Genomic DNA, 61,652 nt, shown 5'->3' on the forward strand with positions numbered 1-61,652 from the left:
GCATGAGCTAAAAATTCAGTCGGTGGTATGTTTCTAATATAGATCCACAAATGAAGAAAATTTTAAATTGAAAACAAATGCAACCATCTCATTATTATTATTATTATTATTATTATTATTATTATTATTATTTAACATGTGCAGTTATAAATGTAAAGTAAAATTTTTATAATAAATGATTTTTTTTTCATAGCATTATTTCATGTTTACGTGTAAAGTTGAAAGCTAATTACGGAATCCTCCTTTCATAACAGCACAACCCTCAAGGGGTTGTGACACCCAGGTTGAGAAATGCTGGTGAAGACTATCAATTAAAGATTACAATGTGTGTTTCCTAACAATAATTAATTTAAAGAGCCTATTCATATATAATATTTACTGGCTGCAATACTTAGATCCTTCTCCATTAGCACCCAATTGACCAGATGCAAACACAGCTTCATTAAACTGTATAGTATGATCACTCATAGGAGGTGGAATAATTTTTTTTTTAAATGATAACAAAACCTAACCTACAATATCGTAATAGCTTAAACGTTTTATTGCTACTATTTTTCCAGTCTAAAATTAAACGCTCAATAAAATATGTAAAAATACAGAATAAGATTTAAAAGTAAATACTACTAAACATGTGCGTTAATAAAAGGAGCCTAGCAGAAACTTAGAGAAACTGTACAGAAATATTTCTGTGTAGAAAGATGTAATCAGGAGATATTTCTATGCTCAGTACAATTACAGTATGAAATTAACAATATGTGAATACATTTAAATAGATTAGAACTATACTAACAGAGAGTAACATACATCGCATATACTTTTAAGTATTTCTGTTTAAAACTTATCTGGTGGAAAACAGGGACATCTAATGGAATTAGATGAGGGGTAGATAACTCACCACTCATTTCGGTTTAATGATTTTTTTTTTACCAATCATGATTTTTTATGAAAAACTAGATTTTTGTGTGAATACATATATATCACTCATTTCTCAGTTAGTACATTTTCTAATTTTGTTTTTGTTATAATTTTCTGAATAAAAGGCATTTTTAGTCTTATAGTTTTTTCCATTTATGAAGCCTGTACAATCCCATATTTTTGCTTCATATTTATCTGCATACTGATGCCGGAAAAATCTTGTTTGTCAACTTTTTTTTCATAAATTTGAATAATTTAATTAATTAATTACTTTCCTAATACAATCACTACAACCAAATTACTTGCCATTATTTATATTTTGTTCAATGTTTTCAAATTCAACATAAAAAAAGAACTGAAGATTATTAACACGGATATAATACTTAAAAAAATCTATGCTATTAGGGAACATAAACACAAATTTCCAAGTACAAAAACATTTCAATGAAATCAATAGAAACAAATTTAAGTCCTATAGCCTTGATAAAGTTCACATAATAAAAAACAGCACAATGATGAAATAGAATGAAGATGACATAATAAATACAAAGAATTAGGGTTAAATCTGCATTGAGTACCACTACATTATTTTGGTATTTCAGAAGTTTAAAGTTATTAGAAAAGAACACATAAATGAGGCTAGATTAAAAAAAAACCTAAAATATTTTAGAAATACTCTAATTGGACAGTGTACTACTTAAAACTACTTTAGTCAACGCCTAAATTTATCAATTTTGAAATTGATAATCCATTTTACTCGACTGATTCCTTTCCATAATAAATTATTCAAGCAATTATAAGGGAAGAGGATATGAAATTTCATTATTGAGGTGGCAATAGCATAATAGTTTTAATGTAAATTTCTAGTCTTTAGATTATATTTAGAAATAATAAAAATAATTACTCCACCGTTCCGTTGACCTCTGTGGTGGACTGGAAGTGTCCCAACCTTTCATTTGGAGATTCTGGGTTCGAAATCCAGTCAGGCATGGCATTTTTCATACACTAAAAATTAAATTTTTGTATCATACACATAAGCTTCAAGCTTCTACAGTGATATTATCAATTAAAAATATAAAAAGATAATTAAACATCATCACAAAACAAAACTGGATTATACAAGGTGCGACAATAAAGTAATGAGACTGATGTGAAAAAAATGTTGCTTACCGTTTTAGTCATGTTTAGTGTTGTCTCCTTCAAAGTAGTCCCCCTCTGATTGCACACACTTATTCCAGCGCTTCTGCCATTGATTGTAACATTTCTGGAACTCATCTTCTGTAATATCCTCCAAGACCCTCGTCACAGCTTTTTGGACATCTTGTGTTGTTTGAAAATGGTGTCCCTTGTCCGCCATTTTGACTCTTGGAAGTATAAAAAAGTCGCACGGAACGATATCAGGTGAATGAGGTGGCTGTAGTAGTACTGAAATTTGATTTGATGTTAAAAATTGCTGTACTGACAGAGCAGTATGGGATGGCACATTATCGTGATGCAGAATCCAATTATCAGCAATGTTGGCACGGACACGAAGAACTCGTTTACGATCACAGCGTGCCTGAAGCCGTGCTGACCCCATTTTCCGGGGGGTCGTCTGTGGAAGGCAGACGGAGGCCCGGCAAGAAATGGTGGTCCTCTGACCTTAGCGTGCTGCGTGCATGAGTTAGGTCCGCGCGGATAAGGTACCAGCACTGCCCCCCAACGGGGATTATCGTTAACCACGTGTGCACTGAGCATCTTCGGATCTACCGGCGTGCCCGTAACACATATGTTCACGCCATCAAGGAAGCCAAACTCAAGTTTTGGAAAGACTCCATGCACGAGTTGCAGCGCGATCCTTGGCAGCTCGCGAAGACCTGCCACCGACCGAAGCCATTGCACGTATTGTCCAGTGTTCGGTGCGGGTTAGGTGGTCGTGACCACACTTTAACATCTGTGGCGTCTTTACCTACCAGGCGTTCCTGGATACTCTGTTTCTAGATGCTCCGGAGGGTGAAGCGGAAATCGGTGTTAGGGCGGGTGAAACACCATTCCCTGACGTTCGGACCGTGGAACCCGAAGATATAGACCGAGTGGTTTCTCGAATGGCATTAAAGAAGGCACCGGGGATTGACCAACTTGACCCGGATATTTTCCATCATTTATTGCCTGTCATAAGAGAGCCACTCGGCAGACTGTTCACGGGATGCTTAAGCTGGGGCTGCTTTCCGGCTTGCTGGAAGGTGGCTTTGCTGAGGGTACTCCTGAAACCTGGAAAGGATCCTGGTGAGGTCGGCAGTTATCGACCCATCAGCCTCTTGCCGGTTCTCGGCAAGTTGCTTGAAAGGCTGGTTGTGGAAGGGCTCGAAGAAAGCATCGATATGAGCTGTATTCTAAATCGAGGCCAATATGGCTTCATGAAAGGGGTTGGCACCGAGGATTGCTACTTAAATGCTCTTACAGAGGTGGAAAGCACCGACTGCAAATATGTTTTGGCTATTTTTATTGATATAGAGGCAGCATTTCCTTCCTTGTGTTGGAGTTCTGTCCTCTATGCTTTGGAACGCCGCGATACCAACGCGGCGTTGAACGGGGTTTTGAACATCGCGGCTTTGGAACGCCGCGATACCAACGCGGCGTTGAACGGGGTTTTGAACATCGCGGCTTTGGAACGCCGCGATTTTCCCGAAGCCATACAGGCCGTGGTCCGAGACTACTTGTCTAACCGTACGGCTCTATTTAAGGATGTGCAGCTAGTTGTGGAAAAATCCGTCACCAGGGGAAGCCCGCAGGGTTCCGTTCTCGGTCCCCTGCTGTGGAACCTGGTGTTCGACGGGTTTCTGGGGTTGACATTCCCAGAAGGAGTCACGGCCCAGGCTTTCGTCGATGACTGTCTCCTTTTAGTTCGTGGAAATTCACGACCACAGCTAGAAAGCAGAGCGCAGGCGGCTTTGTCAACCGCAGAAGGCTGGATGGACATACAAAATTTAAAGATTTCTGTTAATAAGACGAAGTTTATGCTTCTGAAGGGCGCAAACAAATTATCATGCAGTCGAAACCCCCAGATTAAGTATAAAGGCTGTGTAATCAACCGAGTAAGGGTTCATAAGTACCTAGGTGTTTTGTTTGATGATAAGTTGCTTTTTAGCAACCACATTAAACAAGTTGCGGCGGACGCTGTCTCTGTGAAATAAGCGAAATAAGTTGTATATAAGTCGTCGACAACAGCGGCGGGCGGTGGTTCAACCGCCATCTTGTGACGTCACACCTGGCGCGTAATACGGTAAGTGTGTGTGTGTTTGTAAAATAAAACGTGTTTTAAGGTACTCACCATATTGTCATAGAGTGCGATGACTGCGCGTGCGTGCGTCCACTGGAGACAGACATCTTAACCGTGCACGATCCAACGCTCAACTGAATAAATGACGAAATGATTTTAGTTTAGGTGGAATATTTTTTTTCTGTTCACCTGCCGCGCTGTCCACCAATCACAATGTCTGAAACCCAGTACCCACATCCTCGACCTGTGATGTATACAACTGCATCAAACCAGTTCACACTGGTGAACAACCGTCTGAGTCGGATTAAAATGGATAATTAAAAAACGGTTACATTTTTTCAATCAAGTTTCCTTTCGTGTGTATATATAAAGCATTCGCATCATTTAATCATTTTTTCACTAACTGTTGAATAGTCAACATCGTGTGTAAAAAAGTATTATTTGCTTGTGAAAGCGGTATTTTGAAGAGCGAACGTCGATTGTAAAAAAAAATAGTATTTGCAAAATCGTTATCTGGAAGAGTGAACATCTATTGTAAGAAGAAATACTACTTTACAAGAGGGTTATTAGCAAGAGTGCTGTCTAGGTAAGTCTAAATACATAAGAAATCATTTTTTAAATATGACATGGTATGAGAAAAATTATAAAAAAATGAGAAAAAAAATAAAAAATGATAAATATAATTGTAAAAAAAAGAATAATTACAAATAATAAAAATGAATAAATAAAAAAATTAATAAAATAAAAAATGAATAAAATATACAAATAATTAATAAATACAAATAATAATATTTAGCAATTAAAAAAAAATTAATATTAAATTGAATAAATATAATTGAAAAAATGAATAAAAAAATTAATAAATAAAAATTAAAGAATAATTACAAATAATAAAAATGAATAAAATAAAAAATGAATAAAATATACAAATAAAATATACAAATAATTAATAAATACAAATAATAATATTTAACAATTAAAATATTAAATTGAATAAATATAATTGAAAAAATGAATAAAAAAATTAATAAATAAAAAATAATAAATTAAAGAATATATATAATTAAAAAATGAAACAATAAAATATACAAATAAAACGATTAAAAAAATATTAAAAAATAATAAATAGTCTATTCACATCACCAATCGTCATCATCACTGAAACACACAAACAAAAAAAATAATTACTATTAAGTTTGTCTAAAAGAAAAACATATGTTATTATAATTTTTTTTTGTCTATTAGGTATCATCAAAAATGCAAGTTAATCCAGCCGCGGTTCGTGCAATTAATGATAATGTCATCCGCCTTCGTTGGGACCTAACCGAGCTCGATGAGATGTACCTTCAGTCAACACTTCAACAATACAAGACTCATATCTTAAACCGTTTGAAAGAAGAAGGTAGACGCTTCGACGGCAACGTAAAATGGTAAGTGTGTAACTACTTACATTCATCAATTACTCTTTGTTACATTAACAATACATATTTTCTTCACAACTGTAAAGATACTAATACATCTGTATTTTTTTTTGTATAGGTATGTTGCGGTAAATGTCGAACTAAAAAAGCAGACGGCTCTCGAAGGCGGAGTAGAGACGTCATATACCAACGTTTATTTGCACGGACGGACGAAAACAATTATAAATCTGGAGGAGAACACCAACGTTGTCGATGAACAGTGGGTGGAGTCCGTCGAAAAAATCGTCGAGACGATGGTGAACTTCATCAACAACGGTAGCGGATGGGTAATGCATAAAATAATTTATATAGACCTAAATGTTATTCGTTACCGTCCGCTATACGGTGCTTCTTCCTCCTATATACGTACTCCAAAGAAAATTGTAAAAATAGAGGCAGTAATTAACGTAAAGAATCCACATGACCAGAAATGTTTTCTCTGGTCAGTTTTAGCATACCTCCATGACCAACCTGGTCGTAACTACCGTCAGACGTGGTATGCTAGGTACGAGTATGATATAAACATGCTTGGGATATTATACCCTGTAAAAGTAAGAGATATTAATCGCTTTGAGATGTTAAATCCCACAATAAGCGTTAATGTCTACGGGTATGAGGAGGAAAACGATCGTGTCTATCCGGTACGCGTTACCGAAAATCACGATCGTGAAAACTGCATACACCTATTGCTGCTTACAGGAGAGACTAGAGAAAAATTTCATTACTGTCTGATTAATACCAAACCAGGTAAAAACGGACTTTCTCGTCTCCTGACGGGTCTAACAAAGGCCCACTGTGCTAGTAGATACTGTCCTTACTGTTTGCACCGTTTCAGCTCATCAGACCCACATGTCGCTTTACAAAATCTACAGAAACATCTGATCGAGTGTAAGCGACACGGTGCACAACGAGTAAGGCTTCCCAAATCGTACAACCAAAAGGAATGCATAATGAAGTTTAGGGACTACTCGTCCACGCTACGCGTTCCGTATACGGTGTATGCAGACTTTGAATCATTTGTACATCCGATGGACACTGCCACCCCTAAACCAAACACTAGTTTTACCGATAGGGTAGCCCATCATCTTCCGTCCGGTTACGCCTATGTAATCGTTGACGAGGAAGGACAGATTTGTGAAGGTCCTGTAGTGTACCGAGCGAGAACCGATGGTGAAAATATCGTTGAAAAGATGCTGGACGAAATGCTCGATCACGCCGATAGATTGCACAAAATTATGATTACCGAAAAACCGATGGTGATGACTCCCGAAGACACTGAAACATTTCAAAGGGCTACCGAGTGTTTTCTTTGTCATTGTGAGTTGAACGACGATCGTGTACGTCATCACTCACATACCACAGGACGGTTTCTCGGTGCATGTCATAACGAGTGCAATTTAAATTGTAAGCGCACCCAGCATATTCCAGTATTTTTTCATAACCTCCGCGGATACGATAGTCACCATATAGTTCAAGCTTTGGGGAAATACAAACACCAACACAAAATAAACTGTATCGCCAACACGTCCGAGCGATTACAGTCACTGTCCATCGGACCATTGAGATTCTTGGACTCTTTACAATTCCTTCCGTCATCCCTCGAAAAACTTGTAGAAAATTTAGTAAAAGATTGTCAGAACAAAGACGTTGTCTTTAAAACACTCACCGCCCGCTTCCCGCTACCAGAAAAAAGGGATTTCTTAATCCGAAAAGGTGTCTACCCATACGAATACATGACACATGTAAACAAGTTTTTCGAAACCCAACTTCCACCGCAGACGGCGTTCTACAGCACGCTAAGAAGAGAGAACATAACAGACGATGATTACACCCATGCCCAAAACGTGTGGGAAACGTTTGACTGCAATACGTTAGGCGATTACCACGATCTGTACCTTCTTAGCGACGTACTATTGTTGGCAGATGTGTTTGAAAACTTTCGGAATACGTCTATGCAATATTACGGTTTGGACCCGTGCCACTTTTACTCCACCCCCCATTTTACGTGGAACGCCATGTTAAAATTTACCCGACAAAAATTGGAACTGTTGACCGACATAGATATGCATCTGTTTGTTGAAAAAGGTACACGAGGTGGTGTAGCAATGATTTCAAACAGGTACGCCAAGGCGAACAATCCAAACATTCCAGATCAATATGACCCATCCGAACCCACCTCCTGGGTTCAATACTATGATTGCAACAACCTTTACGGTACAGCCATGGTTGAACCCCTACCATATGCAAATTTTAGGTGGTTGAGTAGTGAAGAGATTAACATTCTCAACATCAACAATGTTGACGATCGTGGAGAAAAGGGCTATATATTGGAAGTGGATCTCGAGTATCCACAACACCTACACGATCGTCATAAGGATTACCCCCTTGCGCCCGAACAACTAGTACCAGTTGACGAAATGTTGTCACCTTATTTGAATGATGTACAAAGATGTCCCGTAAAAAAACTAATGACAACATTGTTAGACAAAGAACATTATGTATTACACTACAGAAATCTAAAACTATACACCCGCCTCGGTTTAATCGTGAAACACATTCATAGAGTTCTGGAATTCTCCCAATCGCCTTGGTTGAAACCGTACATCGATTTCAATACCGAAAAGCGTGCACAAGCGCGAAACAGTTTTGAAAAAGACTTTTTTAAGTTAATGAATAACGCGGTGTATGGTAAGTCATTGGAAAACGTTCGTAACCGAATAGACTTCCAACTCATCACTAACGAGCGTAAACTGGATAAAGCAATAGCGAAACCGAGAGTTAAAGCTTGGTACATCTATAACAAAGATGTTGTGGGGATAAGTTTGAAGAAAACGGAAATATTCCTCAATCGTCCAATATACATCGGATTTACCGTATTGGACATTAGTAAAGCGATCATGTACGAATTCCACTATGGTTACATGGTGGAAAAGTACGGTGATAACATAAAGCTTCTAATGACTGATACTGATAGTCTGATGTACCATATAGTGACGGATAACGTTTACGACGATATCCTTCACGATATAGATCGATTCGATACTTCAGACTACCCCCGAGATCACATGTGTTATAGTAATACCAATAAGAAACGTCTTGGTAAGTTTAAGGACGAGATGAATGGAAGGGCTATTCGTGAGTTTGTCGGTCTTCGTGCTAAGATGTATAGCATTCTCGAATTCGACAAGAAGGAGAAGAATGTTGCAAAGGGTATTCCTAGAGTATCCATTGCAAACGATCTTAGACACGATCTGTACAAACAAAGTCTTTTTAAAGATCAAGTTACATACACAAGTGCGTATGGAATCAGAAGCACTTTGCACAATATCCATTCCATTAATCAGTCTAAGAAGTCGCTATCACCGTTCGACGACAAACGATTCATTTTACAAAACAGAATAAACACAGTTCCATATGGTCACTACAGTGTAAATAAAACAAAACGTAGACCGTCCGAAACTGTCGATAACCCAAACCACCAAAAGAGACCAAGAATCGATCACGATGTCCTCATATCCCACGGTCACGACTATTTACATTAATTATTGCCTCCACTATTTACAATAAAAAGTGAAAACAAACTATAAAAATTATTTATTAAAAAATGTGTATCTTGTTTTTTCACTTGTAAAATATTTAATATATATTGTATAAACAAATATGTAAAATAAAAAATTTTCTTAAATTAATTGTGTATCTTGTTTTCACTTGTAAAATATTTAATATATATTGTATAAACAAATATGTAAATTATTTAATATATATTGTATAAAAAAAATGTAAATTTATTAATATATAAAATAAAAATTTTTTAAAAATTAATTGTGTATCTTAATTTCACTTGTAAAATATTTAATATATATTGTATAAAAAAATATGTAAATTTATTAATATATACGTATATAACATAAGAAAAAAAAAATTTCTTAAATTAATTGTGTATTTTTTAAAAAACCCATTACTTACTCAGTGTCACTGTCACTATCACCTCTCCACGGACGTTTCTTCCATAGATTCTTTATATTTACCGAAGAGTGGTAAAACCGATCTTTAGTCCAATAACTAAGACTTATTCGACGGTTACTACAAAATCGACTCCTCGGTGAACGTACATCATAATATGGTATATGTATACTGTCACCTTCGGGACGCGATTTTGTAATCATAACCATCGTCCGATAACATCTCATTTCCATAAATAAAAAAGAATCTATTATGTCTCTGATGGTCGCAGGGTATGAGTGCAACTCCCATGACCATGAAGGACCATAGCTGTCCACAGGTACCTCCTCCAACTTAAACATCACCGGCCCTGCATCGTCCCTTATGAAGGACGTTCGAAAGATATGCCGTAGCATATCCTTCATCTCGTCCTCATCCCGCTTCTTCTCGGGTGGCGATCGTAAATAATTAGTTATGATCGCCACCCATGAAAGGTACGCTAACGACGGAGCCGGCATAGTGATGTGATAACAAGTGAATGATGTACCTCCTTTTGGGTGTACTATATATATGCAATACGTGACTGAATACCCCCCACCATATCACTTTGTCAACCCACACCTCCTAACTTCTAATCACTAGCTACAAACTAATACCATATATAAAACATGAATTATAAATAATACAAAACAATAAATTATAAATACAAAAAATAATCTACTTACTCACTAGACCCCAATCGTTTCGGTCTCTTCCACCGATTTTTTATGAATGTCGATGAGTGCATACGACGGCGTTTAGTAGTACCGGATAGTTCCCACCGTCCAGTACTAAAACGTATTTGATCCTGACGACCAAAAAGCTCCCATGGTGGACGTACTTTGTAATACGGTACACGTATACGAAGACCGTCTGGAGGCGATTTGGTCAACAGAACCAACGTATCACCTGCTCTTCTGACATTCAAAAAAGACCGGATTATGTACGATATGGATTCTAGCGTTGAATACAAGCCCCAGAACCCGTGGTCATACCACACCTGCTCCGTCGCCCACAACTCTGGTCCCGCATCGTCATTCACAAAAGATGTTCGAAATATATGTCTAAGCATATCTTTCATTTCATCTTCCTCCCACGTTGTCCTAGGTGGCGATTTTAAATAATTTGTTATAATCGCCACCCATGAAAGATATGCTAACGACGGAGCTGGCATGACGATGTAGTAACAAGTGAATAATGTCTTACTTTTGTGTGTACTATATATATGTAACTGAATAACCCCCACCCACAACGTAACATAACACTTTGTCACCCATGTAATCGTACTTTGTAATTGATAGCTACAAAAAAAATACAAAACATTAATATAAAAAAATATATAAAAAAGTATATATTTACATACCTGGTATTCATCGGGCGGTATGATATTATCACTCCCCGACAGAGTGCACACCGACCATACTCGGAAAGCACTCTTATTGCACACACCTCACAGAAATGATGACCGCAAGGTGTCAATGAAACATCCACCCTATTTGATAAACAAATAGGGCAGGTGGCCTCCTCACCTACACGATCACTGTCCCTGTGAAGGGAGAGTCGGCGAGCGACCAACCGTTGACGGTCGTGGTACTCCCTTGGAGGTGCAACACCTCTACCACGTGCCGTCAACAACGCCCTCAACCGCGACGTCATATCTTCTCTACGTTGACTTGAAGATGGTGGCGGAGACGCCGGTGTGTAGAAAATTGGTGACGTAGGCGCCTCCGCTGCGGCGACTGGTGATGGTGGAGGTGGTGTTGCTGCAGCCTGCGGTTGTGGTGGTGGTGGAGGCGTAGCTGCTCGAGGTGGTAGAGGCGCTGGAGGCGGCGTGGCTACTGCCTCTGCTCGTTGTTGGGCTTCCACCAAGCCCTCATTGGCGCGAATGTAACTTATACACCGCCTTTTCAGACGGTGCATACAATTCACTAGATCTACAATGCTGTAGAACGCCTCCACCTGCTGGTTGCGGTTGCGTTGCAACCGTCCACCACACCGACGGATGTCAACTAACCCATCCATGATTTATCTTATATCATCACCACCGGACATATTAAAAGTTAAAAGTTAAAGTTAAAAATGAAAATAAAAGTTATTAAAAATGAAAATGGATATATAATGTAAAATAAAATAAAAGTTAAAAATGAAAATAAAAGTTAAAGTTAAAAATGAAAATAAAATAATAACAATAATAAAGTAGAACGAAATAAACAGACTATCAACTATCGACTGAAGCGCAAGACTAATGTAAAACAATGTTGCACTCAGCTAATATATAAGTAAATGGCTAGAAGAAGATAGAAAATATTTTGTGTGTGTGTAATAAAATATTATACACACACATAGTACATTAGTTATATATAATTTTAATTAAGTAAAAAAAGGAAGACAAGTTTATTCGCAAAAGAAAAAAGAGACAGTAAATAAATAGTCTATCTTTTAATATTTCATACAACTAATAAGTATATTTTTAAAATGCATCAAAGAGAGAGAAACATAATACTGTTAATAAATATAATTTTTAATGTATCAAAGAGAGATAAATAATATTTCTTTGTTAAAAGCAACTAAAAAGAGAGAAATATTACTGTACAGTTGGTTTAATTGGAATGCGGTTTTCAAGAACGATAAGTAGTACTTCTTTGTTAGCTGCAAGTAGAAAGAGACAGAGATATGACTATGCAGTTGTGTTAATTGTATGCGGTTCTCATGAAGGAAAAGAACGGGGAGATATACGCACTACATATAACCGCATTTTTAATAAAAAATATCTTATGTTATAACGTAATTGCAACATGTGGTTTTTGTTAATAATATCTAACAGTTAAAATATTATTTCTTTTAATAATTGCATCCGCAATAGAAAATAACAAAGGGGAGATAAAAGTTCTATGTTATACTGTAATTGCAACATGTGGTTCTTTTTTTAATACTATCTACCAGTTAAAATATTATTTCTTTTAATAATTGCATCCGCAATAGAAAATAAAAAAAGGGGAGATAAAAGTACAACTTAGTTTTGTATTAATAATTCTACACAAAAAAAAAAAAATTGCATTTTATTTAACGCACGTTTATGTACTATTCTATGAAGTATAATAAATTATTTAAAATAACAAGCAAGAAGTATATATTACTAACATCTGTTAAAATTGCATTAAATGCGTTTTCTTTGTGTTAGTATATGTAATAAATTATTTATTTAACACACGTTTTTGTACTATTCTATGAAGTATAATAAATTATTTAAAATAACAAGCAAGAAGTATATATTACTAACATGTGTTAAAATTGCATTAAATGCGTTTTCATTGTGTTAGTATATGTAATAAATTATTTAAAAAATACGTAGAGCTAAAAGTATATATATTACAGACAATTTACTGTATTCGTTTTATTTCTTTGTATTGTATAAGGATATATTACAGACAGTTGTTTTATATTCAGTTGTGAATAATAACAACATACACCCGCATATGGTAATAAATTATTTCTGTTATTTGCGTTATCAAAACGTTATATATACTACACACTATAATAATTTATTCCTTTAGTTACTCTGCACATAATAATAAACTGAATTTTATACATCTCAAAATTGTTCGTTTAATAATAAATTAAATTGAAATTTTATACATCTCAAAATTGACCGTTATTCCTTATACATCTTACCAGTGGAAGTTGGAAAACAAATTAATATTTTTCTTAAGAAATAATTATTAAATAAATTAAATTCATATTTTTTTAAGAATTAATTATTAAATAAATTAAAGTTTTATACGTCTAAAAAATCGACCGTCTTTCCTTATACAACTTATCAGCGGAAGTTGCAGAATATTATTTTTGTAACAGATAAAGAAACTTTATTCGAGACTTTCTTCATTCTTGCGCTAGTACTCAACCATAATGGAACGTTCATTTTATGATAGAGTACATACATTTTACAGGGTTACTAGAGACGGTAATAATAAGATTTATACACCGTTATGGCCGCATATGAAAAACCCGTTACTTTCTCCACTGATCCTAGCTATCCATGGGTTCAGGTACGAGGGTATCGAGGATGTAGTCAGATGTGACTATTGTTCTATACGCTTGTGGATGTGGGAAGAAACGGACCATCCATATGTGGAACATAAACGGTGTATGCCATCTTGTCCGTTTTTTGGGTAACCCTCTAAAGTGTACAACGGTCCTTTTCAGGACCACCCTAAACCCCCCGAATCGATAATTTATATTAAATCATAATACGCTTTACGATATCGTAAATCGGATATTGATTTTCATATATATAAGTATTATCGATACGGCCGGTGCCAAGGCCGGGATATAAGAGTGGTGAGGCGGGTAAAAAAACAATAAAGAAATAAAGATCCTTTTTGATATTCCCTTCCATACAAATGAAATATATTTAGTATCACAATGAGCACCATTGTGACAACAGCTAACGAGTACTGCTCCATGAAATGGAGTTTACTTCTGTGTATTACAATAACTTCATTACTAATTGTGGAATCTCGAAATCTAACATTCACTGAGACATATCGTGAATCTATAGGTTTCTTATGCAAAATCCCACAAAAAAGGTCAATACCAACCATTAACATTTCGAAACAGTTAAAGTCTCAAAGGTTTACATTCAGACCGGTGTATGTTGTTTTACACCGATGTGATAAAGGCTCGGGATCTTGTCAACAATGTCAGGAAGTTAAATGTCAACCAGAAAAAGACAGCGTTGAAAAAATAACTTTAGAAATTCACATTACAGAAATGTTAATGAACAACAGCTTCATAACGTATTATAAAACCATTGTAGCCACCAATCATACTCGTTGTTCCTGTCAATCAATCGAGATTCCTATCCGATGAAATGTAAATAAGGTGCGTCTTACGATTATTTTATCACTATAGCGATGAACACCAAAGCGACAATAGCTAAAGAGCTCCACCGACAGGCTCGACGAAACTATCCTACAAGACGTGTCGAACTGAAGAATATTTCTGATCTTTTCCAAGCTGACCTTGTAGAAATGGGACCGTACGCAAGATCAAACAAAGGTTATCGATACATATTGACGATGATAAATTGTTTTTCTAAACTAGCATTCGCCGTACCGGTTAAAACTAAAACCGGTACGGAAATCGCTAAAGCCCTTAAACCTATTTTGGATAAACACAAGATGCGACATTTTCAAACCGATTTGGGTAAAGAGTTCTACAATCCGACGGTTAAACGACTATTACAGTCGTACAATATAAATCACTATTCCACACATTCGGATAAAAAAGCGTCGATAGTCGAACGGTTTAATCGAACACTGAAAACGATGATGTGGAGAAAGTTTACCGAACAAGGAACCTACAAGTGGTTAGAATTACTACCGAAACTTATTGCAAAATACAACAACACTAGTCATCGTACTATCGGAATGAAACCGAAAGATGTAAATACGCGAAACCAAGCCGCTGTTTTACAACGGTTAAATACGGTACTCTACCGAAAGCCTACCTTACCGAAATACAATGTTGGCGATCGAGTGCGTATAAGCAAATTTAAAAAGACATTCGACAAAGGATATTTACCGAATTGGACAAACGAAATATTTATCGTACATAAGGTACACAATAATACGCGTCCGTGTTCTTACACGTTGATCGATGTTCACGGTGAGGTGGTGAGCGGTAAATTTTACACTGAAGAGCTCACTAAAACTAACGTTACAAATAATGTGTATTTAGTCGAGAAGGTCTTACGAAGAAAAGGTGATAGGCTATTTGTAAAGTGGCAAGGGTTCGATGGAAAACACAACAGTTGGATACATAAGGTGGATTTGGTCAGGTGGTCGATCAGTCATAAACATGAAGTTGGAACGACAACAGGTTGGTAATATTACGCTAGAAAACTTTGACGAATATGCAGGAGCTGGGTTTGGAGAGGGAAAAAAGACTCGTCATGGACCTCTTCTGCCGAATACAATCTGATGTATTATCTGCGGACCGTCTAATTGTGGAAAAACAATGTCCTATTCAACTTGCTGTTCTCACCGGACGGTCTACGATTCAGAAATATTTACGTGTTTTCTAAATCGCTGTACCAACCAAAATATAAGTTTCTAGAACAAGTTATGACCGGTGTTCCGGAGATCGGTTATTTTTCATTTACCGAAAACGATCATGTGATGGCGCCCGACGAAGCGGAACCGAACTCGATAATGATTTTCGACGATGTAGCTTGCGAAAAGCAAAATAATATTCGCAAATACTTTGCGATGGGTCGTCACAACAACATCGACAGCTTTTATTTGACACAGACATATTCCAGTGCTGGAAAGCACCTTGTGCGAGACAATGCAAATCTCCTTCTTATATTCAAACAAGACGATCTCAACTTACGTCACATATATCAAGATCATGTAAATACCGATATGAAATTCGATCGGTTTAAAATTCTGTGCGGAGTGGCATGGATAAAGCGTCACGGATTTTTAGTTGTGGATAAGGAGAGCGATATCGACGGAGGACGATATAGAGTAGGCTTCGATGTTTTTGTAAAAGAGATCAGTCGATAACCGGTAACAATGGCAAGCATACACACCTACGAGGACGTAACACCGTACGCTAACGCCATACGTTTTAGACAAAAACCGCAAAACAACTTGTGTTCTAAATATTTTAGCGACCGTCAGAAGTTTTGCGGTAACTACGTCTGTCGTAAAGTGAACTACTGTGAAAATAAAGACCGTCGATGTTGGCGACATGTAAAAAGAATGAATCGTGACTATCCGTTGGTCGTTCTGTTGATGATTACTAGCGAAGGTAAGATTTTCAATAAGCGTATATGGTTAAAATTTTTAGAAGAATGTGACAAATACGAGATGCCAATCGAACTGGTGATCTACGATAAAAATATGTTCAACACCACAGTTCGACACGGATGGAACTTTATTTCAAGATTTAGACCCTCTCCGCTCATGTACAAAAAGCCTTTATTGGAACTTCGGAACCGTCATGCATCTATGGACTACACAAACGTTTACATGCACATGTTGGAATACGGTAGTCGTCTTGAAGGAGTGAGATGTTGTATAGTGATCACGGAACGAACTATTCCGATCAGGTCACCCAAAACGTTGTACCGCTTAGCGTTATCATACGGTAGAAAATGTTTTGTGGACACGGCTTACGGAGTACAATTTACCGACAAAGTACCGAAGACATTACCGGTAAGACGAGGAGGATTACCGTTCGAGATCGTGAACAACAGAGCGCAGGCGCTCTTTTCCGGTGAATTTCTAAACGAAGCGATACCTACTTTGCGACTATACGCCAATGTGTTCGGATTGAGGTACAACGAACGACGCGAACTGTTTGAAGTCCAAAACGAAGATCTGTTGCGAAAATGGTGCGAATATGCAGGAGCGAAACCAGACGAATTTTGGCTGCTCAATAGCTATCTGTTGCATTTACATTCGGAAGGTGATCGTCATCCGATCAGACGACTTTCCACACGGTACCTGACAAAGGTCCCACAACGCGATCACTCAACAGTTGTGGATATCCCAATGTGGGTTGGAAATGTAAAGAGAGCTGTTGTCTTTAAAGACACAAGCACGAAACTCATGATACCGTCTATCGATCAGTGTGTAACGCAATATTACCGCGAATTGTGCAATACCATTCGTCGTCCGACAAGAATGAATGTTTCGTTAATTGATATTATACGCTTTTTACGCAGAACCAAAAAACATGCAGTGTTCTTTAGATCGGTGGAACTAGGATGGTGATGTGTCGACTGGTTTCCGATCATTCGTAACCACGATGTCGAACAAGAACGAGGTCGATATGTCATCGTCGTCGACGTCTGCGAAGTTGGTAATGGAAATCGATAGAATACGAGATTCCATTAAACGAAAACATCGCGCTATTACGCAAGGAATAACGGAATCGGAACAGGCTATGGAAAAGCAATTTAAGCCTATTGTCGAACCGCTCCGAGAACTTAATCAATCGTTTAAACAAAAGTACGATGTTAAAAAAGAACAAGAACAGAATGCAAAGGGAGTGGGTGAAAAGGAGGAGGTGGAAGAGACACCGACGGTTATGAGAAGACTCTTTAAAACACCGACGTCGGAAAAACAATTCGTGAAACCTGTAGACCCGTCGACACCGAAAACGATGGGTTTTCGTGCAAAACATTTCTTGAACCTTACCGTAACAGATAAAGGTAAAAAAATAGACAACGTCTACGGAGTTAAAAACATTGACGATCAATGGATGATCGGAACAAAACCACTCCAGTTCAAAGGAAATAAAATAGTTATCGACAACAAGACGTATAGCGGTTCCAAAGGTTTATATGAATTGATTTTTTTGAATGACCCTGTAGATTATACAACCAAAGATTTAAATAACTATAAGAAAATATTAGAAACTACTGAGGCGCATAAAAGTCAAAATACCGGTCGCATAATTTCCAGTCGGTCGTTAAAGTACAAGAATATTAACAAAAGACTGTTTCCTCGTACACATCTTTCGTCGGAAAGCGGTCATGACGACGAAAGTCCAATAACCGGATCGGGTCTGTTGATGAGAGCGAAGAAAACGGTTAGACCGGATTACGTTTACTGGGACGATCCGAACGAACTGTGCGATAGACTGCGACTTTTATTGGCTTCAAAACGTGCGGGTCATACCGGTCATAATAACGAAATAGTTTCGATCGTAGAAGAACTACAAGAAGGCGGATACATAAAGGAGGGTAGTACAGGGAACTTTTTATTTTAAACAGTCTGAAGATGAGTATCGACAAGTTCGGTCGTTCTCGGGTTGGAAGCGCAACCACCCAACCACCACCAACTCGGATTGTCGAAACGTTTGACAAAACCGCCGATGGAGATTTCGATATCAAGAAAAAACGTTTGTGCAACGTTGGACCGCCTGTTGAAGATGATGATGGTGCAACAATCGGTCACGTTAAGAAAATGTTCGTAAAGCAAAGCGAGTTGAATAATAAATACTTACCCACGGTTTCACCGATGGACAACAACCCACTCTCCTTTTCAAAGAGGCGATTGTGCGATATCGCCGATCCAATTGTAAAAACAGACGCCGTAACTGTCGACTATTTACGGAAAAACCTTTTCGGTAAAAATGAGACAATTAACGCGAAAGGTTGCGTTATCGCAAATGCTGGTGCACCAATTAATAGCACGGATCTCACTACAAAGTCATACGTAGACAAAGTGACAAATGGGATTTTTACGAGTAAAGACGGCGTTGTGGATATCCAAAAAAGTGTTATAACAAACGCCAAGGCACCTGTTGAGTTGACTGACCTCGCGACTAAAGGATATGTCGATCTAATGAAGGGTCAATTGAAGAGAAAGATGGTTGAAGAGTTCGTAATGCATAGCGACCTAAATCATGTATTCTTAGCGAAGTGTTTTAAAGATGATGACAACGCAATTAATTATCAACATAAGCGATTATGTAGAGTCGGTGATCCTGTCGAAAAGACAGACGTCGCAACAAAGTCCTACGTAGACGATATGGAATTACATATACAAAAATTGCTTACTGCGACTAAGGGATATATCGATGACACACTATTTAGGTTCTACAAATTTCTATTAAAAATTAACGACAACGCTAACAGAAACTTAAATCAACAAACGCTTATGAGTGTACTATCCGCTGACAATCATCACCAAAGCGATTCTGCAAACACAATTCTAAGTAGTAAAGATACAATGGAGAACGAGGATGTGACAAAAAATATGGTGCGTCCACCGATCACTGATAAGACATTGAAAAATGAGGATGTTAACAAAAATATGATACGTCCCCCGGTCTCGGATGATGTGAATAAAAATATGGTACGATTGCCGAACACGGATTCAATGTAAGATAGTGGAATGTAGTTAACAAGCTCATTGTCTGTCCGACATGACAAGAGTGAGGAGGTCAAAACGTTCGTCTCCTGTTCGAAAGGGTAAGGTGAGAAGATCTAAACGAATAGCCAGTCTTAAACGAGGCGGTGGACTGTTAACAACTCTAACAGCAGGAGCTGCAGGAGCGTTAGGATCCTATATCAGCGATAAAGCATTAAAAGGCGTCAAAAAGGTGGTGGGAACGGTCGTAAACAAAGGGGTCGATTTATTACCGATAGAGTTACATATTCCGGGATATCAGTACTGCGGACCGGGAACGAATCGTTCCCGGTCCGCAGCTTGTTTACACCGGGTGATCCCGGTGTAAACAAGTTGGACGCTGCTTGTAAAGAACACGATATCGCATACGCAACGTACAGTGATAACGAAAGAAGAGCGGCAGCAGATCGTAAATTAGCCGATAGCGCTTGGGAACGAGTTAAAGCTAAGGATTCGAGTATCGCGGAAAAAGCTACGGCATTAGCAGTTACAAACGCGATGAAATTAAAAGCAAAGTTCGGTGGTGGAAGAGTACGAAGACGAAGAAGACGAACAAAAAGGAATAATATAAAACGCCTTGTCGAAATGATGAAACGAAAAGCGGGCGCTGCAGGGCAGGGATTATACCTTAAGCCCTACCCTTCGACTGGATCGGGAATAGTTGGTAAAAAAAAAACATCGTCGTCGTCGTCGTCGACGCCGTTTCCAATAAAGGGAATACCAATTCGACCGCTATCGAATATAGAACTTATGTTGTACGCGAGAAAGTTAAATATAGCCGATTTTAGAGGAGTCTTTATGTTGGACGCATTACCTACACAACCGAAGACCAACGAATCTGCGATAGTTAATCTTGATCGCAGTACCGGTCATGGAACACATTGGGTATGTTATATAAAACGTGGACGGGTGGTGGACTATTTCGATAGTTTCGGTAATTTGCGTCCACCTAACGAATTGATGCGTTATTTTCCACTCGATTCTACTATAAATTTCAATTATAACGCTACACAGAATATAAACACGGTTATCTGTGGACACTTATGTCTTGAATTTCTCAGTCGTGGTCCGTCGGCCTACAGGTAAACATGTTCTGCATAAGTGGAAATACGTCGTTATTACACGCTACATTCTTTCCACCATTGGATTTGTCTGATGGTGATTGGGAATTGGCGTTGATAAATTTAACCACATACAACTCAATTCCAAATGTCGAAGAGGGAATCAACAACACATTTACTGTCGAACCAAAGAGACCACAAAGACCGATTAAGTTGACACTGGCGACAGGATCGTATGAAGTGGATGATATCGCTAAACACTTGAGCGATGAACTGAAAGACAAAAGCAAAATAGATTTACTTATGCGTCCGAATAACAATACGTTAAAATGCGAACTTAAATGCAGTGCTGCGATCGATCTGACCTCTACGGATAGTATGGCACCGCTGTTGGGGTTCGAGAGAATTAAACTGTCGGCGAATATATGGCACGAGTCATCAAAGCCGGTCGCCATTAACAACGTGAACACCGTACGGGTTGAATGCAACCTTATACGAGGCTCCTATACGAACGGATCAGAGGGACACGTATTGCACGAATTCACGCTTAGCGTACCGCCTGGTTTCAAAATAATCGAATCACCGAAGAATATAATCTATCTACCGGTGAATACGAAGAGCTTAGACGAGATCGTTATAAAGTTTACCGATCAAGACGGAAAACCGATAAATTTCCGCGGTGAAATAATTACGGTGAGATTGCATCTACAAAGGAAAATCAATAAATGGGGTTAATATACAATAGCGGTGGTACTAGTATCGAAACGACACGCAAATCGATCAGTCGACGAGCAAACACCAAAGCGTTAACATCACGTAACGTGTTGTTTCTTCGAAAACTTGGTTTCACAGTTTTGGTGAATCGTAATGGCAGGAGCGAATATGTTGGACGTCGGTGAAAGTGTTTCGTTCGACAACACGATCACACAGTATGAATATCATACCCATCTTCCGTACGCTTCTTCAACCTACAACAACAACGATGAAATCCGGATTCCGATACACCAACAAGATGTGTACACGTTACCGCATAAAAGCTATTTGATGGTCGAAGGTGCGTTAACTACTAAAGCAGGCGATAAAAAGGCAACGGAATCGACTTTAACAAACAACGCGATACCGTTTCTCTTCGAGGAGATACGATACGAGATAAAAGGCGCGGAAATGTGTCGCGTACAAAAGTTAGGAATAACGACAACGATAAAGAATATTCTTTCCTTGCGTAAAAGCGAAGAAAATATTTTGGAAAATTTCGGGTGGAAGTTCAAAGCTACGGATAAGTTCGATTTAGATGAAACCACTGGAAGATTTTGTTTCTACGTACCGCTGCGTATGCTGATGGGTTTCGCCGAAGACTACAAACACATAATATTGAACGTCAAACAAGAATTGGTCTTGCTTAGATCTTCCAGCGATGTGAACGCATTAGTGTCTTCCAAAGAGGCACCTGATTCCAAGTTGAAGGTGACTAAGATAGCGTGGAAAATTCCGTATGTTCACGTTGCCGATACGATGCGATTGCAATTGTTGAAGGTCGTAGAACGAGATAGACCGTTAGCGATTGTTTTTCGTACATGGCAGATCCACGAATATCCGGCTCTACCACAAACAAACATACATTCATGGACGGTAAAAACATGTGCGCAAACGGAGAAACCGAGATACGTGATATTCGGTTTACAGACGGACAGAAAGGATAAAGCTACAAAATCATTGACGCTCTTCGATATGTGCGAGTTGGTAAACGTTCATCTGTATTTGAATTCACAGTACTATCCATACGACAATCTACAGGGAGATGTGAATATGATGTATGAAATGTTCGCCAGCTTTCGGTCCGCCTATTATAACAAACCGGAGGACGAATGTCCCGCTTACAGTTTGGCGGATTTCAAGGCCAGTGTACCGTTAATTGTTATCGACTGTTCCCGTCAGAACGAATCGCTTAAAACGGGAACAGTAGATGTACGTATCGATTTCGATACCAAAAACAATATACCAGCCAATACGACTGCCTACTGTCTCATTATACATGATAGCATCGTCACATACACTCCGCTCACTGGAATAGTGAAAAAGCTTATGTAATGCGGGAGGTATTTAAAATCGATCAATTAGACGGAGGGGGTGGTCTGGAAAAGGAAGGTAAAAAGCAAATATTAGCTACGTGGCGACGGTTTACGAAATGGTTGATAACATTTAGTATATTTAAAACAGGTATAGCAGTTGGTATAATTGTAACACTATTATTGGGTGACTCTTCACATGAATCTTGTACAACGATCAAACCGATACGGTGTAGAGTTACTTTTTCTTTACAATCACCGGTTAACATACCGTTAGTATGGTGTAATTCATCGTCTGTGGAGGTGTTGCCCATTTTTTTACAACGCTACCGTATCACCACCATCATCTTCAAAAAACCTGTCTGCTGACGTAGTTAGCAACATCACTACATCGTTACCTTCAGCGAAGACAACAGTATTACCAAAAGTAAATACCAACAAAACCACATCGAAGAAGAAGACCATAGTGAATGTAACGACATCAGTATTACCAAAGGTAAAGATCAACAAAACCACACTGAAGAAGAAACCCATAGTGAATGTAACGACATCATTACCTTCAGCGAGGACAACAGTGTTACCGAAGGTAATCGCTACCAACATCTCATTACCTAATATAACGTTGCATGAACATGATGATGACTATGATGGTCCTCTAAAAGAGGATGAAGAAGACGAGGTGGTGGGGATAACCCCCTCCACTTCCACACTGACATAGAAAAAAAGACGGTTACGATAGACGACGCAGAACGTCAGTTGAGTGTCAGTCATGGAGGGAGGAGGAGTGTCGAGTTCATCAGACGATCAGCAGTTGTTACCGATCGCTGAAGAGACATTACATAACGATATTGAAGATCAGTCTTCATTAGTTAATAAGAAAAAAAAGAAAACATCTACGAAGCCGTCAAAAAAGAACGGCGGTGAACAGAAGAAAAAGAAACCGCGTAATAAGCCGTACGAACGACCGTCGACGAGTGAAAACACTAAAAGGTCAAAAAAAATACCTAGCAGTAAGAAGACGATACTGTCAAAGAGGAGTGACGAAAGACAAGAGGTCGTGCGTACCACCATTGCTCTTAAATAAGGACGAATTAGCCAAACACGGTATTTACTGTTCCTTTGATGACGTATACTAATCTTTATACGATCGCACACAGTAAATATTTGGTGTGTTTATGGTGGGGAGGGGTGCATCCCCACCACAATTGTAAGTACACCTTAATAAACGTCTAAAGAACATACGTCGATCCTCATACGCAAGTGAGTTGTCGTCATGGACGGAGTTATCGAGTATCACGGCTTTCTTGGTAAACGCGGAGAGTTTATAATCAAAGAACTCGCTGTTGTCGGAGAAGAATGCTATATGCTTCTTCACTTTCGATCACCGTATCCAAAGTCTGAGTTACCATCTAAATACAAACGGATGGCTGGATGGTTGGAGAGAAATTTTCACAAAATCAATTGGGATTACGGTGAGGCAGTATACAGTGATGATATCATGAAGGCGTTTTGTTCACAATTCGGTACGATATACACTAAAGGACTGGAGAAAGCAGATTTCTTACGTCGATTTCACTCCGACGTACGTGAGATACCGGAGAACGCACCAAAACCTAAACATAGTTACATAGTAAATTGTCCATACCACAACCTCCATGCTGGTGGAAAATGTGCGTTGCATACGGGTTGTTTCTACATGCAGTGGTTGAAGTACTCGAATAAGTCGTTGGATCTGGCGAGAGAGGCCGATCGTCTGCGTACTTTTGAACATACAGACGCTAAAAATAAAGACGAGCTGGCTAAAAACGGTTATTACTACTGTTTCGATGACATGCACATCAAATGTTGTTGGTGCAACGAAACGATTGACTCGTCTCAACACTTGGTGCGATGTCGAAACTGCATAAAAGAAAACGTTCCTCTTTCGTTCGAATCAATTGTTCCACGAAGAAAGAACAATCTGTCGTAATGTTTGTGACAGAAACTACATAAAAAAAATAAAAAAATACAAAAAAAATCAAAAACATCGAGTGTTTTATAGTAGGCCTATCGGGGAGAGATTTCACTCGTGTAAAAAAAAAATCTCAACGCGCCACGGTTACTACCTCCTGGGTGGTGTGGAAATGTAACCGACGAAGACAATGCGGTAGATGTATAGAGAGTTTAAAAGGGAACTAATACTTAATTCCATTAACAGTTCAACGATGGATGTAGATATATCCGCATCGGTTTGGGTGGTTAGATTTTTTCCACGTCGTCGTGTAAGATCGTTGCGACATCTGACGAAACTTACATCTACAGCGTTTCCGCACGCTACAAGTATAAGTGTGGACGTTGATCGATTCAATACGGTTAGAGTGCATTTCAGCTACGCAGCCACATACGCTGAACTTCACAACGGATTTCAGGAATATTTAGACAGCTTAAAAATCGATACTGTAGACGGTTTGTGTAGACATTATATTCACTATTGCAACGATGAAAACGTTTACCGATTCGGTTAACGAATTGCGATTTATTGCATCGCATATTTGTAAATATAGTTTTATCATGCTTGTCGCACACTCTGTTCACTGTTGCGGTGAAATAATACATACCGTCGATTGTAAGAAATTTGGTTACAGCGGACGTGGACTACCGAAATACCTTTGCTCCTGTGAAATGATTATTGAAAACGCAAAAAGGATGTACACTATGGTACGCGATAATGAATATGAGCTGTTATGGAAGAATCAATTCGCTTGTTCAGTCATCGATGATAGCGGTCTATATCGGTTGTTTTGTAAAATTGCCGACAAGAGTAATGCGGATGACAAAGGTATGTATACGATACCGTCATCGTCGTCAACCGATCAGTCGAGTGTAAACTCTGCGAGTGTGAGGATGGATGCCGTATCGTTTGTTAACGCTTTCAACGATGGTTCCAAGGCCCGCGACATGATGTGGTAATAGATTTATCTACTATCGGATTATGTTGCAAATGGTGAGGAGAGTGTTTAACAAATTCGGGTTTAGAACGTTGTTGACTTTTTTTTAAAAAGAATGGATGTAGTTTCAAATCATACAAAATGCAGTTAGGATATTTTTATATCAGATGGTTGTTTTTCCCACGTTGTTCGTGTGTTGGGTGGGGGGGGGGAGAATAGGGTGTGGCTCATGTGGTGGGGATGTTCTTATAAATATAGCGTAAACGCGCGAATTAGTTTATTCTTTGAGAAGCGCACGAAGTGTAAACATCATGATTCCGGTTAGTGAAGAAGATATACGCGTACGTGTCGGGAACCAACGTCTGGCACCTATGTGTTTTAAGTTAAAACACAGTTTTGCATACGTTGTCGATTTATCTGAACACGATTTCGACAAAGACGGTGATAACTTACGGCTACCCTGTGGAATTTCAAACTTCCCGCAAAGGGAAACGGGAAATTCCCACAGGGAGAAAAGGGAAAAACCAACATGGCGGACGCGACACTAACGCTCCCCCCGGGAGGGCTAGGCACTTGTGACGCCGCCCTCCTATTTATACACTACTGAGGTCGGATAAACCGAGGTATTTGGGATGCGGTTTCGAGCCGGGCTAGAACCGGAACGGCTATCACACTGCACCGGGTCTAAATTTCGTACAGTTGCCCATTTCCCGCCTGCGGAAGAGGCTTTGGAGCCTCGCGATGGAGGCATGGCAGCATGAATGGCACTACACGACTAAGGGAAGATCTCTGTATAGATTTATACAGGATCTGGGGGGATGGTATGCCTCGAGTTCATTTTTAAGGGCGGCGGGTGCCCAAGTGCTCACCAACCACGTGAATTTGATGCAATATCTGTTCAGGTTTCGCCTAGCGGCTGATGAGTTGTGTGTCTGCGGGGAGGTCCAGTCGAACGAACATCTAATGTTCGACTGCCCTGCTCTTGGGGGGGGGGGCAGAGACCGGACCACCCTGGAACTTAGAGGTCAGGGGGAAAACTGGCCGCTCATAAACGGCGAGCCAATGTGGCTCGAGCCGCATTGTCGGACCGTGTGGGAGTTCCTCGATGAGGTTGCGATATGTAACCGTCATCGTTAGATTAGTTTAATTAATATGGGATATATTGACTCCAGTAGTGTGTCTGTGGGAAGTCTTCTTTAAAATAATGTCTGCCATCAGCCAGTAATAAGCTCCAAGCGCTTTAAATGGTGGACAGGCACTAGCTGGCAAACAGCGACCGAGGCGTGGCGGCTTAAATTGCCGTCTTTTTAACTTATAACTTCATAGTTTTTAATTTGTAACAAGGGGTGCGCCTCCTCGATCTAGTTTTAATGTGACAAGTGAGCGGTAGGGACACACAAAGCGGGTGCTGTACGGCACCCAGCTTAACCGCTCACGCAAGTTAGGAGCTCACTAGGAGCATTAGGAAAACGAGGTCGCAAATTTGTTTCAGAGGCACAGTAGCCGTTTTTTTGGCACGGAACATTTGGTCTATGCTCTAGGGCGACCGAATGGGGTGGTGGCAGGAGAAATGCCAGCTAACCAAACAATTTATCACAAGTGATAACACGGCTAAACAAATCCGTTTGCTCTATCCGTTTGGCTAACAATCCGTTTGCTCTGATTTCCGTTTGCTCTAACAGATCGGTTGCCAAATTTTTCCGTGTTTCTCACTGTTGCTGTGAGAATTTTGGGGACCATTTTTGCATAAATCTTTCTCTTACAAAGATCTTCAGTTAATATTAGACGAACCGTTTCTCGATCGATGTAGAGTTCTTCTGCAATCATTTTCACGGATAATCTTCGATCAGATCGTACGATTTTACGCACCCTGGTCAAGTTGACATCTGTCCGTGAGGTTGATGGTCGTCCACTGCGGTCTTCATCTTCAACATTCGTTCTGCCTTAACTAAAAATTTTATGCCACCGAAAAACTTCAGCTCTTGACATAAACTCCTCTCCAAAAGCCTTCTGAAGCTTACCGTAAGCTGTCGTCGCGTTTTCACCCGATTTAACGCAAAAAGAAATGGCATACCGTTGCGCAATATTTTGCGGTTTCATTTCTGTGACGAGAGATACAAACACGTCTTCACTTATTACAGCACAACTCACGACTGAGCAGTCGCATCAATGTGCCACTTGGACTAAAGTAGCTTATAGACCAAGGTCAAAGACGTGTGCCTACGCAAGCTGCAGGGTTGCCACATCTTGCAAAGAAAAATCAGTCTCATTACTTTATTGTCGCACCTCGTATTCCAAAAAAAGTTCACTGGCTAACAGGAAAATCACGAAATCATTTAAAACAATGAAATAATCAATGATCGTCGAAATTGTTCTTCAAAATATGTTTATCAAAAGAAAAAACCAGTTATGTAGTGTCTTCACCGGACTAAGTGTTACCAATTTACAGTGATTAGGAAATCTCTTTAATTATTATTTGAGTAATACTGGGTAAGATATAAAGACCTCCCACATTTTGAGGGGTCACTGTGCAGGTTGTAGAGAGAGTAGAGAGGCAGGGTAGGTCTTAAGCAGTTCTACCGTTTTCAGTACCCATCATGAGTTGGACCAGTGAACATCAGGGCTTTGTTGCTGAAGTGTATTATAAGAAAAACCGGTCTGTGATAGCGACTCAGAGAGCGTTCCGTACACTTTTCATGCTCGGTCAAAATGCATCTGTACCAAATTGAAAAACAATTATACTATGAATTTTTAACCTTTGGGCAACCGAATTAACATTGAAAAGAAAATCACCTGGCAGACCTATGGCCATTAGAACACCAGAAAATCTGGAAACAGTAAGAGCATCCATTCACCAATCGCCAAAGCATTCAGTTTATAAGCACGCCACGGCACTGGTGATATAAAGTTGGAGTTTGAGGAGAATTCTGCATGCCGATTTAACACTGCATCCTTACAAAATTATGTTGGCTCAAGAATTCAGTGAGAGAGATCATGCTAGCCATAAAGCAATAAGTGCGGAATATCTTGAACAGGTTCCCACTGCAGCTGTTATTTTATGTAGCGATAAGGCTCACTTCCAACTGAGTAGTGGTAAAAGCAAGCAAAATTTTGCTACTGGGCTGAATGTAACCCTCGTGAATTCCAAGAACAACTGCTTCACTCTCCTCTCATAACCGTTTAGTGTGCAGTTGCCGATTTTGGTGTGATTGGCCTGTACTTTTGTGGCTGCTGACTGGTATGTTGAAATGTTGACCTTTCTGTGCCTTGCTAAGGGTGTTGAGGGAAATGTTCCCTGAGCGTTTGATCTCACCCTGGTTTGATGTCTCCCTGGGCGTTTGGAGAAATGTGGGATAGCCAGCAGAGTCACCAGATTTAAGCCAATGTGACTTTTTCCTTTGGGGATACCTAAAGGAAAAAGTTTCCAAACATCGTCTTCTACCACTTGAGGATTTGAAGGAACGGATCCGACAGGAAATCAATATCACTCTGCCTGAGCTAACACGGAGAATATGAAGAACTTCCAAAAACATCTTCAGCAATGTATTAACAATGACGACCGCTATCTGTCTGATATAATTTTTAAAACCCTCAACCCTCTACGTGATCAGAAGATTGAGGTGTAGATAGCAATATCCATGAGAAGAATAGTCATTACAATATTTTTCTAGAAACAATAATTCAGCTCGTTATTGTGAAACAGTTCACCAGATAACAGGAAGGTAAGCAAGGATGAAATTTATAACATTTAGATTAAACAAGTTGGCACAGTTACACATACAGCCAGGCAATCCATTAAGTTGCTGAAGTACGTTTTTGGAGATTGAATCATTTCTAAGGGCTTGTGGCCACTACATTCTATGGACTTAAGCATGCTGGATTTTTATTTCTGGGGTTATAAGTATACAGTTATAAGTATTTCAGATATATACAGTAATGTTTGTCAAGGAAAACCTCCACATCTTCTCGGAACTTCAAACTGCTATTCGTGATTTCACCAAGAACAAGCCACTAAACAAAACCGTGACAGTCTTAGACAACAAGAAGAAATGAGAGCAGATATATCTGGCTGTTCATAAAAATTATTTTCAGGTGCATTAGTGTATGACGGGTGTATAGTTACTTTTTGAACACAATGTATATCAGTCAAATAGAGCAAGTTAATTATTAATATCTAACTAGCACCTTCAAACAATAAATTTTCAGGTATTCCAGTTGGAACACATAATTCTCAGAAAATAATTGGATTACAAATTAATTTTTAAACATCTTTAGAGCTCAATAACATAAACGAACCATAAAGAATTAGAACAGCAGATTATTTAAATGAAAATGCCACAAATCAAATTTGTTTTAGCATAATTACATTATAATAATAATAATAAATGTTCAGTTTTCAATAACAGACACATGGAACACAATTAAAATGTCTACAGAGTTACTTACAGATAAAAAATTAAATATCATCAAACCACCATTTAGTTACTGCTATTATTGTACAAACTAGTAAAAATCATTATGTAAGACAGTTAATTAAAATAATAAAAATTAAACTACCATAAATAAACATACCTACCATTCAAAATTAGTAATGTATTGGTAATTGTTTTGTGAGCAGATGTCAATTATTTTAGAAAGTAATTCATCTCTATACGTTGTACCTTTAGCTTTATCCATATGTACCATTAACTTCTTAACTATTTCCATTAGTTTTCTTTGAGACCTAAAACAAAAATTTTTAATTAATAACTCCCAAGTTTTTATTTTTAATTTCATTTGAGTACAAGTTATCCATAATCTTTGTCTAGAAGAAAACAAAATTAGATTTACATCGTATCAAAAATATTGCTTTGCATCAGAATTTTATAAATTCTTTTCTATTTTTGCAACAAACATTCTGAAAACAGCAAGGATCAAAGACAGATTCATTGATCAAATATAAACATAAAACTACAAGGCTTAAGAAGCTGGAGAAGAAAGATCTCATTAACACAAAAAGTAACTGATAAAAACACACTTTCCGCTTAACTTGTCATGATTATTAAATATTTATTATGCCTACATATATTCTCGTAAAAGTATACTGTCATCTCTTGGACCTCCCTCAAAAAGTCAGAATGAGTTTTTAAGATAGAAATGGGCTGTCAGACCATTATCTTGTGACTGGCACCTGTACTTATGAATTATATAGACCGATATTTAGAAAATTAAATATGTTACTTTATCCTTGTTAAAAAGAATGTTCAATTATTCTTAAAAAAAAAGAAAGAAAGAAGAACAATAACAACCGCCTTTAGCAAACCAGACAAAAAACTGTTTTCATGTAACTCAACACAAAATTTCAGCATAAGAGAAATGGCTTTATTATATTTCTGTTACCATTTTTAATAGATTACCAAACCGTTTGAAAAATTTCCACCCTATTTATTTGGAATACAAATAAAAGATTTTCTTTCACACAAAAAGTATTACTCTGTCGATAAACTTTTAAATAGTACTATTTAAAAATAAAAGCATGATGATCTATCTACACCCCATTCAATGTGTACATAATATGTGATCAAAATAATTTTCAATAGCATCTTCTGAATTTTGAAGTTTTTTTTTAATATTTTGTAACTTCTAGTATTTAATTAAAAATTTCATGTATTTTTATTAAAATATTAATAGACTTTAATCATTTTTTTCTACATTTATAATTTATCTTTAATGATGTGATCCATATATTATTATGTAACAATCAGATAACATTTTACTTATTTACCGCACACAGTAACAACATATCATCTTACTCATTGACTCACTATTGCATAAATTAAATAAAAATAATAAAACAAAAATACATCACAAAAAACAAAGACTGGAGAAAATAGCTCGCTTTCATATACCATTCAGAACGTAAAGGGAAACAATAAGTTAAATATTAAACACAATTACCAATTAAATATAACATCCCTGAAAATAGAACTGCTCTGACAGCACATTTTACTGAAACAAGATCCAGCTTCAGAGGTGTAATGAATATTAAAAGTCCTCCTTGGAATATAACAATCATCATTTGAGAACTGTCTCGTAGATGCATAACATGAATCTACCGACGTTAACAAGAACCTTCACATTAACCACAAAAAGACCACACTAAAACGTGCTTTAACTAATATATAAATATACAAAAGCACACCATACAACTAAACGAGCGCAGATCCAACACACATTCTGACCGATTTCTAAATTGTATCTGGCTAACACAAAAGAAAAATTCCTACCGATAACATCAACTGAAGCTTGCAAACAGCAGTGTCAGACATTAAAAATGCCACTACAGCATTTTCTTAATTAAGCTATGACATAACTTAATGTTATGATTTTAAGTTTTAAAACTGAAAATGTTACGATAAAAGTTTCAAAACTTACTTTAATAAGGTCTGTTTGATTTGCCATCAAAAATGTCAATAGATATTAATTACCACCGATCATGGAAAAACAATCAATATGTTGCAATTAATGTAAAAAAAAAACTGTAATAAGCAAAATAAGTTTCAATAATAAAAAAAGAAAGAAATGAAAAATTTTCTACCAACCAACAGAAAATACAATAATTCTATAACCGAGACACAATTCATTCTAAATTATGTTGATTATAAAAATTAACAAGAAGAGAATCGGTGTAAAAGGGCAGTTACAGTGACTTATGAAGTCTCTTCAGAAAATAACTGAACATTTTCAATTACACGCCAAGGAAGATATTTAGTGATGAGCAGTTGGCACCATTGTGTTCCGCATAATCTCCTCTATAACCATATGTTCTTGAAATGCTGATATCTCGTTTAGTTTTCATGTTATTATTATTTGAGTGGAGCGTGTTTAAGTGCTAGTAGTGATTTTTGTAATGTGTGATTTTCGAGAGCAATGATATAACGTAAAAAGTTTTGCGTGAAATCGGGGAAAACTTTCACATGACATTTCAACTTTTGAAACAAGCTTACAGAGATGATGCTCTGGGTCGTACGTGATTTTACAAATGGTTTTCACGATTTAAAAGTGGTCGCCAGTCAACTGAAGATGACCCTTGACCAGGAAGCCCTTCTACTTCAATTGATGACACCTGTGTTTAGAAAATCAATGATTTGGTATGTGCAAATCACCGATCGATTGTTAAAGAACTTGCAGAAGAGGTTAGCATCTCAATTGGATCATGCCGTGATGTTTTGACTGAAAAATTGAAGTTTACCCTTAGGTAAACTACTGATGTCGGTTCAACGTAGCAACCGCACCAAGGAACTTACACACGGTCCGACAATGCGGCTCTTGCCGCTTGTGAGTGGCCAATTTTCCTCTTGACCTGTAAGTTCCAGGGTGGCCCGGTCTCTGCCCCCCACCAACAAGAGTAGGGCAATCAAACATCAGGTGTTCATTTGACTCGACCTCCACGCAGACACATAACTCATCAGCTGCCAGAGGCAACCGAAACAGATATTGGTTTAAATTAACATGGTTGGTGAGGACCCGGGCACCCGTTGCCCTTAAAAACACGCTCCAGGCAAATCATCCCCCCAGATCCTGTATAAACTTATACAACGATCTTCCCTTAGTCGTAGTGTGCCATTCCAGCTGCCATGCTTCCATCACAAGGCTCGCAGCTTCTTCCACAGGCGGGAGACGGGTTTAAATGAACGAAATTTAGATCCAGTGCATTGTGATCACCGTTCCGCTCCGGTACTGGCCCGGCTCGAAACCGCATCCAAGTACTTCGGCTCCCTACCTCTTCGCAATCTCCACATAGCTGCCCGAACTTTCACCACTAAATCGACTAGAAGATCCTTTCCCAAATGGTGGTACCCTGGTAGGAGATTGTTTTAAAAACACCAGTGCATACAATTAAGGCTCTGCGCTGGGCACTCCTTTAATTTTGACAAGTGCTCTCTCTATTCATATCCAGCCTATGCGCCCAAACTGGCGCCGCGTATGAGGTCATGCTTTCGAAGACTCGCTGTTATAGCTAGGGATCCAGCAGAAGCTCACACTTGTATTACATTAAATCATCGTAGAAATAACAGACTGAATCTCACAGGGAACATATAGTCGAAAGTACAAGTTACTAATTGTCTGAAAGGAACTCGTGGAATCTGAACAGAAAAGTATGTGACGATATGTTTGTAATTATATTTAAGCCTTATTAATAGCATACAGCTCTGCAAAAAAACACTGACGATGCTGGTAAGGCCAAACATGTATGTTCTATGACAATATGCTTTTGTAGTTTGACAACTACAAAGCACATCCAACAGAATTACTGTGTTTAGAGCCATCTGTATAAACTATAGCCTCCGGATTCATATTATTTAAAATAATATAAAATTCTTGTTGTAAGATATTCTGATTCGCATAACTATTTATGTTATTGACAAAAACTAAAACAGTAATTTATAAAAAAAAAGGAGAGAGTGAGAGAGCTGCCAAAGAGAATAATATTAAGATCTGTAGATAATTATATGTCTATAGAAACCTAGGCGCTAAGCTCTGATGCCTAGCATGGCACTAGTCTGGGGTGTTCCTCATCTTGATTACGATGTGGGATGGAGAACACCATGTCAAAGGGGTTGGATAATTTGGTTGCACTTTAATTTAAGCTACATGGGAGCACATCATTAAGCCTGTCTATACCAAAGAGTTGGCTTACTACTGTTCACTAAAATGCATGCAACAGTGCTTGAACCAAACACACCAGTAACAAGATGGGCAAATGAATGATGGACTGCAGTGAGCATTCTCGTTTGAGCGGTGGCTCGTGCAGACAAATATGCCACACAGGGACGGACCAGAGCTTGGTAGAATCGTAACATTCATTCTTGATCAGCCATCCAACGAGTATTAGACAGAAGTCTCAGCATGTCTAGCATTTTTACATATTTTACCTTCAGCTCCTTTAAATGTGACAATTTGTTTCAAAACAAAATCTTAAAATTCTAATCTGGGTGCATGGTTCACATAAAAACAGATGAGGTCAACATCTTCCCTCAACCGAGAAAAGCAGATGCATTTTGTTTTCTCTGGCAAAACAGGCAATGTTTTAATAGATCCCTTCACAAAGATCATGGTTGTTTGCTGTGTTAATTGGTGTATTGAATTTTATATGATAGCGTTTGATTGAAGTCGTTTTCAGTAAACCAGTCTTAGTAGCAGAAGTAACCATTCTCCTTGCCTGTGCTCAATGTTGCAATAGCAGATGTGTGGGACTTTACTTAGTCTAAAAGACCCTTTACCATTTTGGTTAGTTTTTTGTACAATAGATGTTTTAATATTTAGAATAGAAGTGTACCTCGTCAAAGTGTATCTTTAATGCAGTAGATACCTTCATGAATAAATGTGAAAGTAGTAAACAATCACTGAGTAACTTTGATCAAGGGGCTAACTTTGATTTAGAACATAGTAAATTAGATGTAATTAGAAGGTTGGAGTGTATAAAGTGCATATATAAAGATTAACAACCGTAGCCCTTAATAGAGGCATCAGAAAATCCATGTAATTTAATAGAATGAACTTTACTGTTATTAAACTTTGGATCTATTTATCTTAAATGACTCGATTAGATGTAATTGATTATACAGTGAAAGCCACTGTATTAATGGTTTGGGTAATATTTTGTCCTAGTCAATTGTGAGTTTACATAATAATTGCATAAACTGGTTATATGAAAATATAATAGGGCCAATGAGTCGTAGAGGATCACAGACACCTGCTATGATAGAAAGAATATCACTTTTAGTATAAATTTTAAAACTGATAGAATGAGCGATTTGGAAATTTAGTGTATATGACTTGTTGTTCATACAGTACATATGTTATGATCTTGATTAGATGGTATGGATGAATTATGTTTAGACATAGAAGTACTGCAGTTGTTAGAATACCATCTGTGAAGTGAAAACCCATACTGTTGTAATAATTTGGAGATATCATTCTTTAACTGAATAACTTCATTTAGGTTATCTGAACCTAGAGGTCCACAAGTTACGGTTTGTAGTGCGTAATGCTTTATCTCTTGTTTTGGAGAATTATGCCAGAGAATCCGTTGTAAATTAGAATCACTGGATTTAACTAATACCTGTCGATACATCTTTTTTATGTCTGAGGTAATGAAATAATTATGAATCTGAATCTTAAAATAGAAAATAAATTTTGTTGGACAACAGGTCCACCTGATAGATTATCGTTAAAATCTAAAATAGAGTATCGTTTATCTCTAAAATCACTAGAGATAAACCGCTAGTGATTTTAGAGAACCATCAAAGACCACACAAAGGTTGGTTGTTAAGACTAGTAGATTTAAATACCGGATGATGGGGTAAATAACATACATTTGATTTGTCGATTAACATGTTATCGGAGTTAAGTAATAACATATGACCCAAGTCATAATAGTCATGCTTAAGATTGAGATCATTGTTTACCCTTCTTTCCAACGATAAAAATTGTTTCTTTCCACTTATGAATTACCTAACCTTATATTGTTGGGTTTACACGGTAATGTCACTACAAATCTACCTTGATTGTTTCAAGTAGAATTGAATTGAAAAGGTTTTTTCACAAATATAACTTTCATTAAATGGAATATCAGTATTAAATTCCTCAATTTTCCTAAGTTCCTAAGTACAGTAGAAAGGTTTGTAGAATCCTTTCGAGAAAAATAAAACAAGTAATAGTATTATTGCTCTTAGAGTTAATAGGAAAACAACCACTAAGAATATATTCCAATTTGTTTTCTTGGAAAACAGGATATTTAAAGTTTCAAATAAATTTTGTAGGTAAAATAAAATTTAAGTAAAATTGTGCTTCAATAAGGATGTAAATTTTATTTGTTATATTAAATTTAGGAACTGCAAGAAACACATTATGAAGCAAATTAAAATGCAATATATCAAAGGTACATGTGTCGGTAGGCTATCTGTTATTTCTGTTAAAATAGCACGTTGCAATTGGAATGAAAAATTCATATATAAAGAATGCAGTGTCAATTCAAGACAATATTCAGAATGAGAAAGCATGTTATTCATTCCTAACATAGGAATATTTTTCATAAATGGAAGTTCTAAGCTTCATATGAATTCCTAAGTACAAAAATTTGCTTGACTGCCAGAATCTAGTAAATTCGACATGTATGAGTATTACCATGTACATCATTGGTAATACATAATACAGTAGATAAAATTAATTATGGTTTTATTTGATCGCAATTTAAATGAGGTATGATTATTGTCAGTCTTTTAATTTAGAATTAATATTATTTATATGAATAAGTGTGTTATGTTTTTGAGAAAAAATCTCACATACATGTTTAGAAAATAATATTCGTCAAATGAAAGACGAACTGAACTAAACATTTGAAACTTTACCAAACAATTATGATTTTCCAGAAATTCCTTCAGTTCTTCAATAAGAAAGCTTAAAAATTTCTTACTACAATGTAAATAATGATTAGAATTACAAATTAGACATTGTTTATAATTAAATTTTGAATAACTAAAATTATTTTCCTTGAATTTCTTATTAGCATTTATATTAAAACATTTGTACAGGATTTAGTTCCATTGTTGTATCTCGTTGGTCCCTTGGAAATGTCTTGAAATGTCTTGCTGGTTTGACTTATTTGCATTAATATTTTCAACAATCTGTCTTCTAAAATTCAAGGAATTCTATGCAATCTTTGAGAATGGGAAATTGTTTTGAGTTGAAAGTTTCTCCTTCCGTAATCTGGAAGTATTGTAATCTAACTTTGATGTTAACAATTTAACAATAAATACATACGTATCGATTGCATTATTCATCGGTTCAAGGGCACTGACATATGAAGATACTTCAATGATGAATTTGGATAAATTATCCAATGATTCTCACTTAATAGAATTTAGTAGTAAAATACAATTTACATTATGGGATGCAATTAAATATTTATTGTCAAAATGGCCTTTTTAATAGATCTATTGGCAATTGTATAATTTTCATTCGTAATTGGTAAATTTACATCCTTTAAGGAGGTATGTAAATAATCAAGTTTTTGTAGGTTACTTAAATGATTTCTATTACATACTAAATGACTAAATAAACCTTAATAATGTTGCCAGTCAAGAAAATTACCTCTGAAAGATGGTAAATTAATCAGTTGTAGTTGCGTTTGCTTAGTTGCTGTAACTACATTAATTTCTTGATCGATGGTCGATTGCTTAAAATTATCTATTACAAATTGCAATTTACATTCAAAACTGTATAAATCGTCTTCAACCTGTACACAATCTGCACAAATCATCTTCAATTTCAAGTTGCATTTGAATGGCACCATATTTGCCTTGCAACTCTTGAAGATTTCTTAATTTAATTTGTAAAAGATGAATATCAATATCAAGTTGAGAAACATTATATTTTTCTAAAAAGTACAGATTCTTGTTATAAAGGATTTAATTGATCTTCTCTGTCTAATTAATTGTTTTCTGTCCATTATAAATTAACAGTCTTAATTAACAATGATAAATATAATAAGAATTAAATAAAATTACTTGATAATGAAAAAGTTAAGTTGTAGGCTGCTTTCATTGGATAATAGGCTACCGTAAAACTCCTTTATTGAGCCATAAATTGATATGTTAAAAGATTTGTAAGACATAACCCGGTTGGTCTTTAACTGAAGAATGCCACAATAAATTAAGTCTTCACATATCCAGCCTGGATGACCAAAAAAAAGTGTTCGAATATGTGTCTTATTGAACTTAAATAATAAGTGCATTTATAATATCTTTTTAAGAACTGATTTATTTACATCTTTAAAAAACTTATTTGTTTTACATCTTTAAACTCAATGTAATACTTAAAAATAGTATTTATAAAGGAAAAATATATATTATAACAGCTGTTGAACTCAACTTAATTAAAATATTTGTATGGCTTACATAAATAAGAAGAAAAGAGTTACGTACTTTGGTTAACATAAATAAGGAGGAAATGAGATTGAACAAAATTCATTATTTTTCAATACACAATCTACTGGAAGTAATGTACAAACCTGAAACAACCCCAAAACATTTTTTTTCTAGTTTGTGATAGCAGAAGATATCTGATATATGCTTTAATAGCTACATCATCTCATTGAAAATAACGTAGAATAGTATTGCTCTAGAAGTAATTATTGCAGAATTAACGTCGTCATATTTATTAGCATTTGGGATTCAACACTTCAACCCATTTCTTAATTCACCTGTCTGGTGATTGAACAATATTCCGCTTGGACAACTGCCACGGGAATAGTTTATAATGGTCTATTTAATGATATATTTTGCAGCATTGCCTTGTAGATTTAAACTAGCATAATGGAAGAATAATAATGTAAAAGAGAATTAACAATATGTGAACAAAAAATATGCTTCAAGCAGCGAGAATTACTGTACTTAGGGTTAGTTTCCAAACCAAAGGCGACTACTGTATGCGATTTAAATGTCATCTGCTTTATCAGATGTACATGCTAAACAAATACATAGTACATAGATGTACATGTTTAAAAAAATACATGATTTAACCAAATTATGAAAAACAAAATGAACATTTAAAGTAAATAAGCTTTTGTGCTGACGTGTGCAAGGTTAGAAGCATCAAGTACGCACAGACCTTCAGAGAAGCACATTAATTCTTCTGGATAGAAATAAACCTATGTCATTGTTAAACACCACACTTTTAATAAAAGAGTAACCTCAAGTTACTCAAGGCACATTTAGTGACAACAAAATGGATAAAATACAAAGGTAGTGGAGGTTAAATATTTTAAAATTTGTAGTTTAGGATAAATAGAAATCTCAAGGAAGTGAGATAGAGTTTATGTAAACATTTTTTCATAAAGTAAATAACTGATAATCTATGGAAGCTTAGTCGCTGATCTTTCTTTTTGTGATTTAATTTATGGCAAAAAAAATCACAGAAATTTAAAAACGTTAAAAGATTTTAGGCCTGCAGTTACATCAATAAGTAAGTGTTGTCGACGTCAGTACATACTTCAAATATGAGCTATATAATTTAAAATTTTGTACAGACATAAACAACCAAATTATTACTTAATAAATTTCAAAAAGTAATTATTTTGGTGACATCAAGTTTATAAAAAATAAATTAGTTATCTCCTCAATCTCTAGTAACTACCGCGAAAAGCAGTTGCGTCGATTGTAACAAGATTTATTTCAATCGAATAACAAATTAATACTAAAAACATTGTGTGCGAACAAGCACTAATAAAAATGTTTAATGGAAAGTGACAGAAACACTTAGTTTACTTTTCATTTATAGATAAATAATCAACCGATTACAATTTTTATATTTCTGATATAAGAATAAAATCTCGTAGGAAAAGTTAAAAAACAGCAATTGAAAGAGAGAAAATAAATCTGTATAAGACAAATTTATATATCTATCTGATTTCACACTTAACAAAAAAATATTTAAACCGATTATAGACATGTATATTTAGTTCAGTTACATGTAAATGAATAATTAAAACCTAAACATGGTGATGTTTATTATTAGCACGTATTTTTCATTTATAGTCGCATCAACAATTAAAGTCATTAGAAACTCATCAATATCTGTGTAAAAATATAGGTAAACGTTGATTTTTATCAGAATCAGGCCGACCATTCCTGAGATGCGTGGTTAATTGACACCCAACTACCAAAGAACAAGATATCCATGATCTAGTATTCAAATCCGGAATAAAAGCAACTAACTATTCTTAACTAACTAACTTTATTAGATTTGAACCTTAGAACTCTCGACTTGGAAATTGCTTTTTACCACGAGTTTTACCACTATACCAACCGGTGGGTTTTATTAACACATGACCACAATCTTACGAGTAGTATTCAAATATTTCTTCAAAACATACACACAGTTACTGTTGCCAACCTAATCTTTTGAAGATCAAACTCTACTGTACTAAAAACAGCCGCTTTTAATTTTTATATTCATAACATTTTTCTGTTACGTTTTCTTTTTAATAATAAAATTTGATCTTTATTTTTGTTTTTCACTGATTTAATGACTTAAATTTTCTAAAAATTAAAATCTCTACACATTTTGATAATTTCATTTACGCATTTAATAGTGATTTAACAAAGCTACTGTATGTCAAACCTTAAAAATTTCTGAATGACCTCATTTCACTGAGGATACTGAAATCCAGGCGAAATTTTCCGCTAACCGTAACTTGATAACAAAGCATTTTCTGACCCTTAAGTTTCTATAAGTTTTTTCCTTATTTCAAGCCCTAGGATCAGTTCCCAAATTACTTCACTTTCCTCCTAAATCAATCTGTCTTCAATCAAAAAGTCTTTTCCAATCATCGTGCACAATCAGATTTAGATTCGTAAAAATGATTTTTTGTGGCCTTTTAGTTACAATTTAACATACATGTATTAAATGTATGTTTAACATGTTTGTATTAAATTAAACACACATGTGTCATAGGCTGTATAATGTGTCATAGACTGTAATTATACAGCCTATGACACTCTCCGTAACATAAGGATTCCAAAGCATGGTCTCACATCTAAATTGGTTGGGTTGTTGAGCTGCTAAGGTGAAACAAAGATACATACATGCATACATACACCCTAAAAACATTACACTCCTTTTTGGGCAGTCGTGTAAACATAGATATGTCTTATTAATTATTTAAATACAAACTCGTGAATGTTAAGGTAAATACAGTACATTAAATATAAAAAATTGGTTGTTTACAATTAGGAAGCCACTATAATTTTTTTTTTTAATTCAACAGAGTAATACTGTTTTTAAATATATTACATTATGTATAAATGTTTTTAAATATATATGACTTCCCTTTGTACATCCCTCAAAATAAAAAAATTAAAATACAGAAAATGGTGAGATAAATTATTAAAAAAATTCAAAAATTTCTAACATCCTTCTGTTCAGGATCTAAGAAACAGCAAAAAGTTTTATTCAGTTCCATGGACTACAAACACACACGATAAACATGCAAAATGAATTTCAAGTTTAATATTTCAGCTAATTCCTTCATTATCGGTATTCCTTTTTTCAACTTTTTGAAAGATTACAAGATTTTTAATATAAATAATGTCTTAATGGTGGTTCACTTTTCTTTAGTCTAATTTTTTTTAACTTTGCCGTTTGCATTTATTTATAACATTATATATACATATGTATAAAATTATATACTTTTTTGTTGTTGCAATTAAGTTATTTTTTTTTTAAAATAAGTATTACATTATTTATTAAATCATATTGGAAAAAAGAATCAATTCCAAAATTACTATATTGTAAAATTGATTTTTCTGGCTTATACTCAAGCATGGAAAAGTTTCTACAGTAATGTGTTTTATGTATGTAGAAATTTATAATATCTGTATATATTCTTCATTATTTCAATTACCTGCTAAGGTGCTCTAACAGATTGGTTTGGCCTAGGAGAGGGAGTAAGGTAACATTATTTACATATGTTCAAAAACGTTCTATATGATTATGAAGGAATGAGTGTAGAAGCAAGGAGAATGATTTCACGGTTCATAATGATTTTTTCTTTTTAGGAGAGAAAGCACAATATATGTGGCAAATAACATAATAATATACTAGAATATTTAATGAAAATTAATGTTAGGAAAATTAAAATAATTAGAATAGAAGACGATAAATCAATGACTCGCTGCTCAAAAGAAGGAAGAATTGGGCAAGTAGAAACACCAGTCATATTTAAAACAGTGCAGAGAATAGGATAAGTGAAAATGAGCCAAAAATTAGAACAGCAATGGCTGAGGAAGTATTTAATAGAAAAAAAATTGTTATTAGATAGCAAAGAAGAGTTAAACTTGAAAAAGCAGTCTTGTTAAGCGGTATAATTGGAAGGTACTTCTGTTTAGATATAAAACATTGTCACATTTATAAAACAGTGAAAAGTGCTGGAGGCATTTAAAATGTGGATGTGAAGAAGATTGGAGAAGGAGATATTAAGACAGAGTGAAAAATGAAGATGTAATGAGCTGAGTTAACAAGAACATATGTTACATAATAAAATGTTACACATAACAAGCACATAATATCAAGAATAGAAGTTACATAGACTACGCCAAGAATGTAAAGCGCTCTAACAGATTCGTTTGGCCTAGGAGAAGGAGTAAGGTATCATTATTTACATATGTTCAAAAAGATTCATGAATAATAGGACCTAACATGAACCATCAGGAATAATAGGACCTATTTAGCATTTATCGGGAACGATCAAGGGGAAACTGTATATTATTAACTCATTAATTCAGAATAAAAAACCAACTGGCGCAAAACATAATGAGAAAAAAGTACAATCGCAAGTGATGCTAGAAGGTGCAAAAGAGAAAGGCTGGAAACAAGCAAAGATTATAGACAACCTAAAAGGAAATGGGAAATATTAAGGTAATAAAATTTTAACTGGGAATAGAGAAGAATAGGCAGACATGGTGCAAGGGACTTGTCTAAGCACAGATAATCATATGATGATGATTATGAAACCAGACAATTGTTTTCATGTTAACTCGATACAATACTTTAGCTTATAAAAAAGCCCCTTATTACACTTCAATTGAAATTTCTATTAAATTAATTATCTGTTAAAACAATCTTCCCACCAATATATTTAAAACAAAATTAAAAGATTTTCTTTTAGAAAACTAAATATTACCCTTAGATAAATTTCTACATAACATTAAGAAAATAAAATAAAAAAGACCTGAATTTTATACATTTACATAAATATGTGCTCAGAAAATGATCATTAATGCTTTTATTTAACATATTTAGTATCTTCAAATATTTACCATATTATCTCATGTTTATATTTAAATTATTAGTTATTGTGGTTAAAGCCTTTTTTTGTTTTAAAAGCTACTTTATTCAAGTTTAGTACAGTTTCCCTTGATCCAACCTGGTAAATGCTGTTTATCTATGAAGTAGCATACCTATGCGTTCCATAAGCGTTTTATTTAATGTATGAATCAGAATAAAATATTTATTTGTATAATATTACCTTGAAACCAATATTAATTTTACTTCTACTATTTACATAAAATTAAGCTGTTTAATAATTACATATTTAATGAAAAATTTTCACCATGAACTATTTTACAAATTAAATTTTGCAAACAAGAATAAATGAAATTATACAATCTTGTAGTTAATTAATTACAGGCAATATCAGGCAATGGTATAGAACTACACTAAAAAAGAAAATCTTATTCTGATGTGGAAACAAATACTGGCCATTCCTTGAATTACATCAAGCATATCCTAATAAATTCAAAAGAAAATTAATATAAAATCAATTAAAAAGTTTAATCGCATTTGGTAACAGTATTTTTTTTTTCAAAAGCATCTGGTAAAAAAAATGATAACTTAGTTTTTTTAGTAGTATATAATACATTACATAAACTGTGCCGTGAATGTAAAGTGGACTACCTCCATGTATAATAAAAAGAAGTATTTAGCATTTATCGGAACGGATAAAGGGAAACTGTGTGGAAATTACGGCACCATCGCATGTAAAAAATTAATTAATAAAAAAGAGAAATAATATGAAATAATTAGAATAGATGTATGATACAATAGCAACTTTTATATACTTATGTGAAGACAGTAAATAAATATAGTCAGGACAGAATAAATCATGAAAGAGTTAGAAGAAAAGTAGGAAGGCATTAACAGAAAAAAGATTAATTAGAAGTTATTAATTATTAAATCATAAAATTTAAATTTGAAATTTTGGTATAATTTAAAAGCTCAAATAAGAAATATATTTGTACAAAAATCTTACAATTTAATTTCCAAAAAATCGATCTGTTAAATTATTAAAAACACTTTTGTATTTAGTACTTTATATTATTCCGTGGGAATCATATTCTATTTCTTGATTTGAAACATGTTGATAATGATATTTTTTTTAGGAATAAACATTTTTTTTAAGCGCATTACTAATAACGCATGAAATATTAGAATTTTAAATTTACTAATATCTACTGGGCTACACAATACATATTTACATTTACCAAACCGTGATCTAACAGCCAGATTTTAATTCACAAAAATTTAAATATTTTACTTTTTGAAGGACTTCTAAGCTATAATATTGTAAATCCATTGGGAAATATCGAGTAATTATAATAAACATCTAATTACATCGACAAGTTTAACGTTTCTGTTCTACTTAACCCTTCCAAGCAAAAGAGTATGGTTTCATTTTGTAGTAAATGAAGTGGTACTTACGTATTAATGCCACCACAGCTACAGCTTTATTTAAAAACAAGTAGTCGATCGGATTTCGGTGGAAAATGGGCCAAACTATAATTTAACCAAACTTAACCTACGCTCGCTTTGCTCGCTAACCTTGACTAATTAACAGGAGTGCTTGATTATTTAAATAATAAATTGCAATAATTACTGAATTTATTTAAATAAATACTCAAAAAATTACGGTGTTAATCAGTCAAGGTTAGTGAGTAAAGCGAGCGTAGGTTAAGTTTGGTTAAATTATATTTATAAAATAAATAAATATAAATAACCATTTATTAAAATTAATAAAGAGACTGTTCATTTTCCACCGAAATCCGATCGACTACTTTGTTTTTAAATAAAGCTGTAGCTGCGGTGGCGTTAATACGTAAGTACCGATGAAGTCTACTCAAATGTCCCAAGCGTCCAAAACTTTTATACATTGAGGAACAGAAATTCTACTACTATCATTAAAGATAATACTACCCACACAATTATCGAGTATAAATCTGGTGACTGGAAAAGTTGAATATATTAACTTATCCTTAAGTGTATATTTATGAAGTGCAATATTTGCTGAAAAGAATGGCCACTTAATATTAAAAAACCACAATATCCTTTTTAACACACCAGGCAGTGGATCTGTTTGCGTATAATTCAATAGAATACTTCGGCCTTTGAGAAAGGGCTTTATTGTGTTTCCTTTGCCATTTTTAATAAATTACCAAACTATTTAAACAACTTTTTTCCTACAAATTTATTTAAAATGTTATTAAAAGATTTTCTTTTACGGTAACAATATTACTCTGACGATGAATTCATATTTATACTAAATAAAACACTAATAAAAAAAAATAATTTATTTGCATCCTGTTCAACTTTTACATAAATATGCATTCAAAATAATTTTCAATACCACCTTCTAAGTTACTATGAAGTAGTAATTATTTTGTAGTAATTTTTTATATTTAATGTACTTACCTTAAAATTATTTGATTTGTTTGTATTTAAACAATTAATGTGAATTTTAATTTCATAAATTTTTTATCTTACAATTTGTTAATGATCTACCTTTGAACCGTATCACAATTTTATCCGTACATAAACTTAGTTACAAATCATCCAATCACTGATTTTTTGAAGTGTTGACAGAATTTTAAAATTGTAAGTAATTGTGTATCTTCAGATATAGATACAGCGGTATCATCAGCAAAGAGTAAAACAATGAATTGTCTGAAATTTTGAGTGAGATTATTATAAAATATGAAAACTTTAATTGTCGGTTGGTGCATTGAACTTTAATATAAAATAAAATTTATTTCTACCGTTAAATATATATTTATTTAAAAATAAAGTGAACATAGATGAAAAAAATAATTAATTTTATCATATATTTAACTGTATTGTATTATAATAAATATTAAATTAAAAATAAAATACATTATAGAGAAGGAAAAACACTTCTGAAAGAGGCTTAATAAATCGATGGTAAAATGATATTGCTTGAGAGAATTTATTTTTGTTTATAATGAAACAAAAGTGTTGCACACAGTTCAATGATTATTTTAAAATAAACTTAATAAATTAACCGGTAACGATTATGCGTTAACAGTTTATAGAACATTGATGCGTTTATAAAAGTAAAAGCACTGCGGATACTAAAAATACTGACACAATAGTGGAATGAGTGCTCATTCACAAGTACATTTATACAAGTAATAAATTCTGTGATACTTAAAAAATATATTAAAAATTATAAATAATACCCTTTTCTGTTTCAAGTTTTGGATAACTAAATTAAAAATAAATCATAGACCATATCCTACAAGAGATTATACTTCACTGATCTTAAGAAAGTAACGGAAGCGTGAGAAGGCAGGGATAGAGTTAGTTAAAGATAAAACAAGAATAATGTAGCTCAAGATCTACCTAGAGAGGGGAATGTGTCAAAAGTGAATGAGTTAATCACCCTAAAGATCTACCTCTTAAATTGATATATACTTTCTTATACTGTATTAGACAGATATTACACGATTTAAAGATAATGAAATTTTCTTTTATTTCTATGTTCTTATGCGTTTGGTCAGTGGAAACCTTGGCGTAAGTTTCATATCTATCAACAGATGGGAGGTATCATTCCAACTAACTAAAATCATCTTTTTTGAATAGATGTAATATAGGAGAGCACACACACTGATAAACCAAAATGTTTATAAATAAAAATACAGTAAAAACTATATCACACTTCTACAGCACAGAATAACAAATGAAATTAAAAATTTAACACTCTAGATTGTTCATGTAAGAATACAAAAAATACATGCAAAAATACATGCAAGAATTGGTTTATAAAAATACAAAATATTACTTGTATAAAAAATAAACATTTTTCATAGAATTTTTTTATAAATATTTTTTATCCAAGATAGTAAAAAGAATTACAAATACAAAAAGTGCCATAACGTTTGCTTTTTATACAAAAAATAGAAAATTACATTAAAAAAAAATACAAAAATCTCTTGAAGACATACATATATTTGAACTGAAAAAGATTTCCAGTTTACATACATATGACTGCAAAGTTATTACAAACCTATTGCTACATTCCAGACAAATATCACTGGAACACTTTATACACTTATAATGGGTTTTATCTCTCTTTTGCATATGGGCAATTGCTGCAGGTTTTCCACTTCTCTAATTGATTGGAAGGAATTCCCTCTGGAATTGCTGGAAGTTTGTTACCTCATAGAGCAATCATGATGCTGTGTTTTACATCGCGCCGTAGATTAGTTGTTTCAAGCCTTCACTGAAGGTGTGGTTTGATCAAATCATTTCCCAAATCTTTGACAAAATTGAAATGTGTGACCATTGGACATTCAACAAAGCACACGCAAAAAAACTGTTGATACTAGCAAGGTTGAGAAGCCTATAGAATAAGAGACTACTCCACTGAAAACCAGGTGCCTCTACACAATTATTTTTCATTTTACAAATACCGTAGTAGAAGTCAGGCTGTTGTAAATCTACATCATGCTCAATCTTGGCTCAATCACTCATGGCTGTTTTCTACCGATTCGTCATCACTTTCTGAATAAGAAGTAGTCCCGCAGTCCCTGCTGAGTCTATATCTACATTTGAAAAAACAAAATTCTTCCTCACAAACTGATTCATCACCTAGCAGTTCATTGTCTAACACCTTACAAATGCATTCTACAAATTGTTCATCACGTATGCACAGATTGAGTCGTAGAAGGACGATCCATTTTTCCCCACAAACTAACATTATAAGTTCACACTGTTACTGTAGCTATCTGGTATAACAGACCATAGAGAAACTATATGTTACTGGAGCTACCAGGTATGGAGTTATCGACATGCCACCGCTAAATGATTAATCATAACTAAAAAAAATCTTTGGTAAGGTGATGGGGGTCATATAAGAAGGTAGTGAGACAGGCAGCAATCTTAGCAAAACAGGATTGCCACTACTGCAAAACGAAATTTACCTCTGGTCTAACAGCCCAGTAGCTCCATTGAAGTGTTAAATAATTGGATAATTATTTTTTTAATGGTTTTTTAACATCAATTTATTTACTAGCTTTTAAAAGTTAATTATTTTTAATTTAATACTTTTTCTTAAATATTGTATGGGCTAAATCAAAAAGCTGCCGTATTGTAAAAAGAATAAAAACATAACATAAAAATACAATTCAACCCAAATTATCATATAAAATATATTAGGAATAATAATAACAACAAAAATGATGGAAAGGGGAATGTATCAAATAAGATTTATATTGGTAAAACTAAGAATCTTTTAAAAAAGATTTATGCAACGATATTGTTATTTGGGTTGTAAAATACGTATATTATAAAAAAAATATAAAAAACATACATAAGAAAATACAAGATGAATTGAAATCTCCACTTTTTTCTAAAGTTTGATAAAACATTTTGCAGGAAATAATGAATGTTTTATTGGTAACAAATTCAATTTTAAAATAAGTAAAAACAGAAATAATGAAATTTAGGAGAAAGTAAAATTAATTAGAAAAGAGAGGATGTGATGGAAAAAACAAGCAGAGAAAATTAAGGAGTTACTAGTATGGAAAATAATTTGTAGATGCAGATAATTTGAAGTAAATGGAGAGAATGATAAGACTGTAGGAATAATGTTGGCAGGAATAAGACCAACCCCCCCCCCCCCCCCGATACATAATTCATGAGGTTGAATAAAGGATTAACATGAAAAAGAAAGGGCATAATAAAATATTAGTAGTAATTGAATAACACAACACTTCAATACATATATATGCATTTTCTTTTTTTAAATATTAACAAGTTGAAAAAAGTATGACACAAAAAGTTGTCTTTTAAAATTAAAATCGAACAACTTCCTAATTAAGCAATTGGAAAATCATTTAAACAACAAAAAAAACTAATTTAGAAAAGTAAATTAGTCTTCTAAAATATTTTTACAATTAGTGAATTGATAAAATTCAAAATTAAGAGATTTTAAGGAAATTTCAAGAAACAAGCTAACAGATATATTTTGTAAACAGTAAATCACAATTCTTGTTTAAATTGATTTATAACATCATTCATGAAATTACAATATGTCTTATATTTTCATTATTTTCTTTTTCCTTTAAGTAATATTATTACAGTATAGTCTAAAGAAACTAGAATGTATTAAAAAAAAAACTCTTTTCATTGCAATTAAGGGATAAAGGTTACAAAAAATGGTTTTGACATTGTAAAAAATGGATGAAATGTGGACGTTTGAAAGTTGATCATGTTTCTAAAATTTCCTAACCAATCAACCTAAGTTGAGAAAACTATTTTGATAGTTTCAAAATAAACATGTTTATTATAAACAAAGAATCGATTCTAAACTTTAGAATAAACAAGTTGACCATACAGGTTTTTTTTGCAATCTTCTGGAAAGGAAACAAGGAGTCCCTAGACACTATCACAGTGAACTTAAGAATAATTTAATTAAGATAGAATGGTAAATTACGACAACAGATATTTTATTAGAAGTTGATTGAGCCTAGAACATATTCTGCCTAGTGATGATATACAGCATATTTACGAATACAATAATGTAAACTTAAACCCTTATAATACCAACGTCCGGTTTTACGGACTTCAGAATTTTATTCAAAAAAATGCCCAAATCCGATTTTACGGAAAGAGAATTCTGTTTAAAAACTGCCAACGTCCGTAAGTCTGGAAAATCCTTCATAAACTAATTAATATCGTTACAACTGCCTTAGAGCATATTTATGTAATGTAAACTTAATGTTATAAGTATTTTGGTAGACTTCTTATAAATATATATCAGGAATGGATAGATTATCTTATATAAATATACATATCAAACTTACCACCAAACTCGTTAACACAGAAAAAAAGTAATAGAAAAATTCGACTTTCGCGAGATCTCGTATCATCAATAGGTACATAATTCTACATTTAAATCAACAAAAACCAACAAGAAATAAAAGCTTAAAAAACATAAACACTCCGACACCACAAACCTCGTAAACACAGCGCCATTGTAACTAATTGTACCGGAACACAACTACGTTCATAAACATTTGCTAACTGCTACAACCCACTATATCTTCAATTAAAACATCATCTTCAACAACGATCTGTTGATTAATTATTTCACACTTTTGTTTAAATTTATAAATATAATATTTTTCAAGCATACTCATTTTTTACTGTTGTAAAAAATTTCAAATTTTTTAAAATTATTTTTATAATCAGTAATACTTACGCTTACATTGCAACAAATTAGCGGCTACGCTATAGACACCTCTGTTTCAGTTTCTCTAAGCATTTTAATCTTCCATAAATGTTTTTTTTTTTAAATTGTTAGTTTTATCAATATAAATTTTATTACATTCATTACATTTAATTTCACACATTCCCCTTAAATTCTCTCCATCATTTTTAATATTATTCCTAATACATTTTACAATATGATTATTTGGGGTTTAAGCTTTTTTACTTTCCCTTCTAGATAAGAGATTTTGGATTTTCTGGGCAAAAAAGCTTTCGTGTTATCGTCGTCCGGAAATGATATATTTGTTGTAAAAAATACATTTAAAAATTAAAACCCACCTTCAAAGTAAAAAGCCTGTAACGCATACTAAAAGTGAAATAAAAACAGACACATCATATTATATATCGCAATTAATATATTACCTGCTTGTAAATAGCACGAACTGTTGAAACACAATGCAGAAATTTAAATACAAATGAAGTGCTCTAACAAATCGTAAAACATAAGAAAACATTTCATTATCCCCTACAGTAGTATGTTAGCCCCTAGTTTAAACTTGGGACGAAATGCAATACAATCACACGGATGTGGTGCACTGTTAGTTTGTAGTTGTAGCGAGCACAAACTTGTGCATCTTTTGAGTCATCATATATCCATGAGCGAGCCTAGAGTGCCCTATTGGCAAACAGCAGATAATAACCTCCTCTCAATGGTTATTTCTGCAGGAGAAGCTCCTTGGTAACATGGTTTTCTTAATTGGCTGAATTTTTATTGTTCCTGGTAGCATTCCATTCATCATAAACCACCCAATTAAGTAAACAGAAAAGATCATTGGACGCGACATAATTGGTGAAAGGAAGCTGGAAAAAAGCCTACTTTGCGGCACTATCAGCGTGCTCATTGCCTGAAATCTCAATATGGTTGGAGATCCAATAGAAGGTCACAGTTGCATTACGGTGGTTCATTTGCGAAATACACTGAATCTCACAGACAACAGGGTTATCAGGAGTACACATCATTAATTGCCTGTAAGGCATTCAAGAAATAATGGGAGGCAAATATGTGTGTTCTGTTGTCAACCACAAAAGCACAACACACAGAATTAACGATTTTAGAGCCATCAATAAAAACTTTAACATCAGGATTCAGGGTATTTATAATATTATAAAATTTGTTTCACAAAATAATTGGATTTATATTCTTTTGATTATACTGGCAAAGATCAAAGCAACTATTAACAAGAGAAGATCACCAAGGGCCTTCTTTTCTTTACAACTGAGAAAAGGTGCTGAGCTCTGATCCCTAGCAGAACAGTAGATCTACGTTGTTCCTGTAACAATTTACATCCTGGTTTGAGAATACCACAATAAAGATTGGATGACTTGGTTGCACTTTAATGCCTCCCACATAGGAACATATCATTTGCTTCTGTCTGTTACAAAGAGATGGCTTAACACTATCCATCAGCAAACTTACCACAGGGCTTGACCCAAACGCATCTGTAGCACTATGGCTAAATAAATGATGGACTGCATTAAGCATCTTTAGAGCAATGGCCCACGCCGATGAATAAGCTACACAACTGTAGTCTAACGGGGAATGGATCAGAGCTCAATTGATGTTTATGAAAGGAAAGCATTTGTGCTTTGACTACAAGGTAAACTGTTTATGTTGTTCACAAAAATACTTTTCAACTTTTCCTCAAGTAAAAGAAGCAGAAGTAAATTCTAGCCTTGGATTAGGTGCTTCAGTTGTTCAAAATTTATTGCACTTGTAGACAATCCTGGAAAGCACAGCATTTAGATTTTTATAGATTTTTTAGTTCATATAAGTTGTTAAGTTTACTGAAGAAGGAAGACTTTTTTGCAACTGAAACAGTTAATGAAAATAGAATTAAAGCTTGCCCTTTGGAAGATTCTTTATCTGTGTATAAGGAACCTCATTGGACATATGATTATCTATTTGATACTACCAATTCAATTTTTATTATAAAGTGAAATGAAAACTCTCCTGTTATTGTAATTACAAATTTTCACTCCAGTGAACCTCTGAATAATTTCAAAAGTTATTCTTAGGTAAAAAAAAATGAAAATTTCAATCCAACAGTTGTATTGCTATACAGGTGGTGTTGATTCACTGGACAATGGTGTCAGCAACTATAGAGTGACAATGAAAGGAAAAAAATGTGGTGGCCTTTGTTTTAAACTTTCTTGATGTAGTTTTAGTAAATTTGTGGAAGCTTTATCAATAGGTCCACAAAGAAAAAGTCAAGAAACTAACATTTTGATGATTTGTAGTTATCGCATTATCATTAAAGGCAAATAACATGGAAGAAATTGCTATTCCATAAATGCAGAGACTTAGGTGACCAATAGTTTTCAACTGCAACAACTCAGCAACACTAAGTTGACAAGCATCTTCCTGAAAAAAATGTAAATTAACAGAAGAATCTTCTGTTGAAAAAGAACAACAGCATTTTTGTGTAATAAGTGTAAAGTTGGACTTCACCCAAAATGTTTTATTGATTACCATAAAAAATAGACTTGTTAAAAATTAAAATGTAAACATTTGATTTATATTGCATCCTAATTTCTCTTGTTTAGTTTTTATCTTGATTTTAAAAAATATAAAAAAATAATAAGCCAAGTGAGTTTGTGTTAATTTAGATACCCTTTCCTGTTGAAGTTGCATTTTCATAACATTTCATTAAAATATCTGATAGTAAAAAATCACATATATGATTTGTAAGCATCTATAAACCTAAGAAATCATTTTGCAAGTAGAGTGCGGCAAAATAAGGGTTAAACAATGAATTTTACAATTAAAAAATTACTGTCCTAATCACTCATCTCATTAATTTCTTAATAATGTGACAATTCATTAGTTATAAACAATTTTCCACACAAAATTGTTTTGTGAACCATTAACAATTCTACCAGTCTGCAACTACCTATTCAAAGCTGTCAATTTATTTCCTCCTGTTATTACTTTTTGTAATTAGATAATTTCAGACATTTTTTTGTTTTTAAATTTACTAATACTACTTGTATATAGCCACTTTTCAAGGGAAGTCATTTAATATTGCCATTACTAGATGTAATCAAATCCTTTTTTAATTCAATTTTTATGCAACTTTAAATTACCAGGTTCACTCATTTTAGTTACATTTACGTTATTAAAATTAATAATTTCCTTCAACCTATTACAAATAATTTGTTTACTCTATTTATTAGCATGATTGCTATATCTAAAGTTCTCCAATAACCATTTGTTAATAAAACTAACTTTTTTTCCTAAATAATTTTTTTATTTCTTTATGAATAATACAGTTAGCATGTTCCACCAAATAACTAATGACTGTATATTTCCTTGGATATGGAATACAATTAACAATTAAATTAATTTTCTCTGTTTAGCCTCTGGAATCACTGTAAGGCATTACTTCAGAGGATGATATGTATGAATGTAAATAAAGTGTAGTCTCAATTCTGTTATTCCTGAGATATGTGATTAATTGAAATCAACTACCAAAGAACACCAGTATCTATCATGTAGTATTCAAATCCTTATAAAATAAGTACCTTTACTGGGATTTGAACCTTAGAGCTCTCGACTTCAAAATCAACTGATTTGCGATGAACAATTTAATTAACTGAAAAAGTTAAAGGTATTTTATGCAAAGCCTCTACAATATTTTACTGTAATTATTACGAGAAAGGACACCATTTACTCCCAAAAAAAAAAAATTAAACAGTCATTAATTATGAGTCTCACAGCAAGCTGAACAGCCTCCTGAGCAACAGTATTTATTGGGGCCCCAGGTAAAATCTTAGATTCCACAGAATATATGTCATCCATTTTCTTTTCAAGAATTGCTGCAAATTCCCTACTGTGGATATTCCTACTATTACCTACCAGCTTATTCAATGAGGCTTTGAAAGATTCATACCATCAGAATCCTCACAACCAACCATTAAATTATAATTTTTCTTTAAAGCTAAATCATTACTATTTAATCTGTGTGAGTTATTTATTACACAATGTTTTTAATTCATCTTGGATCTGATAATGTTTTAATATTAATTCAGTTATACTATCAATCTCATCACTACTATGACACTTAAAGAGGAGAAAAAGTGCATTGTTCATCTTTCTGTTTATCTAAGTATTTGCAACTACATTGAATAGATGTCCTCTTTAACCTCTGCTCCACGGCCAATATAATTTCTTCTTTAACTAAAACAAGTTTAGAGAGATAACATTTTGCCTTCTAAGATCATCCAAATCCTGCAACTACAATCTTATTATTTTATTTAAGTTTATAATCTCTTGCTGTAAGTCAATAAGTGCATCATTATTACATTCATGAATAGTAAACTATTCATTCTCCATCTCAGCAAGGTACTGCAAATCAATCTGACATGCCCCATATACACATAAATTAGAGCCCTTATTGGGGAAATTCAATGGTTTCAGATTGTAACATTTAAAGTGTACCCACGCATGACACCTCAAACAAGAAATACTAACTGCCTTAACAAATCTATTACAGATTGGACACACATAATTGAATGCCATAATTAAATTTAATGACAAAAAAATATTTAATTATATTATCACAAGTGAGATTAAATGATAATTATCAGTATACCAATATATAAATGTTTATATACTAAACACAGACTATTATATAAAACCTCATATACAATGAAGCTTTAGTAAGCAGTTCTTAATAATTTCAGTCCAATAAATTATCATTTATAGTCACTTATCTACAGCACTATTTTGAAGTCGTACATGAATAAAATCATAAGATATTACCAAAACGTTAAATGTTCTATCAGCTGTGTCATATCAGCATACAGTTTAAATAATTATATTAAATCAATTGAAACAATAAACAATTGAAATTATAAGAAGTCAGTATCTAGAATCTAAAGTACAGTAGTTTAAAATAGATTTTATCAGTGAATTAATAATTCCATTTCAATAAAAAAAGAAAAGATTTTTAATAAAATAAAGTAATACTTTCCCAAATCAAGTCACACCACAAAAGCTACTATTCTTTTCTGGATAGCATGACATAAAAAATCTTCTCAAAAACCATCAAAATTCATTTTTATATTAGAACTCAAAAACACAGGTACTGTTCTCATTATCTCTATACAAAAGAAAATGCACCTTGATACAAGATTAAAACAAAAGTAAGGTTATGTAAAAGTACAAATATGATAATTTTAGTTACAAAGTAGTTAAAAACATTATATATAACAAGTACAGAGGAATAAAAATAATTAATAATTTTTAAAATGACAAAAAAACAATATAAATGCGTTAAGAAATATTCTTGATCACAGAAGCATCTAAAATTCATCTCTAAAGTGTAACAAAATGGTCTTTGCAACAATCTATTTTCAATGTGTTGCAAAGTTCCCTTGTTGGATTATCTCTAATGATTAACTGTATATAAAGTTTGCTATGTTTTTGTCCATGTCGGTTAGTGATGACATTAATTTAAAATTTTTAACTTAGCAATGAAAACCGAAGCAAATTTGATAATAGAAGTTAAAAGAACCCCTTCAAACAGTTACTGTTGTCTGAAAGACCTCTGAAAACGTTTTCAAGTTTTAAAAAAATGTTTTATTATACAATTTGATGTATTGTAGAGTTTTCGACATACACAATCGGCTATAAATATTCATTTTATTTTATATTTCCTTCCTTATAAAGTATTGACTCTAGTACAAAATGTATGCATCAATGTCACTGACTGATATTACATACTAGATTATCCTTAAATATTTAACACTAGTAATTACTAGGTGTTATAGAGAGAAAAAAAATTAAATAATGATATTTCAAAATGTTTAATGGTATTTTTACCATTAAATAATAATTATTTTGTTATAATGTAAGGATGGTAAGCAGTAATTACATTACTTACGCAGTCCATTACTTTTTGTACAGATAGTTGTACTCTAGTAATTGGAATAATCGTGAATGAGTCATTCGTTCGATTTGATTCTTTAATCGGTTTGCAGGAGAAACCGATTCTTTTTACGATTATGAACAATGAATTGGATAGGCAAGAGGAAACCAAATCTATCTCAGTTATGATTTGATTAGATACGTATCAATCTTTCTTATGCATAGCTTGTGATGGGGGATCCTCCTGGCATACTAAATTCTAGCTTGCATTGTTTACTTCATATCCACAAGTGATGCATAACTTATTACATCACCACCACTAATGTTTATTGAACATTCGGCAAATTTATTACACTGCTGATTATAAGATATTTTCAGTAACTGTGCTATTTAACCAAGTTAATCTTAAACAATTAAATTTTATCTGTAAGCTCCAAAACACATTTTTTATGTTTTATCACCAACTACAGCGAAATGAGAGCTAAATAACATATTTTTAAATTTCAAATCATTAAAAGTATTTATATCTTTTTTTTCTGTTTGACCTCTGGAAGTACCGTCAGGAATTACTTCAGAAGGTGAATATGGGTGATATGTATGAGTGTAAATGAAATGTAATCTTGTACAGTCTCAAGTTGACCATTTCTGAGATGTGCGGTTAATTGAAACCCAACCACTAAAGAACACCGGTATTCAAATCCGTATAAAAGTAACTGCCTTTACTAGAACTTGAATCTTAGAACTCTGGACTTTGAAATCAGCTGATTGGTAAAACCAACCCGGTAGGTAAAAGTATTTAAAATAGAAAATTTATCTTAAATTAATTTCTCTAAAATAGTAAATGACAAGATGAATAATTATTATACATGACATCATGACATAAATAATTAAGCTGACATCAATGTCAAATTGTACAGGACAAAATCAATCATTCAAAATAATATAGCCTGTACTGTATTTATTTTTGAGCGAGCCATTCATTTCGTCTTTGTTTTTTTTTTATTACATCGATAGTTATGATTTATACTTACTTTGATGTTTTTACTAATACTTACACAGACACACACACACAAACATTTTGTTTTTAAAATTTTTTGGTTCTATTATCACAAAAAAATAATGAAAAATAATAATAAAAAATTATTAATACTTTTCAAAGAAATTATCAATACTTTTACATGGAAAAATATAATTTTTTTGAAATTTGTTGATATTCGTCTATTTTGCCATTCAGTTATTAACTGTCCAGCTTTTGAAAACATTTGTTCAGAGGAAACAGAGGTAGCAGGAATGCAAAGTCTAGTTTGCATTGTTTTGAATAATCTTTGATAAATTAGCTGCCTTTCTTTCCACCAAGAGATAGGAGTTTGTGTTCTTGAGATGAGCGGTTCATTTATATATTTAACTACCTCTAAAATTCCTGCTACTGTTGGGTTTGAATTAGTTAAAATTGGTCTTACTTTTTTATAAAAATTCTCCCATGCAGTTGAAATGCAGGGTTCAATAAGTTCTTGTTTGATTTCAAACCTATCGCCTTGTTTTATCTGAATACTTTGAACTTTCTCTGAAAGTTTTGTGCAAGTATTTTGATAAAATACTTGTTTTGGTAAAGCCTTGTTTTTTAAAGCAAGGATCAAATAGTAACATGCTTTCAAGCAAAATAATATTATTTTCAACATCCTTAAATCTATGCTGTAGTTGGTCTAACATCTTGTTATGTACTTTAATGATTTATGAATTTTAGTAGAAGATGTAATCTTAAGTTCACCTTGCCATCGCTCGCACCAGTAAAGAAAGTTTTGATACAGTGACAGTTTTTTGAGAATTTATTTTAATAGTTATCTCTTCAAACATTTTCAATAATTTGCACATTTCAGCTATAACTGTCCATTCATCAAATATAATATTACTAAGTATTGGATTCACCTAAGTAATAGTCGAAATTAATGGTTCTATCGTTTCTAATAATCAAACGCATGCAGAAGTGAGTTCCTGTTAGGTACTTCCTGTTTTAATTTTAATTCTTTGAAATTCATTTGTCGCATGTTTTTAAGTTTGACGGCAGCATGAGAACTTCATTTAAAAAATTCAACAATTGCCTTTAATTTTACCACAATTGTTTTTATTTCTGATACTGCTGCTTGGACAATTAAATTAATTGTATGCGCTAACCAAGGGATATGGCATAGCTGACAATTGCCAATAGCAGCTTTTAAATTTGTTGCATTGTCACTAACTGCAACTATTTTGTCACTCACTAATAGCCCATTCATTGAATTTACCTTGCAATTCAATTGCAATGTTTTCAGCTATATGCTGACTACAGATATGCATACAAGTAAGTAACCAGGTATTTAAATTACAATTATGGTCAATTAAATGGACAGTTATGACCATATAATTATTATTTGAAACTGATGTCCAACTGTCAGTGGTTATTGTGCAAGCTTCTATATATAGATGTAGGATTTAAATTGTAATACATTTCTACAATATGATAATCAGAAGGACAAGGATTTTTTTATCTTGAAATATTAACTCCTGGGTGTTTAACTTTAATATGTCGAGATAGATTACTACTCGTTCCCAAGTATAGGATACTGAACTACGGCAAAGATTACACAAGGCTTGCTCCAGAAACGAAGTTTCGTAAGTTCAGATGTTACTTCTTTTTCTGCAGCTCATGTATATAATTTTAAACAAAATATTCTTCTGTAAAAGTAATGATTTAAAAAATAGAATACCAATAAATCATTCAGAAAAAAATCGGCTCTGATTATATAAAGTAAAAAAATCTTACGAAAATGTGTAGGCCCAAATAAAAAAATATAAACAAACTAAAAACACAAGTCTAAATAGAATATGCAAACATTATGCACCATGTAAATGGAATCAACTGTTGTCTTTTATCCGTTTACTAAGAATAATTGTAAAATATATCTTGAGCTTGACAGTATACGCTTAAAGAACGACAGTAATTAATTTTTTGCAACTTAGCTTCCCGCCCGAATGAAATAAAGAGAAAAAAGAATAATGATGTGTTATTGAATGTGTGCGTAACAGTTTAAATTTTCCCTTCTCTTTGTAGCGATAAGGTTTGTTGATATAAGCTTGGTTTCGTTAAGGAATCGAATAAGAGATGAAATATGGAGTATCGTTGGATAGATGAAGAGAATAGAGCATGCGTATTAGAAGTGATAGGCTACCAAGTTTAACCCATCGGGTTGGTCTAGTAGTTAATGCGTCTTCCCAAATTAGCTGATTTGGAAAGTCGAGAGTTACAGCGTTCAAGTCCTAGTAAAGCCAGTTATTTTTACACGGATTTGAATACTAGATCGTGGATACCGGTGTTCTTTGGTGGTTGGGTTTCAATTAACCACACATCTCAGGAATGGTCGAACTGAGAATGTACAAGACTACACTTCATTTACACTCATACACATATCATCCTCTGAAGAATTATCTAAACGGTAGTTACCGGAGGCTAAACAGGAAAAAAAGGGAGAGGCTACTAAGTTAGAGGCTACAAAAAATCGTATTAAACCGAAAAAAGAATCAGATGTTTATTTAAGGAGTCGAATGAAACTTGAAATGAGAAAGAAAATCGAAGACATTTAGAAGGTATGTGTCAATTGAGTAGAAAGGAGTATGAAGAGCGATGACTGCTAAACATGTCTTTTTTTACGGATTCTTCCTGAAAATCGAATCGAGAGAACCGATTATTGAAAAAGAATTGTTTGTCTCACCACTAGTAATGGGAAGAATCGTGAACGAGTCGTTCCTTCGATTCCATTCTTTATACTGAACGAAAGATTCGAGAATCGGTTTGCAGAAGAAACTGATTCGTAACAATGAATTGGGCCATTGATTCCGTCTTAGTTTTTTTTTATCACATCGTTGTTATGATTTTATATTTACTTTGATGTTTTTACTAATACGCGCACAGTTACTTACACAGACATACACAAACATTTTGTTTTTAACAATTTTTGGTTCTATTATCACAAAAAAAATAATAAAAATTAATCAAAATAAATAATTAGTTATACCTTTCAAATAAACTTTATAGTATTTTATATATATTTACATGTAGAAATATAATTTTTTCGAAATTTTTTGATGCAAGTCTATTTCGCCTTTCAGTTATTAACTATCCCGCTTTTGAAAAAAATCGTTCACAGGGAACAGAGGTTGCAGGAATGCAAAGTCTAGTTTGCATTATTTTGAATAATCTTGAATAAATTAACCGCCTTTCTTTCCATCAAGAGAGAGGATTTTGTGTTCTTGAGATGAGCGGTTCATTTATATATTTATCTAGCTCTAAAATTCCTGCTAGTGTTGGGTTTGAATTACTTTTTTATCAAAATCTTCCCGTGCGGTTGAAATTGAGGGTTCAATAATTTCTTGTTTGTTTTTAAACCTATCTCCTTGTTCGATCTAAATACTTCGAACTTTCTGTGAAAGTTTTGTGTAAGTATTTTGGTAAGATGCCTCATCTTTAAAGCTAAGATCTAATAGCATGCTTTTAAGCAAAATATTATTATTTTCAACATGCTAATATCCATATTGCAGATGGTCTAACATCTTCTTACATACGTTAACGATTTCATAATTTTGAGTAGAAGATTTAATCTAAGTACATATCTTGTCATCGCTCACGCCAATAAACAGATTTTTGAAATAGTAACAGTTATTTGAGAACTTATTTCAATAATTAATTATCTCTTCAAACATTTACAATAATTTGCACATTTCAGCTATAATTGTCCACTCATCAAATGTAATATTATTAAAACAGGATTCACCAAAGCGATAATCGAAATTAGTGGATCTTTTGTTTCTAATAATCTACTAAACATGTGCAGGAGTGAGTTCCATCGGGTAGGCACTTCCTGTTTTAATTTTTTTAAATTCGTTTGTCGCTGCATGTTTTGCAGTTTGGAGGCAGCATGGAACTTCGTTTAAAAAATTCGACAATTGCCTTCGATTTTACCACAATTGTTTTACTTCAGACACTG

The 61,652-nt window shown here is 34.1% G+C and overlaps 1 protein-coding gene across 5 annotated transcripts; it reads right to left on the reverse strand.

The window, feature by feature from the left end:
- Positions 1-5,215: 5,215 nt before the first annotated feature.
- LOC142327283 (uncharacterized) lies at positions 5,216-50,552 on the reverse strand. Of its 5 annotated transcripts, none has more exons than XM_075370181.1 (4): positions 50,300-50,552; positions 30,175-30,321; positions 10,979-11,644; positions 5,216-5,332 (listed from the first exon to the last, which is right to left on the reverse strand). In XM_075370181.1, the coding sequence occupies exons 3-4, from the start codon at positions 11,635-11,637 to the stop codon at positions 5,314-5,316; spliced, it is 678 nt and encodes a 225-aa protein (XP_075226296.1). In that variant the 5' UTR covers positions 11,638-11,644; positions 30,175-30,321; positions 50,300-50,552; the 3' UTR covers positions 5,216-5,313. The 5 variants fall into 5 exon arrangements, 4 of the variants coding, with proteins under 4 accessions (XP_075226296.1, XP_075226300.1, XP_075226299.1 ...); XM_075370185.1 differs by having other exon boundaries at positions 10,979-11,574; positions 50,300-50,551; XM_075370184.1 differs by having other exon boundaries at positions 10,979-11,577; positions 50,300-50,551.
- Between the last annotated feature and the right edge of the window lie 11,100 nt (positions 50,553-61,652).

This window comes from Lycorma delicatula, chromosome 7 (genome assembly GCF_047948215.1).
Source record: "Lycorma delicatula isolate Av1 chromosome 7, ASM4794821v1, whole genome shotgun sequence".
In the NCBI taxonomy this organism is placed as follows: domain Eukaryota; kingdom Metazoa; phylum Arthropoda; class Insecta; order Hemiptera; family Fulgoridae; genus Lycorma; species Lycorma delicatula.

Bases quoted from the DNA above. Each gene is read 5' to 3' on its own strand.
- LOC142327283 (XM_075370181.1), bottom strand. From the start codon at position 11,637: ATGGATGGGTTAGTTGACATCCGTCGGTGTGGTGGACGGTTGCAACGC.